Source organism: Podarcis vaucheri (assembly GCF_965113315.1).
Source record: "Podarcis vaucheri genome assembly, chromosome: 1".
NCBI lineage: Eukaryota > Metazoa > Chordata > Lepidosauria > Squamata > Lacertidae > Podarcis > Podarcis vaucheri.
This window is the reverse complement of record NC_138759.1, coordinates 15683888-15755976: the sequence shown is the minus strand read 5'-3', so window position 1 is coordinate 15755976 and position 72089 is coordinate 15683888. Positions and strand designations below refer to the sequence as shown.

Below are 72089 nucleotides of genomic sequence, written 5' to 3'. Positions count from 1 at the left end.
GAACGCAGCCTACCTCTAATTGCCTCGTCCCTCCCTGTACTTCTGCCATTTTATTTCCTCCTGACCCCACTGCAGACAACTCAAATTACAATCTCTCATATTGCGATCGTAAGGAAATATACCTGCAGTTGAGGAGAAGACTTCATGCATCTGATGGAGTGGATGCTGGTCCCTGCAGCTCACACCACAATAAAAACTGGTGGTCATGAAATTGCCACAAGACTCCCGGGAACATAAGGAGCTATTGTATACCAAGTTAGAGTTTCATTCCATCTAGAGCAATATTGTACACACTGACTGGCAGCAGCAGGTGAAGTCAGCCACTGAAGTACACAACGCTTGGCTCTGCGCTTGGCCTCCTCTACCCCCTGATTTTTTCAAATATTGGGGGGGGGGCAAAAGGGCTTGGCCCCCAGGAGTTGGTGCCCCCAAAACGGGGACATTCTGTTCTACATCAGTATCACTTCCTGAGCATTTCCTCCTGGTCACGTACAAAATGTTATTAGGGAAAACGCACAGAGCTGCAGTATTTTATACATAGAAATCTTTGAATTTATGCATTGCATTTAGGGAAATCTGAGGGGGAAAGAAAACCTCAAATCAATAAATACGGCTGACTGCGTGTGAGTGTGTGTAGACTATGCAATGCTATCATGCATTTGTGAGTATTTTGGAATCACCATTACTGTTGTGATTGTGCAGGTGTGTGAAATGGGTTTCCCAATGTTTATTTTAGGGTCTAGGAACACATAGACTTTTGAGTTCGGGGCTACATAAACTGCCCCCTTTTTTAGTGCTTCAAACTTCTGAACAAATTAGGAATGTGCAGCTGCACAGACCCCACCCCACAGGTATCCCCTCTGCCAACTGCCCTTGGATGCGGCCCTTCACCCAAATGCACAAAATGGGGAGACTCATCAGATTTCAGGAGGTGCCTGCAATTCAGATCAATACCTTTCCCCCATCCACATTAGAAGCCAGTCAGGAAGCGTCTTTGGAGGGAGGCGTTTTTGCTCCAGAGGACCCTTCCCCATCTCCCCAAATCCCCTTCCTCTCTAAGAGTCTAGTCCAGTTCATTTTAAGCCACTGATAGTGCCAGGTTGCAGGATCAGATCTCTCTGCATCTCTCTCAAAGCAGGAGCCAAAGAGGAAACTCCCGCTACACATACAGGTGGCGGCGGCTCAGTGACGCTTCAGGTTCCCAAACGAAAATGGCAACGAAAGGCCATTGCAGTGATGCAAAGAAACTGGGCAAGGACCTAAGAGGTTTGGATGCAGAGCAGACCCTCCCTGTTGTGTGAGGTGTTGCTGAGTATCTTTTAAGAGCATGCAAATGAGAACCTGAAGTAGGTTACGGCTTCTCTCTTTCCCTGGCCAGAAGATGGAAGGAGCAATGAATGAAAAGGTGGAGAAAGATTTTGAAGTTTTTTGAGCAGGGAGGAAAGGTTTGCATTTGGAAATTGGGGACTCTGCATGACGAAGGGAGAAGCTGTAATGGCCTGAGGGTTTTCGTGACAGTCCCAGCATTTAGGGGCCAGTTGGAGACTGTGTTATCTTCCACGAATTTGACTAAACCTCTGTTGCCATTTGGGGACATGAGTGGCGCTGTGGGTTAAACCACAGAGCCTAGGACTTGCCAATCAGAAGGTCGGAGGTTCAAATCCCCGTGACAGGGTGAGCTCCCATTGCTCAGTCCCTGCTCCTGCCAACCTAGCAGTTCGAAAGCACGTCAAAGTGCAAGTAGATAAATAGGTACCACTCCGGCGGGAAGGTAAACGGCGTTTCCGTGCGCTGCTCTGGTTCGCCAGAAGCGACTTAGTCATGCTGGCCACATGACCCAGAAGCTGTACGCCGGCTCCCTCAGCCAATAAAGCGAGATGAGCAACCCCAGAGTCAGTCACGACTGGACCTAATGGTCAGGGGTCTCTTTACCTTTACCTTTACTGTTGCCATTGGCTAATTATGAATGATTCCAGTCTGTTGATTGTAGCTTGCCCATCACTTGAATGCAAATCATTGCTTTTATGAAAGAAAAATGAGGAGGAAAAACCCTCTCACCTCATCGTACAGTGGTTTTATGAAAAAAAGAGTTTAGCTGCAATCCTGTCTAAAGAGTAAGCAGTCTGAATATATATAAAGAGAGAGAGAGAGAAGTGACCGTTTTTAACAATGTATTATTTCGTACATCGGAGGCCCTTGAAGAAACTAAATATGCTGCCATCGTGTGGACTGAACACAGCAGCAAGTTAGAAGAGCGCAGTTCAAACAGCCGTCATGCATAGGCATTGCCAAATAAGACATTTCGCAAGCCCTGTGCACTGCTAGAGTCATTAAGAAAGATGTTGAACAATACCAGATCCTTGTGGGGAAGTTGCTGAATGCTTATTTCCAACGCAATTTCTTCAATCTATTAATTACCCCTTTTCAAATGTGACTTTTGTTCTTATTCTAATTCTAATTCTACGCAGAATTAGACAAACTAACAGGAAGAATCCGAAACCGGCAGGACCAGAGATTCACAGAAGACTGGTGTAAATTTACGGAATATTTGAAAAGCAATTGTGACGATCAGATTACGTTTGTAGGTTTGCAAGAAGTTTTGAGAGGTGAATTACTTGAATTATTGGAAAAATGGATAAAGAGGAGGATTGTTAGTTAAGACAATTAAAGGCAATATGAATTTAAGAAATGCAGAAGAAATAATAAGAATGGTGGATCGTCAGAGGTGCTGATGGAAGTCCAAAAAGATTGTATAAGATGTGAAGTTTTGTGGTATGTACGACAATTAATATACTAAAATTAATAAAAATTATTATTATAACAAAAATTGAATGTGACTTTTGTTCACACTTCGTTTATCTGTTTCCCACTAGTTTCTTTTAAGCACACATTTCTCGGGCTTGGTTAGCGAGGTGCCGTTCAGCTTTCCCCAAAGGAATCCTGGGAATTGTAGTTTGTTAAGGGTGCTGGGAATTGAAGCTCTGCAGTACAGTTCCCAAGATTCTTTGGGATGTGAGCTGAGTTCAAGGGTGTATTCCAAACAAGCAGAAACATTTGACAAGCGTGTGATGCAGCGCTAGGGAGGGATGTGGCTAATGGATAAAAAGGGAGGGTCCCAAGGGTCGAATAGAGAATTCTGGAGGGCCACATTCAGCCCTGCCCCCTCGGCTCCCGACCCCTTCATTATAGGTATGCTGTGCTATAAATTTTACTTACTGCAGCCATTGCATGTCAGTGGATGGGAGGGGGATATTGTCTGCTGCTGTAAACTTGTGATGGATAGGACTCTTGTCAATCAGCTGTCACAGGTAGTTTTCCCGAAGATGCCAGAGGGATGGGCAAAACCCACCCCTGTGTGGGTGATTCATTGTGTCCCTGTCACTCCTTACAATCAAACCAAGCTCCAGGAACACAAAAACTCGTATCCCGATAATAGCTCCTGTTATTGCTACTGTAATTCAAGGTTCTCTTATAGCCCCTACACAGCCAGAGTTTTGAAACAGAAATGTGTACCGTATTCTTTTTGACAAGGAATTTGACACGTGGCCTGCCCAATTTCGGAAAGGCTGAAAGATACAAGGAGCGTGTTGCTGCTACAATAAGTCTTGTCCCACCTTCTTGCCAGGCGCGATACCAATAGATCTATGGTATCTTTAGTTGGAACTTATAGCACATCTAAAGGACAATATAAACTATAAATCTTGGACTTTTCTCACACTGGACAAATTAACCCAGTTAAAGTGCTGGGAATACTACTACTGCTGCTGCTACTACTACTACTAATAATAATAATAATATTACAGTGGTACCTTGGGTTAAGTACTTAATTCATTCCGGAAGTCCGTTCTTAACCTGAAACTGTTCTTAACCTGAAGACCACTTTAGCTAATGGGGCCTCCCGCTGCTGCCGTGCCGTCAGAGTACGATTTCTGTTCTCATCCTGAAGCAAAGTTCTTAACCCGAGATACTATTTCTGGGTTAGCGGAGTCTGTAACCTGAAGCATATGTAACCTGAGTTACCACTGTAATAATATATTACTTATACTTTGCCCATCTGGCTGGGTTTCCCCAGCCACTCTGGGCGGCTTCCAACAGGAGAGTTAAAATACATTAAAACATCAGTCATTAAAAAAAAACTTCCCTAAGCAGGGCTGCCTTCAGATGTCTTCTAGAAGAAGAGTTTGGATTTGATATCCTGCTTTATCACTACCCGAAGGAGTCTCAAAGTGGCTAACATTCTCCTTTCCCTTCCTCCCCCACAACAAACACTCTGTGAGGTGAGTGAGGCTGAGAGACTTCACCAATAGTCAGCATGGATTTCTGAAAAATAAGTCATGTCAGACTAACCTGATCTCGTTTTTTGACAGAATTACAAGCCTGGTAGATGAAGGGAACGCAGTGGATGTAGCCTACCTTGATTTCAGCAAGGCATTTGACAAGGTGCCCCATGATATTCTTGTAAAGAAGCTGGTAAAATGCGGTCTTGACTATGCTACCACTCAGTGGATTTGTAACTGGCTGACTGACCGAACCCAAAGGGTGCTCATCAATGGTTCCTCTTCATCCTGGAGAAGAGTGACTAGTGGGGTGCCACAGGGTTCTGCCTTGGGCCCGGTCTTATTCAACATCTTTATCAACGACTTGGATGATGGACTCAAGGGCATCCTGTTCAAATTTGCAGATGACACCAAACTGGGAGGGGTGGCTAACACCCCAGAGGACAGGATCACACTTCAAAACGACCTTGACAGATTAGAGAACTGGGCAAAAACAAACAAGATGAATTTTAACAGGGAGAAATGTAAAGTATTGCACTTGGGCAAAAAAAATGAGAGGCACAAATACAAGATGGGTGACACCTGGCTTGAGAGCAGTACATGTGAAAAGGATCTAGGAGTCTTGGTTGACCACAAACTTGACATGAGCCAACAGTGTGACGCGGCAGCTAAAAAAGCCAATGCAATTCTGGGCTGCATCAATAGGAGTATAGCATCTAGATCAAGGGAAGTAATAGTGCCACTGTATTCTGCTCTGGTCAGACCTCACCTGGAGTACTGTGTCCAGTTCTGGGCACCACAATTCAAGAAGGACACTGACAAACTGGAACGTGTCCAGAGGAGGGCAACCAAAATGGTCAAAGGCCTGGAAACGATGCCTTATGAGGAACGGCTAAGGGAGCTGGGCATGTTTAGCCTGGAGAAGAGGAGGTTAAGGGGTGATATGATAGCCATGTTCAAATATATAAAAGGATGTCACATAGAGGCGGGAGAAAGGTTGTTTTCTGCTGCTCCGGAGAAGCGGACACGGAGCAATGGATCCAAACTACAAGAAAGAAGATTCCACCTAAACATTAGGAAGAATTTCCTGACAGTAAGAGCTGTTCGACAGTGGAATTTGCTGCCAAGGAGTGTGGTGGAGTCTCCTACTTTGGAGGTCTTTAAGCAGAGGCTTGACAACCATATGTCAGGAGTGCTCTGATGGTGTTTCCTGCTTGGCAGGGGGTTGGACTCGATGGCCCTTGTGGTCTCTTCCAACTCTATGATTCTATGATTCTATGATTCTAAGTGTGACTAGCCCAAGGTCACCCAGCAGCTGCTTGTGGAGGAGCAAGGAAGCGAACCCGGTTCACCAGATTACGAGACTACCGCTCTTAACCACTACACCACACTGGCTCTCAGACAGTTGTTTATTCCTTTGACATCTGATGGGAGGGCATTCCACAGGGTGGGAGCCACTACTGAGAAGGCCCTCTGCCTAGTTCCCTGCAACCTCACTTCTCGCAATGAGGGAAGCACCAGAAGGCCCTCGGAGCTGGACCTCAGTGTCCGGGACGAACGATGGGGGTGGAGATGCTCCTTCAGAGCTGAGGCCGTTTAGGGCTTTAAAGGTCAGCACCAACACTTTGAATTGTGCTTGGAAATGTGCTTATATTTTCAATGCTGTTTAAAAGGCAGTTGAATACTTGGACTGTCCAATTGGGAAAGGGTCGTAGCTCACGCAGCCTTGCATGTAGAAGATCCCAGAGCCTAATCCTGACATCTCTGGGGAGTCCTGGGAAGACCCCCCCCCTGTCTTAAATTGCAGAGAGCTGCTGTCAGTCAATGTGTCCGGGCTGAACAATGGGGGTGGAGACGCTCCTTCTGGTATACAAGGCCAAAGCCATTTAGGGCTTTAAAGGTCAGCACCAAGACCTCGAATTGTGCTTGGAAACATACTGGGAGCCAGTGTAGGTCCTTTATCACTTCCAGTGATTATCAGTACGCATCTCTGCTGGAGCAACATCCTAGCCTGCTGCTATTGGGTGCCTCCATCCAGCCAATCTTTTCCCTTCTCCACTTGGATCTGTCCATGGTAATTTCCTTAATTTTCCTCGCCTGCACTCTCAGCCAGCTTTTCTGGGTCTTGCTATGGTCTCTCTCTCTCTTCATTGCGGTCCAAAGACCCATAAAACAATTTTATTTTACAAATTATCTAAAAAGACAACAAAATGAATTGGACTCCCTGGCAGGTTTTGAATAAACATGCACAAATTTATTGGTGGACAACATGGTGGATAGATATGTAAGGATATGTACAATTTTTTAATATGCAGAGGAAATGTGTGAAGAGAAATCAGGGAGAGGAGCTGAGGGAAGTCCTTGGTGGGGGGAAAGGGGGGGAAATAATGTATGTGATTATATGGTTTGATGATTTGTTATGTAGAAATTGATCAATAAAAAATATTTTTTTTAAAAAAAAAGACCCATACAACAATTTCAGAACAAAATACAGTTAAGACAGCCAACCACGAAAGAGAGAGAAACTGAGGCGGTCCTTTTGCTTTGTCTCACACTGGATGGTCTTTGTTTCTTTTGACTCCCAAAAGAAACTTTGCCACGGCCAGTGTAATATCATTAGACCTGTCACCCAAAAGATATTTAATATGGGAGGCTTCAGACTTTCCTGGTAGATTTGCCAATAGGGGTTTGATCAGTTGGTCCCTTGCTTGCTCGTACTGCCCACAATGCAGTAAGATACGCTTCATACAATCAACATCCTAAGAACATAAAGGTAAAGTGACCCTGACCGTTAGGTCCGGTCAAGGATGACTTTGGGGTTGTGGTGCTCATCTTGCTTTACGGGCCGAGGGAGCCGGCATACAGCTTCCGGGTCATGTGGCCAGCATGACTAAGCTGCTTCTAGCGAACTAGACTAAGCTGCTTCTAGCGAACCAGAGTAGCGCACGGAAACAACGTTTACCTTCCCGCTGGAGTGGTACCTATTTATCTACATGCACTTTGATGTGCTTTCTAACTGCCAGGTTGGCAGGAGCAGGGACCGAGCAACGGGAGCTCACCCAGTCGCAGGGATTCGAACTGCTGACCTTCTGATCGGCAAGCCCTAGACTCTGTGGTTTAGACCACAGCGCCACCCGCGTCCCTAAGAACATAAACAAAGCCTATTCTGATAAGGGATGCCTCTCAGTCTACCATTTAGCACTTCCAAAGGAAAAACATTAAGTCTGGCTTTGGTAAATAAACGCTGATAGGTTGGTACAGACAGGTTCCTAAGATATGAGGATATCTGAAAGTCCTACCCATATTGGATTCCTGCTGCTACCGGGCCACAGATTACATGGGATCAAGATTGCAGGTCGCTATGTGAGATGTCCCAAAGCCTTTGCTTCAGGGATTCAAGGGCTGTATCAAAGCCCAGATGATACAAGAGGGATGGTGGCAGTCCAATCGAGGTGGCTTTTCTGACCATAGTTTTCAGCCATGTGCTAATAAACTCCTCGTTGGTTAAATGTAGGAATAATCCCTTCCCCAGGCCAAATACTGAGATCTTGAGCCACTATCTCAGGGCAGCCCATCATGTTTTGGTGGAGAGTGGGCATTCACCTATTTCCAAAAATAGAATTGAATTTGGGACACAGTTTGGGACCTGTAATGTTGTTGTTGTTTAGTCGTTTAGTCGTGTCCGACTCTTCGTGACCCCATGGACCAGAGCATGCCAGGCACTCCTGTCTTCCACTGCCTCTCGCAGTTTGGTCAAACTCATGTTGGTAGCTTCGAGAACACTATCCAACCATCTCGTTCTCTGTCATCCCCTTCTCCTTGTGCCCTCAATCTTTCCCAACATCAGGGTCTTTTCCAGGGAGTCTTCTCTTCTCATGAGGTAGCCAAAATATTGGAGCCTCAGCTTCACGATCTGTCCTTCCAGTGAGCACTCAGGGCTGATTTCCTTCAGAATGGATAGGTTGGATCTTCTTGCAGTCCATGTGATACGGACTGAGGGGGGGGTGCCTATTCCCCCCCTTCTTTTGGCTGTCCGAGGCGATGACCTCAGGGGTGCCATCGCACACCCACCCTCGAACCCCCTTCACCGTTGCACAAGCACCACACTTTTCCCAGACCTTTTCCCGAGCGAAATAAGCTCGAATATATATATATTCCCTATCCTTTCCTATGCCTATCTGCGCTCCATACTTAGAATGAGTAGACCGAGTGTTTCTCTTCTCCGCTTATTCCTATGGCCGCGCTTTGGCCAATCACAGCCATGCATTCGTCCTGCAGAAGCTAGCTCAGGGAGCTCTTGCACGCCTCATTTAACCTCCTGACGAGCTACTGACGGCCCCCCACGGCGAGAACAATAGAACCGAAACTCCCGACCTCGTAAAACTGTCAAACCCTTGTTACAATGTATCCATTTCTACAAGAATGGATACATTCTGCTTCCGCTTTTGATCTAGACTACGGAACAGGTTGAAAGTTATCAGAACCTTTCAAAATTCATATAAAATCAACCACAGCTCCAATTTTCTTGCTCTTGGTGTCATTCGACTCAGTTTCCCCAGGACTCCATGATGCTGCCCGACTCCATAATCCTCGAGACGGCAGGTCACGTACACAGGAACTCTTTAATCCCGTCAGATCGTCCTGCCCAGCCCTTTCCCCGGGCAATACCAGGTGGCAGACGATGCATATCTCTGACCCATTGTCTTGCCGCCACCGGTACTCAATAAATGTGTATCTATGTATATTTCCCGCTCTGCATATCCCCCCTCCCTCATCCGAAAATGTTAATTAATGTAATCCCACCTTTTCATAATGTATTCATGACGTGTAAAGTATATTCATGATGTAACTTGTGAAACCCAACCTTCCTATAATGTATTCATGACGTTTTCGCGCACTGTGTTATGGGATTTGGAGGGAACTTTTAAAAGTTTATGTCGCCCCATTCTCGGGGTTCAATCTCGCTTTGAACCTATTGCGCAATAAACTTGGATCTTCGCATTTTGCTCCTGCGTCCGGCTGAGCTTCCTTTTCTTCCGCTAGAATCCACGGACTTGGTCCGACTGGCTGGGTGGCAGGGTAAATACGCACCCAGATTTTCCGTAACAGCTTGGCGCCCAACGTGGGGCCAGCGGTTCTCCCGGGTTGCTGACCGGAGGCCCCGAATTCTTCAGCCGGCTGCGGGCCAATTTGCCCGAGAAGACCCTTTTGGACCTCCGGCCATCTCCCGGGCGGTAATCGGGAGCCCCAGGAGTTCAGCCGGGGAGCAAAAGGGATCCAGCCGGCTCATTCATCGATCCTGGGATCGGATCGACGTGGAAGACGCGTGAGTATAGGAAAATCCAGTGCACTGGTGGGACGGGGTGGAAGTCTCCTGGCAACTGAATTCTCTGCCCTCCTCTCTATCGTACCTTCTTGCCTTTCTCTTGGTCCAGTCAGTGAGAGAGACCGTGGACCGCTGCTCGACCCGAAAGGGGGGTTCTGAGCTCTATCTCTTTATCTAAACCCTCCAGCCAGCCGCACCAATTGGGAGCCCGAAGGGTAAGACGGAGAGACCCGACTTGAAAGATAGCCGACTCTCCGCAAACGGGCAACCCAGTTGAAAGCAAGGGGTTGGAGCTCTCTTTCCGATCTTCCCGAGCGTCCTTTCTAGGGGGCAGGAAGTGGTCTTGCTTTCTATCCCAATCCCAGCCGCACCGGTCGGGCTACATACCACGTGTACTGTAAGCCCGCTTCCGAAAGCAAGGGGGATTTTCGACCCAAAACTCTGTCCAGGGACCACCCGATCTGGCACCGCACGGCGCGGGCGTTCAGTAGGGCCCCTTTTCCTGAGTTGTGACGATAGGTAGGAGGTTGCCAGGAGGGAATAGCCCATGAGGAATTGGGCGGGACCGGCAGAGTGGAAAAGGGACCCCAGGTGAATGGTTAAGGAAAAAAGAAGTAAGGAATACCGGATAGCTAGAGCTCTTTAAAACCTCCCTAGGAAGTTGCCAAGCGACTAAAGATCATTCCTTTTACAAGTCCTTGTCGAATAGCCCTAGACCCACAAATCCTTATCGACCCCCTCCTCTTTCCTCTTTCCTATCTAGACACGCGTGAGATATACTATGGGTACCCAGGCTTCCAAACACGAGCGGACTCACTCTGGGAGGAAGGCTTCCCGGAAGCCATCCCGTTCCCAGAAGGATCCCGACTCTCCTCTTCAATTCGTCATCGCATGTTGGAAGTCGATTCCTGGCCACAAATTGTTATCTAAGGAAAAACTAGAGGACCTCTGCCCCGAAACCTGGCCCGCCAGGACTGCCTCCGCCAAACCCGAACTGCGGTGGCCACCGGGGGGTTCGTTTAATGAAGAACGCTTGAACCACCTAAGGAAAGCCCTGATAGAAGAAAAACCCCGCCAGTTAGAATACCTGGCCACCTTTGAGGCAGTAAGGAGAATGCTCCAAGCCCCAAAGGGAGCAACCTCTTACCAACTGCCTATATTAAATCCCGGGCGACTGCCAATGCCCCCCCCTTACGAAGATGATGATGTACGACAGACCCTGGTCCCCTTTTACTATCAAGGACCACCGCCGCAAGCCCCGACATCCAGCGACAGTGACTCAAGTAGTGGGGAGGAAACGGGGGAGGAGAATGAGGCACAAGACACTGAAAATAGAAGGGTCACACGACTACAAGCGAGAAAGGACAAAGGGGGCGCCAAACAAGTTAAAAACCCCGGACAAGCTAAAACTAAAACCCCCTCCTCTATTCACCATAACACCATTGAGGACTCTATCCAAGTCGGGAATAAACCCGCTCCCACGGAACCTCACGGCTCCGAAAAGGGGACCCTGGGCCGCGATAAAGAGACTCCGGGGACTTCTGACCAAGTAAGCTCCACCGTGAGTTCTACTGCGGTCCAGATGCCCTTAAGGGCCCTGCCCATTCCCCCTCTCGAACCTGATGGGCCCCCGCGGATGGTTTACACGCATCAACCCTTCTATACCTCAGACCTGGTAACTTGGTCAAATCAGATGCCCTCACTGAGGGACGACCCGGACAAATGCCACCGCCAGGTCAGCGCTATCTTCTCCACACACAATCCAACCTGGCCCGATGTCCACGTCCTTCTGAATGCCCTCTTCAACGAGGCGGAGAAAGCGGACATTCTAACTAAAGCCGGGGAAGCCATAGAGCTGCCGGACTACCAAAGGGGACGGCCTCAGGGATTGCAGGCGCTCACAGCACAATGTCTCAGAGTAGAACCGGAATGGGACTATAATACCACTAATGGTATTTGGTGCCTAAACCTATTTAAAAAGGCCATTTTGGACGGTGTAAAGGCCGCCGGACAACGCACCGTTAATTGGACCAAAGTCCAGTCGGTCATGCAGGGACCAAATGAACACCCGTCCGATTATTACACTAGATTGGTCTCTGCCATTAAAACATGGGGAGGAATAGACCCCGAAAACCCACAACATGAAGTAATCGTTAAAGGGTTCTTCAAGGATCAGGCTTGCCCAGATATCAGGAAAGCTCTGAATCTCCAAATTGGATACGATGGAAAGAGCGTAAGTGAAATCTTGTCCATCGCAAAATCTGTCTACAACTCTCGGGATGAAAGAAAGAAGAAGGAAACGAAGCCCGAGGTCGAACAAATACTAGCCTTAAGCATGGAAACTGCCTATGGTCCTAATCGAGGCAGGGGACTCCCTCGAGGAAAGGGAATCCGTGGAGGAGGAACCCCAAATCCCTATAGGCAGTGGGGACCGGGGACTGGAGGATGCTATTACTGCCAGGAAGAGGGACACATAAAAAGATTCTGCCCCTACCTAAATGCGACACCCTACGGGGGACAGGAGCCTAAGCCTTTCCCTGTACGGATCACCCACCCCCCTTTCTCCCCGCAAGCCAACGTAACTCCAGGCTACAGCAACCACAACCCAGCGGCTTATACCCCACCGACGGTCTCGAACCCGATCCCTCAACCCCGACCACAACCGGGACCCCGGACCCAAATGCCGGCCACCCAAATGCCGGCCATAGACCAGCCTGCCCACCCTTGGGCGAATGCCACTGCTCCTCCCTTGCACCCTCCAAACCAACCACCTCCCGATGATCAGGACACTTATTGACAATTAGAAGGGGATCCCAGTCAGACCCAAACCATCTGCCCTGTCCTTACATTGTCACCCGAAGACCCGGTCTGTACTATCGAGATAGACGGCCACCCTTACCAATGTCTACTGGACACAGGGGCCACCTATTCCACCCTAACCGACAGTCACCTGGAACCAGGGACAGTAACCAAGAAAGTAATGGGACTGGATGGGTGAATGCACTCCCACTGGTTCTTCATAACATCCGCAGCGCCCCAACCGGACGTTTGAAACTCTCCCCATTCGAACTCTTATTCGGGAGACCTCCTCCCGTCTACAACACTCTATTCCCACTATCGGAACTGGAGCTGGGGGAGGCAGAACTTACTAATTATGTTATTCAGCTCCAGACACAGCTACAGCGTCTCCACCACTACGCGGCCATCGAGGGACAGAATCTGCCTATCGACGTCCACGCTCACTCCTTCCACCCGGGTGACTGGATCCTCGTCAAGGTCTACCAGAAAGAACCACTCCAACCCGCGTGGGAAGGTCCCTACCAAGTACTCTTGACGTCGCCAACCGCCGTGAAAGTAGGTGAAAAGAATTCCTGGTTACACCACACTAGGTGCAAGTCCTCACCCCCTCCACCGGAGACGGAAGAAAGCAACGGCGAGGACTTCACCTTTTCGACTCCACCGGCTCTACCGACCTCATATATTGACGACGACGACCAACAGACCGGACCAGCAGATCGGGGCCAAGGTCGGGCTCAACAGACCGGACCAGCTGATCGGGGCCAAGGTCGGGCTCAACAGACCGGACCAGCTGATCGGGGCCAAGGTCGGGCTCAACAGACCGGACCAGCTGATCGGGGCCAAAGTTGGGCCCAACAGACCGGACCAGACACCGCGACACCCAACTGGACGTCCGAGATCATCCCGGATACCAACACCATCAAGCTACGTTTCAGACGCGCCGACAACCACGTTTGACAGCTCCATTGACAGCTTACTTCTTTTGACAGCTCCATTGACAGCTTGCTTCGTTTGACAGCTCCATTGACAGCTTGCTTCGTTTGACAGCTCCATTGACAGCTTGCTTCGTTGACACCTTCGCCTTTTGACAGTTCATCTGACAGCTCCGTTCAACAGCGCTATTTGATAGCTTCGCTTTACAGCCTCACCCTATCAGGCGCCTTCGTTCGTTCACGCATCCAAACCATGCGCCTGGTCACCACCGCCCTTCTCTTCGCCACCTTATCCTGGGTCACGTCTACCTCATCAGACCACTGCACAGGATTACGAACAAACTACCACTTCTTGGACTATCATGAGGTCGAGACGGGAAGGTCTAACCCTGATCGAATGGGGGACTTTGATTTCTGCCTTCCTGAGTCCCGAACCTTGCTGCGCCATTCCCTAGTTCCCCAACTCGCCGAAAACGAATATTGGGAACTTTTCATCCGAAACAAGGATTTACATCGTATCGGCTCTGCGGCTCTCACTCTTGACCACTCCTCTTACCGGCTGACCTGTAGAAACGGGACTTACCTGCTTTACGAGAGTGGAGAGGTCTCCCAAACCCCAAACTGGACCGAAGTCGAGACAGGAGGGGCTACTCACGCTTATACAGAATCAAGCTACCCCTCTGGAAACTTGATTTTCGGCTTCCAGTGCCTCCGCTCCACCCCAGAAACCCGGAAGCCCCAACTCCAAGGACTCTGCCTACGACGGTTCTGCTGTCTATGGGACTTAGGGGTCACTAATGAGTGGAGAGGGGCTGAATATCTCGAAGGGTGGCACCATTCTTTACACCCCTCGCGCTCCCCCTCATGGGACCACGTCGGACCCCTGCGATGCGGCGGTATCGCCAGGGATAGGCGACTACTGAACACCACCGACCCCCTCCATCCGGTTGGTACAGCACCCCGACAATTCGGCGCCGACCCGGCACTCCCGGGAGAAGACCTCCTGTCGTCCTGGGAGCAAAACTCCTACATTAAGCTTCTCAGCCAGGTGGCGAAGGAGTCACCTTACCCGGACTGCTGGATTTGCGCTCATGCACCCAGCCATCTCCAACAGAGCCTCCCACTGGTCCCTGTACCAGTGACCCTAGAACAGTTCCGTTCCGGAAATGTTACTTCCTGGAACCTGACCGCACTCAACTTAACACACCAATACCTCTACCTCACCGGCCCTACGAAGGGACCCCTTTGTCGCAGCTTCTCAGGGGAAGGAACCTTCATCGGATCCAGTACATGCACCAACACTCTGGAGATCCTACCAACTGGACTGGTCACTGTCTCTAACACAAGGGACTCCCGAACTTTTCCTAACCTTACTGTTGCCTGGGCCGCTGCGGTTGGATACCCCTTGGACTGGAAGCCACAACCCGCAGACACCATGCTACTACAAACCTTTGCTTCAGGCCGAATGGAATCTTACCTCAGCGGCCTATTCTGGGTGTGTGGGCACCGCGCTTATACATGGGTGAGCCCACACATGTCCGGATCCTGCTTCATCGGCTACATCGTTCCCGGAATTAGAATATTACCACACCTACCGCCTGGAAGACAACGGAACAGAAGGGAACAAAAGAGCTGTCAGACCTGTCAGACGTTGCTGCAAATGGAGAGACCGTAGGCCGAGCACTCTTCCCTGCCTACGGTGCTGGTTCAAACCACGTGGATATTCTCCGACTCACCGACATCCTCCTTAAGTTCATGCAGGAGGCGACTCAGATCACAGACTCTCTCATGTCGGAACTATCCGAGGTAAGACAATTGAGCCTACAGACGAGGATCGCGACAGACTTCCTCTTGTCCAGTCAAGGAGGCACCTGTGCATTAATAGGCACTGAGTGCTGTACATACGTGACTGACCAGACCTTAAATATAACTGGACATTTAAATAACATTCATGAACTAGCAGGGAAGCTCCACGACATCCAGCATGAGGGGCTATCCGATGTGGACTTATGGGGATGGTTGCCCAAGCTGGGATGGCTCAGACAACTATTGAAAGTCGTGTTGTTTATCATCTTAACTGTTTTTCTTTGTGTCTCTATCCTATGTTGTACTATGCATTGTATTACCCCTTGCTGCTCTCTCCTCCGACATTCTGCTTCTGCTAGCTCCTTTCCTCTGCGAGCCTATTCCCGCTCCCGACATGCTCCCACTTTCCCAGACTATGTACAAATGAGACATTTGGGAGAAGGTGAATATGAGATCACCGAAATTTAGTGCTCAAATGGTGCGGAGAAAGGATTTGCAAGTTCTTACAGAACTTTATTGCAAATCTATCTCCGAATGGGGGACTGATACGGACTGAGGGGGGGGTGCCTATTCCCCCCCTTCTTTTGGCTGTCCGAGGCGATGACCTCAGGGGTGCCATCGCACACCCACCCTCGAACCCCCTTCACCGTTGCACAAGCACCACACTTTTCCCAGACCTTTTCCCGAGCGAAATAAGCTCGAATATATATATATTCCCTATCCTTTCCTATGCCTATCTGCGCTCCATACTTAGAATGAGTAGACCGAGTGTTTCTCTTCTCCGCTTATTCCTATGGCCGCGCTTTGGCCAATCACAGCCATGCATTCGTCCTGCAGAAGCTAGCTCAGGGAGCTCTTGCACGCCTCATTTAACCTCCTGACGAGCTACTGACGGCCCCCCACGGCGAGAACAATAGAACCGAAACTCCCGACCTCGTAAAACTGTCAAACCCTTGTTACAATGTATCCATTTCTACAAGAATGGATACATTCTGCTTCCGCTTTTGATCTAGACTACGGAACAGGTTGAAAGTTATCAGAACCTTTCAAAATTCATATAAAATCAACCACAGCTCCAATTTTCTTGCTCTTGGTGTCATTCGACTCAGTTTCCCCAGGACTCCATGATGCTGCCCGACTCCATAATCCTCGAGACGGCAGGTCACGTACACAGGAACTCTTTAATCCCGTCAGATCGTCCTGCCCAGCCCTTTCCCCGGGCAATACCAGGTGGCAGACGATGCATATCTCTGACCCATTGTCTTGCCGCCACCGGTACTCAATAAATGTGTATCTATGTATATTTCCCGCTCTGCATATCCCCCCTCCCTCATCCGAAAATGTTAATTAATGTAATCCCACCTTTTCATAATGTATTCATGACGTGTAAAGTATATTCATGATGTAACTTGTGAAACCCAACCTTCCTATAATGTATTCATGACGTTTTCGCGCACTGTGTTATGGGATTTGGAGGGAACTTTTAAAAGTTTATGTCGCCCCATTCTCGGGGTTCAATCTCGCTTTGAACCTATTGCGCAATAAACTTGGATCTTCGCATTTTGCTCCTGCGTCCGGCTGAGCTTCCTTTTCTTCCGCTAGAATCCACGGACTTGGTCCGACTGGCTGGGTGGCAGGGTAAATACGCACCCAGATTTTCCGTAACACCATGGGACTCTCAAGAGTCTCCTCCAGCACCAGAATTCAAAAGCATCAATTCTTCAGCGATCAGCCTTCTTTATGGTCCAGCTCTCACTTCCATACATCAAAATAAAAAAAAATTCCTTCCAGTAGCACCTTAAAGACCAACTAAGTTAGTTCTTGGTATAAGCTTTCGTGTGCATGCACACTTCTTCAGATACCAACTTCTTCAGGTATCTGAAGAAGTGTGCATGCACACGAAAGCTTATACCAAGAACTAACTTAGTTGGTCTTTAAGGTGCTACTGGAAGGAATTTTTTTTTATTTTGACTATGGCAGACCAACACGGCTACCTATCTACTACTGGTTCCATACATCACTACTGGGAAAACCACGGCTTTAACTATACGGACCTTTGTTGGCAAGGTGATGTCTCTGCTTTTGAAGATGCTGTCTAGGGACCTGTAATAGGGACCAAAAAAAACTTTGCCTAGAACCCATCTAACTTAGGAAATGAACCGTTGTGCCAGACGTTTGAAGTGTAGAGAAGTTGGGAAACCCATTTTGCATTAAAGACCCTTATGGCTGATGGAACATACTCACCTCCCCTTGTAAAAAAGAACAGGGCTGTAGTAAAGGATGTCTGAGATATAGCAGATAAAGTTCCCTGAAAACGCAGTACTATTAAAGAAAGGAAATTGAAAAATAAGAGAGGGGGGTGGAATTCTGAATAAATATTCTTTTTTCCAAAAAGAATGCCAGGGGTCTTGTTGAGGGACAATGGACCATAGGAGGGGATCTGCTAACCAGCCTGGCAAACCCAATGCAAAGAAGGATGAGGGGATGTCCTGTTGAGTTGTGATCAGTGCTTGTGAGACTTCCTGCTGCTCAAACCACTGTTAAGTCTGCTTTGATGTGCTGAAGCCAGGTTGCTACAGCCAAAGTGAGGGAATTCATTCCATTGTTAGAGCCTTCCATCATTTTAATTGGTTGGTGCTCCGGCTCAAACTGCTTTAATTCCATGCGCCTCCCGGAATGCCTTTCTGCATAAAGACAAGGGTCTGAAAGCTCATGCTCAACTCTATCAAGTAAACGGCCTTGGCCCAGTATACCTGAAGGAGCGTCTCCACCCCCATCATTCAGACCGGACACTGAGGTCCAGTGCCGAGGGCCTTCTGGCAGTTCCCTCATTGCAAGAAGCAAAGCTACAGGGAACCAGGCAGAGGGCCTTCTCGGTAGTGGCGCCCGCCCTGTGGAACGCCCTCCCATCAGATATCAAAGAGATAAGCAACTACCTGACATTCAGAAGACATCTTAAGGCAGCCCTGTTCAGGGAAGTTTTTAATGTGTGACATCTTAGTGTATTTTTGGCCTTTGTGGAAGCTGCCCAGAGTGGCTGGGGAAACCCAGCCAGTTGGGCGGAGTACAAATAAATTATTATTATTATTATTATTATTATTATTATTATCATCATCATCATCATCATCATCATCATCATCATTATATAATGTTGGTCCAGCAAAAATATACAGCTTTGTCATCTTCTTTCTTACTTCACGGATGGGGATGCTGACGGCGTTTCTACCCAGGTGGGATGCTGCAAACGCACTCACTTTTCACACACAGGCCTCAAGGATCCATTCAAAGAAAGACAAGAAACGCAGCCCGTATTTTGACTGGGTGGAAGGTAGGTCTGTACCTAGAAATTGAGCCAAGTGCACACTGGATTGCAGGGTAGAGCCCTGGGTGGGCGGAAATTGTGTTTTTCTATTTGTTAAGAACAGTCATACCTCGGGTTGAAGTAGCTTCGGGATGAGTATTTTCTGGTTGCGCTCCGCGGCGACTCGGAAGTAACGGAGCGTGTTACTTCCGGGTTTCGCGGCTCGCGCATGCGCAGATGCTCAAAATGTCGTCACGCACATGTGCGGTAATGGCAAATCATGACCTGCACACACGCAGATGTGGGTTGCGTTCTGCTCAGGATGCGAACGGGGCTCCGGAACGGATCCCGTTCGCATCCAGAGGTACCATTGTACACAATCCTGTGCACCTTTGCTTTGAAGTAAAGTTCTGTTATGTCCAATGAGGCTGCTTCCTTCGTAAGAGTGGTTAGGATGGCAGGCTTACGATCTTAAACACGTTTTATGAAATACGAATTGACCGAATAAATGTGTGTTTTAAAAATGAAACACATTTATTAAATAAATGGTTTCACCTATACACACACACACAGCTTTATTGCGGTCCGTAGACCCAAAATACACAGTACAACAATAATATATATCAACAGTTACTGAGGTGTAAGATCAGCCTTGCTAGCCAACAGAGGAGCTTTAGCCTGTACATACTGATTTCTGATTTTTACTGCCTCCGAAAGGAATTTTGCTGCAGTCAGTGTAACAGTATCAAACTTATCCTCACATTGCCCTTCCTGAGCCGCTCTGTGAGGGTGGGATCCCAGCCTCACAAAGTGGATTGAGGGTTGGCCCCTGAATAATAGCAATGTAAACAAGAGGTGTTTATGAATGAATGGAGTTCCTTCATAAGAAATAGAGAAGGTCAGGGTTAGGGATGGGAGGTCCATTTCACTTATTTCAGTTTCTCTCTCCTCCTTTCTTAAATCCAGTTCTCCATATTTCTGCAGCATATTTGTCAATGTAACAAAATCCCCACAAAAGAAGATTTTTTTTTGGTGTGATTTTCTCCTAACAAGCACATTTTTGCACAGAGTTTTAACTCGTGGGCAAAAGCCATTTCATAATTCCCATAGAAATCAAATTGCAATATTTCTGTAAGACTCAAACTGAAGTATTTCCATAGAATCACAGAATTGTAACACACACACAAACACAACAGCAACAACACTGCTCACTGCATTTACCTTTGCTAAAGAGTTTTTAAAAGTCGTGAGAGACCATTGTAGCAAGCACACCAGCGCCCTCTAACATCTTGCAGGGGATTGTTTTAAAAGGGGTTTTGAAATGTGCCATCTCTCAGCTGAGCTTTCAAATTCCAGATGAGAAACCACCAGCGAGCACACTCACTTAGACCATGTCAGACAGCTGCACGTCCCCATTCTGACAGCTCCTTCTGGCCAATTTGTAAAAGCCCATTTGGGCAGCCATCGAGCTGTGGTGTGAAATTGTAGCGGGGAGGATGGATAGGTGTGAAGTTGCAGGCTCTCTGCTCTAACAAGTTTTGGAGAGCTTTCTGGTCATTACCACCTGCCTCTTCTGCTTGTCGTATTCATGCCGCCACAGCCAGTGACTTTGAAACACAAACCTGAGAGAACAAGAAGCCTCTGATTGTGTCCAGGCCGCATAACAGAGATGCTGAGCAGTAATGAAAACATAGAACTTTGCCGAATGCCTCCATAAGCTAACTCTGAAGATCAAACCATACACAAAAGGTAGAATGCATTTTTCAAGACTTGTTGAGAGTGGAATTTTTTGGCAGATGGGAGGATTTATCTTGTCGGGCTACAAAGCAAAAGAAAAATATCAATATTTTCCTCTGTCACTGTGGCTACGTGTTCAAAAAGCCCAGGGAAATCGCAGATCACGCTAGCAGGTTTCACCAAGCGGATGATGGCGACTTAGCAAGGTTGATTTATTGGGACCAGTCAGCATATTGACTCCTATAAATGGGTGTGATACAGTCCAGTTGGCTGCCTGTTAATTGCTTGTCAACACCTTTGGACAATGAAAGAGAAGACCCTAACACACAAAAGAAAAGGTGTGAGATATTGGCCTCCTTAAAGAAAAAAAGAAAACGAGGGCCTTTGGGTGAAAGTCACATAGAGGACTGCATGTGATGATAACTGGCGCTTGATAGCTACTGGTTTGCCTTGGTCTGGGGTCAATATGGCATAACAAAGGCGGGGAGCGAGAAAAGATGGGTTAGAAATGAATTTGCTAGGTGGATCAGAGCCTGGTAAAAAACTTTGCTTGTGACAAAAAGGGAATGATGTGCCTAATTTGCTGTGAACACAAATAGCGATCTGATATTGCAGTGCCCATTGTGACAGACTGGGTATCCAAAACCATAGTGCAAAGAGGAGGTAGAGGCATACCTAGCGGATGGTGAAACCGGTCTCCAGAGGGGCGGAAGAATCACCCCATAAATCCTTCTCTAGTTATCTGTGTAAGGTCTTGAGTTCAGACAAGAGCTCGGATCTGAGCTGTAGGAGAAATGGCAAGGCGGTATGAAGGGGGAGACTATGGAGTACGTGGCATATATGTTTGTGTGTCGTGCCACTGCTGTCATGGCGAGATCAAACACGGGAGAAGCTTCCTGTCTTTCTCACACTGCGGCACAAAGTGTGTGTTTTCTGGTGCGGGTGGGGGGTGCCAATACAGTTCCTAGCCAAGGCTGGATTGGACCCCAGGTTTGCCTCTGAAAAGAGAAGGCTAGATTCTGGCACTGAAAGCTACTGTTGATGATGGTAGGCTATGGGTCTTTCTGCAGCCAAACAGGAGTGCTCCTTTATCACTGCATCTCTGTGACGCAAGCCTTATGTTATCAGCATCAGCAGTACATTTAGGTAATTTTAGATTCTGCCTCAACAGGAACAGGGAACTGAATCCAAGCAGGCAGACCAGATCCTTATCTCCCCTTCCTTATTCCATAGAAATGGTACACTGGGTAAGTACCCAGAAGCCTTGGAATCCTGCACTGCTTGAAGATTGGGGTGGCATGCAACAATATTTACAAGCTGCCAATTCCTCATCTCACCCACAGTAAACAAGTGACCTGGCATTGCTTATTTTTGTCTCAAATTTGTTTGTTTCTAGTACAGTGGTAGCAATGACAAACCTAGACAGCATCTTAAAAAGCAGAGACATCACCTTGCCAACAAAGGTCTGTATAGTTAAAGCTGTGGTTTTCCCAGTAGTGATGTATGGAAGTGAGAGCTGGACCATAAAGAAGGCTAATCGCCGAAGAAGTGATGTTTTCGAATTATGGTGCTGGAGGAGACTCTTGAGAGTCCCATGGACTGCAAGAAGATCAAACCTATCCATTCTGAAGGAAATCAGCCGTGAGTGCTCACTGGAAGGACAGATCCTGAAGCTGAGGCTCCAAGAGTTTGGCCACCTCATGAGAAGAGAAGACTCCCTGGAAAAGACCCTGATGTTGGGAAAGATGGAGGGCACAAGGAGAAGGGGACGACAGAGGACGAGATGGTTGGACAGTGTTTTCGAAGCTACCAGCACGAGTCTGACCAAACTGCAGGAGGCAGTGGAAGACAGGAGTGCCTGGCGTGCTCTGGTCCATGGGGTCACGAAGAGTCGGACACGACTAAACAACAACAACAAATGCTTGGCTTACTAAACTTGTGATGAAAATGTGAGCTGGAAAAAGAAGCCATCTTACTGCTGAGAGTGAATCTGCATCTAGGAGATACACACACACACACACACACACACACACACACACACCCTCTTCAAAAATGAACTATTTGATCTGGATTCAGGCACAGTCTCTATGGAAACCCTGCAAGGCCATTTCTGAATAACAACATTTCTGGATGAGAGAGATGAACTTAGTAGCACCAGCTGAAAGAGAGAAGGAAGAGTAGAAGATGAAACAGAAGAGGGAAAAGATACGTGGTCAAACTGTAAGTTAACCTGCTGCAGTAACAAAGAAACGTGAAAGGCACAGATATATTCACCTTCATAAGGGCAGTTAAAAGCGGATTGTAGCACATGGAATTGGATGTCTCTCATCTCCTATAGCATCCGCTGGCCCAGCTGTATTATATTTATCTGCGAGAATTTTATGATCCCGCTCTACGGTCCAAAAAAAATGCTCCCAGACCACCTTCCAAACTGCCCACCATCTAAAGAGACACGACACAAAAGGAAAATGAACTGGGAGGGAGAAGGAAATAAGCAAGCATGGGAGCATGTTCTTAGCTACAAGTTGTTCTTAAGACTGACCCACTGAGATGGAAATGTTTGAAGGGGTGAGGCAGTTCGATTGTGCCAGATTCTGCACCCTGAATCTCTCAAACGATATGCGAACGGTGGGGTCTACAGTTCCCAGGTGTCTTCAGAACGGCCGTATACCAGCTAAAGCATGGCGAAACGAATATAATAACGTATATTTACCACCAAGTTTAAAGCACCTGATGCTTGATTATTATTATTTTATTTTTTTGTGATGTGGCATCCAGCAATACACTAGTAGTACCTGATAGATTGGAAGCAAGGATTGGCAGCTCAGCAGTCAAGAGTAGCTTTTGCCTTGCTAAAATGTGTTCTCAAACTCTGATACCGGCTCCCTCTTGTCTCTGTGGAAGGTAGAGAGAAGTGTGTGTTTGTGTGTGTGTGTGTGTGTGTGTGTGTACGTGTGTACAAAGGTGAAATTTCAATTAGTTGCTCCACCCTCTCTGATAAGAATTTCTCAGCCACTTCAGTAAATAACTTTTCCTAGGATTATCAGAGGACAATTAGTTTAAATCTGCAGCACAGATATGCCCTCATGTGCTACTCTCCTTCAGCGGTGGAGAGAACTGCCTTTATTGGCTTTCCGAGCACAGTTCAAAGTGTTGATGCTGACCTTTAAAGCCCTAAATGGCCTCAGTCCAGTATACCTAAAGAAGTATCTCCACCCCCATCGTTCACTGAGGTCCAGCACCGAGGGCCTTCTGGCGGTTCCCTCACTGCGAGAGGCCAAGTTACAGGGAACCAGGCAGAGGGCCTTCTCGGTAGTGGCACCCGCCCTGTGGAACATCCTCCCATCAGATGTCAAAGAGAAAAACAACTACCAGACTTTTAGAAGACATCTGAAGGCAGCTCTCTTTAGAGAAGCTTTTAATGTTTAACAGACTACTGTCTTTTAATACAGTGGTACCTCAGGTTACATACGCTTCAGGTTACAGACTTCGCTGACCCAGAAATAGTACCTCGGGTTAAGAACTTTGCTTCAGGATGAGAACAGAAATCGCACGGTGGCAGCAGGAGGCCCCATTAGCTGAAGTGGTGCTTCAGGTTAAGAACAGTTTCAGGTTAAGAACGGACCTCCGGAATGAATTAAGTACTTAACCTGAGGTGCCACTGTGCTTTGTTGGAAGCTGCCTAGAGTGGCTGGGGAAACCCAGCCAGATGGGCAGGGTATAAATATATTATTATTATTATTATTATTATTATTATTATTATTATTATTGAAAGCCAAGTCATGAAGTTATATGTGAGAGGCAGTGTGGCAAAGTGGTTAGAGTGTCAGACTAGGCCCTGGATCCCCACTGGCCCAGGAAGCTCCCTGGGTGCTGCCTGTCAGCCTAACGTACCTCACAGGGCTGTCGTGAGGATAGAAAAAGGAGGGGGAACCCAGAAGGAAATAAGCCAAGCGAGCATCATCTGCCATGTTTGGCTAACATTTCAGTGTGGATCTTAAATATACATATTTGCTGTCTGGGTGCCAAGACTTTCTGCGAACTCTGCTGTGTAAATCATTAATCAAGCAGAGGTGGAATTCCCCCAAACTGACCTTTGGAACGGTTCTCAGCTTGCCTATTCCATCTTGCAAACAGAAAGTAAAATAAAGGGTAACCGGAGTATTTTTCTTTTTTTACTTCCTTTTGCAGCGCACACACACACAAACACAAAACCCAGCTTTGGTAGCGAACGGATTTGGGTTTTAGCCTAAAATACCCCCTCTTCCATCTCTGTTATGCTCTCCGTACAGGGTTCAGTCAAGTTTTGCAAAGCCAAAAGAAGATGAGATCACGCCCTGCCTCTGCGGAGAAGGTGTCTTGACAAGCGTTTGTCTGAGGGGAGTGCGAGAAATTGCAGATTTAAGAAAACCAGGTGAGTCATGAAGAGAACTGCATCTGGAGGACTGGCGGTCCCTTTTGGGTTCCCCGTCATAGTCTGTGTGTTCTAGGTGGATATGAACCACCTCCCTGCTCCCCCTAGATATTTACAAGATTAAATGGGGGAGAAGGCATAATTTACATTTTATCAGTAGAGGACAAGCAACCATCAACACGAAAGACACTTACCATAGATTCCAGCGTATAAGACGACTTTTTAACCCCGGAACAGAGGTTAAAAAGTCGGGGGTCGTCTTATACGCCGGGTATTGGCGGCGCGGAGCGGAGCCCACCCCTCGCTGCTGCTGCAGCGGCTCCGAAGCAGCAGCAGAGGCGGGGGGCAGCTGCCAATTTGGGGGGTCGTCTAATACGCCCATTAAAGGGACGCAGGTGGCGCTGTGGGTTAAACCAGAGAGCCTAGGACTTGCCAATCAGAAGGTCGGCGGTTCGAATCCCCGTGACGGGGTGAGCTCCCATTGCTCGGTCCCTGCTCCTGCCAACCTAGCAGTTCGAAAGCACGTCAAAGTGCAAGTAGATAAATAGGTACCACTCCTGCAGGAAGGTAAACAGCGTTTCTGTGCGCTGCTCTGGTTCGCCAGAAGTGGCTTAGTCATGCTGGCCACATGACTCGGAAGCTGTACGCCGGTTCCCTCGGCCAATAAAGCGAGATGAGCGCCACAACCCCAGAGTCGGCCACGACTGGACCTAATGGTCAGGGGTCCCTTTAGTAATACGCCCAGTCACCTACTACACAGGAATCTACGGTAAATATTTGGTCTGTTTTAAATGAATTGTTAATAGTGCTATGTAGTAAGTGTTATGTAGTAATCTGTGCCAGCCCTGCTGTTAGGCACCGTGATACAACTACCTCGGGTAGCAGATTGTGGTGGGCAGCAACAGCTACACCTGATCTGTTCCTCTTGAGCTCTTCCAGCCTCTCTTCAGACAGCAAGATTTCTTGGGCCGTTTCAGCAATGTTGTCATTTTTGATATGGCTGTTGTTTTGGGACTGTTTATATTCTCTGTACCACTTTGAACCCGAGTGCATTTGTGGGAAGTGTGGTTTGTTAAGTATGCTGGGAATTGTAGTTCTTTGTGGGATAAACCACAGTTCCCGGGATTCTTTGGGGGAGGGGAGAGGTTTAAAAGTACTGCAGCAGAAGTCTGTGACTGCAACCAAAGGGGTTTGTATGCAAACCTACTATATAGATCCCATTTTTATGGTTTATAATAGCCACATGGAGTTAGCGCAAATGCAATGCTCTCTATCCCTTTACACAGTGCTGTTTTTATAGAAAAAGAGGTGCCGGAACTCACCATGAAACCTCCTTTGTTCTATTAGAATGGCAACAATGGCACCCACGTGAAAGGTACCAGAACTGAGTTCCACTGAGATCCAGCTGGAAAAACGCCCTGCCTTTACACTGATTAAAGGTCTGGGAGACAGCTGTTGGATTATGGCGTCCTCTAATCCTTCCAGCCTCCCACTTCCGCACACAAACTCTCCATGCTGGGCTTTGCTATGGTTGTGTATCCCATGTGCGTGGAAAACCAGAGTTCATGCCAGGGCTTTAGATGGAAGATAAAATAAAATAAAAGCACAGGGATTTGTGTTTATGCCATACATATTTAGAACATGGGCTCACTTGGTGCACAGTGGTCCTCATTCTGCCTGGAGAGAATAAAAGCACCTGATCACACGTGGCCTAGATTAGAACATGGGGAGGAGGGATAGCAACATAGGAAGCTGCTTATACTGAGCCAGAGCATTGGTCCATCTAGCTCAAGACTGTGGACACAGACTGGCAGCAGCTCTCCAGGCTTCCAGGCCTTACCTGGAAATTCCAAAAATGCAAGCTTTCCCCACACAAAGCATGGATGGCGGCTAACAGATTGAGGTTGAATCCTGCCAAGACAGAAGTACTGTTTTTGGGGGACAGGGGGTGGGCGGGGGTGGGGGATTCCTTGGTCCTGAATGGGGTAACTGTGCCCCTGAAGGACCAGGTGCGTAGCCTGGGAGTCATTTTGGACTCCCAGCTGTCCATGGAGGCACAGGTTAATTCTGTGTCCAGGGCAGCTGTCTACCAGCTCCATCTGGTACGCAGGCTAAGACCCTACCTGCCCGCGGACTGTCTTGCCAGAGTGGTGCATGCTCTAGTTATCTCCCGCTTGGACTACTGCAACACGCGCTACGTGGGGCTACCTTTGAAGGTGACCCGGAAACTGCAATTAATCCAGAATGCGGCAGCTAGACTGGTGACTGGGAGTGGCCACCGGGACCACATAACACCGGTTCTGAGACATCTGCATTGGCTCCCAGTACGTTTCCGAGCACACTTCAAAGTGTTGGTGCTGACCTTTAAAGCCCTAAACGGCCTCGGTCCTGTATACCTGAAGGAGCGTCTCCACCCCCATCGTTCAGCCCGGACACTGAGATCCAGCACCGAGGGCCTTCTGGCGGTTCCCTCATTGCGAGAAGTAAGGTTACAGGGAACCAGGCAGAGGGCCTTCTCGGTAGTGGCGCCTGCCCTGTGGAACACCCTCCCAGCAGATGTCAAAGCAATAAACAACTATTTTACTTTTAAAAGTCATCTGAAGGCAGCCCTCTTTAGGGAAGTTTTTAATGTTTGAAGCTGTACTGTTTTTAATATTCAGTTGGAAGCCACCCAGAGTGGCTGGGGAAACCCAGCCAGATGGGCGGGGTATAAATAATAAATTATTATTATTATTATTATTATTATTATTATTATTATTATTATTATTATGCTTGACAGCTAGGGTGTGTGTGTCTTTTTCTGTGTGTGATGGGCTCTCCTACCTTCCCCAAACAGCACTCCTATTAAATTGGGAATAGAAACTGAAATGGAGGTGGGTTCCCACAAGGCAAGACCCATTGCTAACGTCAAGAACCTTTATTGAACTAACAGAACTGGACAACAGGGGCAAAGCAACTGCTTATATGCATTTCTGAAGGCCTGGACCACTCCCAACGTCTAAACTTCCAAGCTGCGTATCGCGACTCAAGAGTTTAAGGGCCAGTGGTAGAGGCCCAAATCCTGAAATGTTCTCTGATTGGATATCATGTCTCTAATCAGAACACAGGGGCTCAGAATCCTTAGTCCAGTCTCAAGACAAACACAGAGCACTGAATGCATAACAGAAACCATCTTGGTCCACTCTGCTGTTTCTTCCACCTCCATAGTTACTCAAATCCCTTTCTTTCAACTGAAAGAAAGAGCTGTAATTTTCTCCTAGTGTCTTTCTCTCTATTTTGTAACTTGGGTTGCTGCTTCCTTTGCCTGCCGTGGTTCCTGGGCTTTAGCAGCTATTTGACCAGCAAAATTTGGTGGCAAAGCCCTCCCAGGCAGCCACAAGTGGCAGCGATGGGTGGAAAGCTCACCCTGTGGTATTTCTGCCTGGCACACCACTCACTGAAAGGACACGTCTAGTGTGGGAGGGGGCTGGGGAGCTGCCATCCTATGATGCCATAGAAGTAGGAAAAGTGGGGTGTCGGTAGGACAGCTAGGTACTGTCCTTTCGTTAAAAATAAATAAATCATTAGCTGTACTCTTTCTTCCCTGCTCCACCTCCTGAAATTCCTTCCGCAACACATTATTAAAAGCGCAGGAGCTTCATTTCCCCCTTTACACTTGGCCGGCCTACCGAACACGGCCTTACAAAAACGGATTGCACGTTTCAAAACCACAGAGCAGTAACCATGGCAATTGACGTATTTCTGATTTCAGAAAACTTAAGCTATCGAGGGCCCCTTTTATAACCGAGGCAGAGTGTGCAAATGAGGGTTCGCCTTACAGGTCAGAAACAAGTACTGAATCGACTCCAGAGATCAGGCCAATAAGCGGCGCAGTGAAAAATCAATCCCTGGACTTGCCTTGACCTGCCTGAGATCCTTGGAGGTTTTCCATCTTCATCTTCACTCAACGGATTGACAGAGAGGAAGGGAGCCCTATTATAGTGTGGAGATTGAATGTCATCTTTTTAGTAGGTCAGGGACATGCCTGGATGTAGCAATGAACACATATGGCCAGTGGCAGAGTAGCAAAATTCAAAGTGTGGGAGCTCATCATTATAGCCGTTCTAACCAGACCTGCAAGGAGACAGTTGGGTTGATTCATTGTTGTTAGGGATGGGGGTTGGAAATCCAATAAAGTTGGCTCTTTAAATGCAAACCTGCCCAATTCGCATTTTTCAAAATGATGTACAAGCAACCAGGCTTCAAAATTTGCACTTCTCCAAATTTGAAAATGCAGTTCTCCAGCCAAGTAATGTGTCAAAAAAATGCATGTATTAGGGTAAAACAGGCAGAAATATGCAAGTATTTGTGAAAATCATAGAAAACTGCACTATATTAGGGGGAAACTGGTTTGCAAAAATGTGTGCATTGGGCAAAACCACATACAAAAATTAGGTTTCTTAGGATAAATTCACACAAAAAATGCTGCTGAATTTTCACAGCAATATTTCAAAAAAGGGCAAATTGCCAAAAAAATGTGGGGAGCCATAATTTAAGATTAGAAAAATGAGAACTTGAGAAAGCCCAAAGTGACAGATCTGACCATCCCTAGTTGCTGTAAAATGTCCACCAGCAACGGGAGGAAACTATCAATGTATTTTATGAGTGATCTCAGACAGACAGGCTGTGATTTATACATGCAGGCTTTGTCCAGGGCTTTGAGAATGTCATGGTCTTAGCCTGGGACCAGACAATGTGGCTTATGGGTGGTGTGTGGGCAGGGCAAGAGTAAGACCTTTAGGGGCCCTAAGCACTTAAAAGATTTGGGTGCCCCCATTAGGGCTGCTATACATTCAGAGTTTCCCAGACATTAGCCTGGATTCGTCCATCAAAAACCCAGCTGCATGGCAGCCCATACTGGAAGTACAGATTTTTTGGCGATTTTCCTAAAAAGAAAAGAGAAGCTCAACAACTTTGCCCAAAAAAGCTTGTGTCCGGATTTTCACTTTTTGAAATATGGCAACCCTAGTCCCCATATTTATCTAATTCAATACATAAACTGTAAAATCAACCCCCCAAAAAATGAAACGAAACCTACAGTAAGATGGGAAATAATGCTTATTTTTGTATTTATATTTTAGGGTGGAAATTCCCCTACTTTTTCTAATTGCAAAGCCTTTGATCAGGTCCTCAAAACTAATATTACATAACACATCTGCTTCTAGAGTTAGCAGAGATAAGGCATACCTTGTTGCATAGTTGTTCTGTTGGGATTTTTAAGGTAGTTCAGCGGAGAAAATGAATGCTCGGCTGAGCAATTTGTGACCATTAGTGTTAAAAATCCGGCAATGAAATGTTTCTGTGGTGCCCCCCTTTTTTTCTTGATGCATGTGTTTATTTCACTTAATGGTTAATTCAATCCTGCGTATGGGTGCTTAAATCGCTTCTGGAATGAAAGGGGCAAGGTGGGTGTGCAACAGCGGCCTCTGCAATTGGCTGGCAGTATGACTGTACAGTGGTACCTCGGATTAAGTACTTAATTCTTTCCGGAGGTCCGTACTTAACCTGAAACTGTTCTTAACCTGAAGCATCACTTTAGCTAATGGGGCCTCCTGCTGCTGCCACGCCACCAGAGCACAATTTCTGTTCTCATCCTGAAGCAAAGTTCTTAACCTGAAGCACTATTTCTGGGTTAGCGGAGTCTGTAACCTGAAGCGTATGTAACCTGAAGCATATGTAACCCGAGATACCACTGTATATGCTTTATGGGGGGGGGGGGAATGTGTCATGTGAGATGTTTCAGCTTCTCCCCAGCCATCTTCTGCCCCTCATTGCCCCACCGTCTCTCATCCAGCCTCAGTCCTTGGAAACAATCGCCCAACCCAAACTTTTTCTCTGTGCTTGCAGAGGCCTCTTTGCATCTAATCTGGAGCGGGTTTTCACTCTAGCAGTCAGCTAGACACCACCCTCCAAACTGGTTTTTACAATTTTTATGATCAGGCAATGATACTACAGTCAGACCTCGGGTTGAGTGTGCTTCAGGTTGACTGCTTTCGGGTTGTGCTCCGCGGGAACCCGGAAGTAACGGAGCACGTTACTTCCGGGTTTCGCCGATCACGCATGCACAGACGCTCAAAATGACGTCACACGCATGCACAGAAGCGTCAAAACACAACCCGTGCAGACGCACCATTGCATCTTACGTTCCATTCAGAATGCGAACGGGGCTCTGGAACAGATCCTGTTCGCATCCCGAGGTACCACTGTATTACATTGTGCTGGGCCCGGGGGTAACCCGTGGGACACGGTCAAGAACCGGTCCAGAATCCGAAGGTTCCACTGGGAGTCAGTCCGACAGGGCCAAGGCAGGACACGAGGCAGGAAACCAGGCAAGGACAGATACAGGATATCAGGCAGGATCTAGCAAACAGCGATGTTGCTCCCGCAACCTAGGACAGGGTCCGACAGCCTTTCATCTTTGTTGGGGTAGCAGCTGGTCTTGATCCCCTGGCGACTCACCTCCCTGCCTCGCCCAAAGGCGAACACTCCTCCTGCGAGTACTCAGGCCTCTCCTTCTCTCAGACCTGAGTCTCTGAAGCTCGGGAGGCGTCGGTGGGTGACTAGACCCAGGGGCCGCCTCAGCCTCCCCTGACCAAACCGGTAGTGGAGCAGCTGTAAGTGATGGCCCATCTGGAGGCAACGAGGTAATCCCTGCATCTGGAGCCAGGGCAGGCTCAGGCCCCTGACTCGGCCCAGCTGGTGCTTATTGTTGCAGGGGAACCTGTGCAGACTGGGACTCTTCAGGATCAGACCGCATACTTGGTTCAGATGATGCCTGAGGCAAAGGATCTGGTGCAGACAGAGTCTCCTCTGGTTCCGAGTCCGAGCCCGAGTCCCAGTCCATCACACCCATATGTAAAGCTGGCCTTACTGATAGTGGATGTCTACTGCACATGTCAGCAATAGTTGTTTCCTGCCTTCCACTTCTGTAACATACTGATTAACTTTCCTGCTTTCTTTCCCCGCCCTGCCCCCCCCCCCGCCTCCCACAGTAAAAAAAAGAGAGAGAGAAGCAAGGGAGACGAGTGGGGAAATGGAGTTGCCAGCGTCTCCAGAAAAATGCACAGAGAGTGAAATCGGCAGTTGTCTTCCCAAAGATTCTCCGCCCTTGAGTCAGCAAGGAGAAAACGAGCCCAAAAACTTCATCAGGGGTATCAGAGAAGTGCTGAGCTTCAGGGGAAACGCATCAAAATTGGCCAAAGAGAAACTGGCTGAAGCTAAAATGGATGGAGATAAAACAGAAATAAGCGGGAGGAATGGGAAATTGGAGGTGCCATCACAGCCGGAGTCTCCAGGGAAAAGTGCAGAGAGTGAAGGTGCACACTGTCCTCTCGAAGACTGTCCATCCTTGCATAAACAAGGAGAAACCGAGCCAAAAAGCTTCATCAGGGGTATCAGAGAAACACTGAGCACCAGGAAAAGAAAGTCGCAAAGTCTCAAAGAGAAATTAAGTGACACTAACACGGATGGGCAGAGAACAAAAACAAGAGAGGCTGATGGGGAAATGGAGCCAGCGGTAGAACCAAAGTCTCCTGCAAAACACACGGACGGTGAAGAGGCATCGAAATCTGCCAAAGAGAAATCTACTGAAGTCAACGTGGGTGAAGATAAGGCAGAAATAAGGGAGGCAGATGGGGAAATGGAACTGCCATCAGAGTCAAGATCTCTGGCAAAACATACGGAGGGGAGTGAAGATGGCAAGCGCCTTCCCAAAGAAAAGGAGCCCCAAAACATCAATAAGATAATAAGAATGAGCTTGAGGAAAGGCAGATCAAAATCTCTCAAAGAGAAATCGGTTGAACCTAAACTGGATGAAACTAAAACAGAAATAAGGGAGAAGGAAAAGGAGGAGAAAATGGAACCTTCAGTGAACTACACAGAAGGAGAAGGTGACAATTTGTTGTTGTCAATTGTTTTGAATGTTGTTTTTAATGCTGTAACCTGCCTTGGGACCTTAGGGTGAAGGGTGGGAAATCAATCAATCAATCAATCAATCAATCAATCAATCATTGTCTTCCCAAAGGTTATCCGCACCTGAATCATCAAGGAGAAGACGAGCCAAAGAAATTCAAACCAATTCGGAGCTTGAGCCTGATGGGAAGTGCATCAAAACCTGTCAAAGAGAAATCGGCTGAAGAAGCGGACCCCTCCAGGTCCAGCAAGTCTTTTTCATTCTTAAAGATAAAAAAGGCCAGCCTTCCGAAGGAGAGTAAGGAGCCTGAAGAAGAAGACCATGTTCAGAACGAACCACTGTCTGGTAAGAAACTGAAGATTCTGTTGCTTGATGTTGTTTTTCTGGGTTGTTCTGGATGGCAAGGCTTGAAAACGGGTGTATAGTTCTTTCGGCCTATCACAATACAGGGCATATTTTCTATACCAAATCAAATATTGAAACTGAGTTGAGTGCTGGTGCCTTCCTTGTAAATTCGGTCAATGACATTTATCAGGTACCCCTACTGAACGAGACTCAATGGGTGTCCATCAGAAGCAGGGACTTTTGGGTGGTGGTGCCATCCTGACCACTGGCTGTGTTGTTTCACGGATCTCAGGGCCCTGTGCCGTTCGGCCCCCTTTACTTTTTGTTCACATATCAACCTAGGGAGGATGGTTAGATCTGAAAGATACTGCTCTGAGAGCTCACAGTCAGCTTTCTGGATGAGCAGGGAACTGAACCCAGGTGTCCCTCAGCTATTATAATTTGTGGGAACGACAATTAGGAGATTTGCTTTCTTGCTTATAAGTGCCTCCTGGATGCTGCTTTTGCTTGCTTTCAGTTTTGCGTGAGTCTCTTTTTATCTGCCGGAATGTGCTCAGTGCTTGTTTCAACTTTGCCTTGAAAGGAAAATTGGTAAATTAATTGGGGTCAGCCACTTTTTCGAAATCTAATCTTCAGCGCCTGCCAGAGCCCAAACTCACTGTCTGTCAGCGGTATTTTGGTAGAAGTCGTTACTAGCCAGCTGCCTTCGCTCACATCACACAGAGAGGCACGACGCAAATCATTTCTGTGCATCTGAACTACACAACCGCAAAGTGCAGAGCAGGAATTTAACTGGGCCATGATGGGAGCAGTCTCTCATTACCCTGCAGAGTTTTATCAATCTCCGTCTTGTCCTTTCTTAGCCATCTTTTTCTGAACACAAAAGCTTTCAGTACAGGGGTGAACAACCCCAGGCCTGGGGGACAAATCCAGCCCTCTGGCCTGCTCCATCTGCCCACTGGACTCTCCTCAGGCCACATACCTGCTCCAGCCCTCCTTCTCACTCCCCATAAGAGTTTCTGTCTCTCTGGAATGTGTTCTTGAACTCTGATAATGACTCTGGCAGGGGACTAAATAGTACAGTCGCCTCCCTTGCATCCTCAGTGTGAGGAATTCCAGCCTGCACAGGATCCCCCGCCTCCAGAACCAGCTGAGCCGGGGCTGGGGCATGAGCCTGAAGGGTCCTCACCTGTGCTGGGTCCTCAGGTGCAGGCGTCAGCTGAGTCTGCTCTGGCTCCTGAGGTGATGGAGGACCCATTGCCTGCAGGTGCTCCACTCTCAGCCCCGTCAGGGGAAGCCGAGGTTGCCTCTGGGTCTGGTAACCCTCCAGCCTCTCCTGAGCTACAGAGGCTCAGGGCAGAGAGACAGAGGGAACTAAGTTCCCGCAGGAGGAGTGCTTGCCTCCAGGCCAGGAGAGGCGGGTCACCAGAGGATCGGGGCTGCCCGATGCCTCGGGGCAGATAAAAGCCGGCCAGCCCCAGTCCCAAGTTGCGGGAGCAATGTTGGTGGTTGTCAGTCCCTGCCTGAACCCTGCCCTGCACCCAGGTTCGACTTTTACGGACTGCCTTCATCTTGCTTCATCTGCCACGGACTGGACTTGGACCTTGCTTCTTGATTAACCCCAGAACCAGCACAGGGTTATTCCTCCAGAGAAGCTGAGTACAGCTGGTTTAAACTGTTATCTCTTCAGTCAAGGCCAGAAGGAACATGGGTTTCACTTTCTCTTTCTATCTCTTTTCCTTCTGGTGTTCTGTATGTAGTGTCAAGGTTTAGACTTATTATAAGTTATTGTAAGTTAAAGTTAAGTCTGCTGCAACTGGACTTCTTATGGGCAGTGCCAATCCTGAATGTACTGGATTTGTGACCATTATGTTCATTTGCCTTCAGTAGCAGTAAAGCTCTGCTGGATGAAATATTAATTGCCTCTGGTCTATTTTCCGGGAATCCTGCAATGTGTTTAAGTTTTTACTCTGCTAACTATGCATTAGAGTTCTGCTCTGGACCAATATTGAGTAGAATTCCATGACAGTGACTTCCTCGCAAAGCACTTTGAGGACATAACTGCTTGCATCCACTGTGATCTTGACTCCACTGTTTACAGCAGATAAATATCATGAGGTATGCAGAGCACTGTCTAAGGCTGGATCTGCACTGATCTTTTAAACATTATTATCATTTTAAAATGTCACAGGCATTCCCTTACCTTTAACACATGGTTTCCCAATTGCCAGTGGCTGTTTAATGCATTCTTAATGTTATAGGGAAAACATAATTTGACCTTATACAGTATGAAAACCATTCTTAAAGCTCCCTTAATGTTATAAACCATGAGTGTAGATCTGCCCTAGTCCTGTAGTGTTGGATGAGTTTCAGTTAGCAAGGCTCAGCGATGTGGAGAAGGTGCTTGGACTGGTTAGGGCAACCACTGGCACTCTTAGCTGATAAAAACTAGCAAGGAGGGGACAGCTGGCTGGGCCAGGGGGGTGATTAAGGATTCCTTGCAGGTGGGTTGGTCCCTGCCTACCTGAATGAGGCAGTGGTAAGACCATTCCTCATGAAACCTCTCTGGATTTGGAAAATCTTAGTAATTACCAGCTAGTTGCCAATATCATAACACCGGTCCTGAGAGATCTGCATTGGCTCCCAGTACATTTCCGAGCATAATTGAAAGTGTTGGTGCTGACCTTTAAAGCCCTAAACGGCCTCGAAGGAGCGTCTCCACCCCCCATCGTTCAGCCCGGACACTGAGATCCAGCGCCGAGGGCCTTCTGGTGGTTCCCTAACTGTGAGAAGCTAAGTTACAGGGAACCAGGCAGAGGGCCTCCTCGGTAGTGGCGCCTGCCCTGTGGAAGATGTGAAGGAATTAAGCAGCTATCTTATCTTTAAAAGACATCTGAAGGCAGCCCTGTTTAGGGATGTTTTCAAATATTTAATGCTGTATTGTTTTTAACACTCGATTGGAAGCCGCACAGAGTGGCTGGAGAAACTCAGCCAGATGGGTGGGGTATAAATAATAAATTGTTGTTGTTGCTGCTGCTGTTGTAATAATAATAATAATAATAATAATAATAATAAATAATAATATCTCACCTTTGGGGGAAGGTTTCTTGAGCGGGTGGCCCTGAATCAGATCCAGGCACTGTTGGGGGAAACTGATTTTCTAGATCCATTTCAATCGGGGTTTAGGCTCAGTTTTGCCACAGAAGCTGCTTTTGGTTCTCCTCAACCTCTCAGCTGCTTCTGATGCCATCAACAATTGTATCCTGAAAAACAACATCTGGAGGTCCACAGGTTTCCTCATGTCTGGAATAGATGGACCTTCAGTGTGATCCAGCAAGTCTCTTCACTTGCACTTATGAACTGGTTAGGATAAAACCAATAAAACTTTTTATTCGTAGCAGAAATGTTTTGGGGGTAAAAACAATGTCAGAATAGAAGTAAGGAAGTGCAAACTTTTCATTCCAGTAGAACATTTGCCACCTGTATTTGGGGAAGGAGAACCTGCAAGCCCTTCAGAAGTTCTTGGACATGGTCAATGGCCAGGGAAGATTAGAGCTGTAGTCCTGGAATCACTGAAGGTCCACAAGTTCCCCACAGCTGCTGTAAAGGACTAAAGCAGTAGTTTTCAACCAGTGTGCCGTGGCACCCTGGGATGCCTGGAATGGTAGTCAGCGATGTCACTGGCCTCTGTCCCTCTTTCCTTCCCTCCCTCCTCTGATGCCCTCTCACGTCTCTGCCTCCCAAAGGCTTGTACAGCTGCTTATTGCAGCAGCCCTGCCTACAAGCTTCACAGGCGAATGGTGCCTCAGGGGGTGCTGGTTGCCAGGAGCTGAGGCAGCCTTGAAGTAAGCAAGCAAGTGGGCAAAGGAGCCCAGCCAGCCACTCCACCAGCCCTTCCTGCTGGGAATGGACAGACAAGTAAGTCCCAGGCCCCTGTGGGGCAGTGTGAGGAGGCACCTTTCTTTGGGGTGGAGGGGGCAGCTCAGAGACCAGGGGTGGCTGCAGCTGCTGCCCAGAGGACTCCTGAGGAGAGGAGAGGAGGCTGAGGGAAGATTCTAGAAGGGAGGATGCCCGAAAAAGGGCAAGAGGCTGCCAGCTTTGCAGGCAAGGGGTGACATAACATGGCTCCTGAGCCCCATAAGGGTGCCGCAGAAAGAATGTAGTTGGTCAAAGGAGCTGTGGAGTCGAAAAGGTTGAAAACCTCTGGATAAAAGAACAAGGAGCCAGACTGGTGTAGTCGTTAAGAGTGGTGGACTCGTAATCTGGTGAAGCGGGTTCACTTCCCTGCTCCTCCACATGCAGCTGCTGGGTGAGCTTGGGCTAGTCACACTTCTCTGAAGTGTCTCAGCCTCGCTCACCTCACAGAGTGTTTGTTGTTGGGGAGGAAGGGAAAGGAGATTGTTAGCCACTTTGAGACTCCTTAAAAGGAGTGAAAGGCGGGATATCAAGTCCAAACTCCTCCTCCTCCTCCTCCTCCTCCTCCTCCTCCTTCTTCTTCTTCTCCTCCTCCTCCTCCTCCTCCTCCTCCTCCTCCTCCTCCTCCTCTTGAGAACACAGAAGTAGTTCTGTAACTCCTTTTATTCTTGTTCTGCGTGAAAGAGCCTCCTCCTGCTGTGAGACAATAGACAAAGCATCTTGTTTAGGTTTCGTTTTATTCAACAGAGCATGGGTGGGACACCTCTGGCCCTCCAGATGTTTACTGACTCCAGCTCCCACCAGCGCAAGTGTTATGTACTGAGTTGAATAGGATCCACACTGCAGCAGTCTGATTGGTCCTATAACAATAGGATTCAGAATGCAGCAGTCTGATTGGTCCTAGAACAATGCAGCAGTATGATTGGTTGGCAGGAACCACCCAATCATGCTCCAGATATAAGTGAATCCACAACCTGATTGGCTTACAGTAGAATTCCAGAATTAGCCAATCATGTGCAGCCCATTGTGTAAATAATGTATATAAAGCAGATACTTTGAGGGGACTTTCATTCATTCCTCCTCACCACTATGAGCTGAATAAAGAGCATGAAATCACTTTGCGACTCTGAGTATATTTCAGCAAGCCAGCTTGGCTAATGGTCAGGGATTTGGGGGGCTGGAGTCCAGCAACAAGTAAGAGGTCACAGGTTCCCCACCACTGTCCCAGAGGAACTATTCCAAATTATTTCTGAAGAGGAAAACATGCAGTAGTTGTGGCTTGCTCTCATGCTCCATTTCTCTCTTTAGTTATGCAGATAAATGAACTTATTAAAAACGGGCAACTTCTAGAAGCCTTCAAAAACATCAAGGGTTTAGAAAGGGAGCTTCTGGCTGAAATAGATGCCAAGAAATATGAAGACAACCCCAAGGGATGCATTGTGAAGGCCAAGGACATTGACTTGCTCTACGACTTGGTTTCTAAGGCCATCCAGCGCATCGTGGAGGAAACCCTGGAGCTTCCCAGGGTAGATGCAAAAGCTTTAAACACTCTTGTGACTCTGATCGCAGAGGAAGAAAAAGCCCATGCTGGGGCTACAAGCATCGCTGCCTCATCCGAGGCTGTGTCCAACCTTGGGTTAGCCAGGAACTGGAGGCAGCTTTGGGAAGACGCTGTCAAGCAAAGTGTGGAAATCAGGGTCTCAAAAGTGCCTGTGCCACTGAAGGAGGACAACACCTCTTGGCTGTCGATACACTTAGGATATCTCAAAGAAGTCGTAAGAACAGATTTGTTGACAATCAAACGCTGGGTACACAAATGCTATCCACCAGACTACAGTGTGGGCGATGCATACCTGAAGGCTTTCCACAAAGCCCTCTCTTTGCATTTACAAAGCATCCTGGAAGAAGATGAGAGCCTGGGATGCAATCAATTCTATGCAGTACTCAACTGGGTCACTAATGTATACCACAGGTAGGTTTCCCATTAATCACATGATGATTAGGAAAAGGTAAAGGACCCCTGGATGGTTAAGTCTCAGATATTGTTTGGTCCATGTCACAAGCTATAGGTGCTGCAGTGTTCAGTAAAAAAGGTAAAGGTAAAGGACCCCTGGACAGTTAAGTCCAGTCAAAGGCAGCAATGGGGTTGTGGAGCTCATCTCGCTTTCAGACCGAGGGAGCCGATGTTTGTCCACAGACAGCTTTCCGGGTCATGTGGCCAGCATGACTATATAACTTCTGGCGCTACGAGACACTGTGACAGAAACCAGAGTGCACGGAAATGCTGTTTACCTTCCTGCCACAGCGGTACCTATTTATCTACTTGCACTGGCGTGCTTTTGAACTGCTAGGTTGGCAGGAGCTGGGACAGAGCAATGGGAGCTCACCCCATCGCGGGGATTCGAACCGCTGAGCTTCCGATCGGCAAGCCCAAGAGGCTCAGTGGTTTAGACCACTGCGCCACCCATGTCCATGTGATTTCCATGTGATCAAGATGCAGCAGGATTGTACCGCTGACCCCTCCCACATGCTTGTGTGGATTCCTTCAGCCTCTCCTTCATATTTTTGTTACCCTGGAATCCAGTAATTGCTAGGACACCACTGGAGGCTACAGAGTCACTGGATAATGAAATGAACCTGGTTCCTGGCGCTAGGTGTGATGCTGGTAATCTGCTTTGTGCATCTCTACATTTTGTAAAGTTTAAATTAAAAAAATACAAAACACTGTATGCTACAAAAAAGTGCACACGAAAAGCATGCGAAATTATTATTATTACTATTATTATTACTTATTATTATTATTTATTATTGTATACTGCCCGTCCAAAGATCCCAGGATAGTTCACAACAGAAAAATACAAAATGAGAATACAGAATGCATAATAAAACAAAAACAAACCAATAACCCTTCTCCGACAAAAACATTTTAAAAGCCATAGATTTTTAAAACATGTATGTTAGCAAAAATAACACACCAAAATGAATTAGATTAGGGACCACCCCAGCTGCTGCCCTCGTTTCCTTTAAAGCGATGGGAGGGAAAGGCTTTGCCAAGACCAGTAAGGTATTTTCTGTAAGCCAGATTCTGTCCACAGGCTTCTGGACGAAGGTCCCAGATGTAGAAACATCATGGAATGCTGTTTTTGTTTTTGTAGTGAAAATCTCTTAGGATGCCCAGATCTTAAACCAGAAATAAAAACTGAAGCTCTGCCAGATTTGTTAACTTCAGAAGATTTAGACAAACTGAAGAGCAACTACGTTAATTCTGTCCAGGTAACATCTCAATTTCCTTGTATAAATCAAAGGAGAGGGTGGGGAAGTTTGCATCACTGATTGAATCCTTTGAAACCAAACACATGCTGCTTTTATTCCAGACTGTAGCGTTCAGTGCCCCAACTTCCTTTGGAATGAAGTGATCGCTTTAGAAAATGCATTTATGAATGGGATCCAAAGGCCCCTTAAACTTCCACAGGAGCAATGCATTATTTGTTGAATGGAGATTCCTTGTCTACTTCCTGGTTTACATATGGGGGTGGGGGGAATTCGATTCAATTATCATTTAAAGGCAAACCTATCCAGTGCTCAGGGATGCGGATGGCACTGTGGGTTCAACCACAGAGCCTAGGGCTTGCCGATCAGAAGGTCAGCGGTTTGAATCCCCGCAACGGGGTGAGCTCCCATTGTTCGGTCCCAGCTCCTGCCAACCTAGCTGTTCGAAAGCACGTCAAAGTGCAAGTAGATAAATAGGTACCACTCCGGTGGGAAGGTAAACGACATTTCCGTGCGCTGCTCTGATTTGCCAGAAGCAGCTTAGTCATGCTGGCCACATGACCCGGAAGCTGTACGCTGGCTCCCTTGGCCAATAAAGCGAGATGAGCACCGCAACCCCAGAGTCGGTCACGACTGGACCTAATGGTCAGGGGTCCCTTTACCTTTACCTTTAACAGACCTTAGGCCACAACAAAGGCATGCAGTAGGGCATAATCGCCAACATTTCTCCGATGAAAATAGGGATGCATGGAGCATTGAGAAGTGAGTGTGAGCTTTTTTCATCAAAGCCCCATGACGGGTTCATTTAGTGTGCAGGTTTGACTAATGTACACATTCTTGGAAGCAATTTCTCCTAATATAATGAAACTTTTGTACATTATTTTTACTTTACCCTAATAATATGTATTTTATGCACATTACCTGCCTGGAGAACTGCATTGCTAAATTCGGCAAATTCTCAAGGATGGCTGTGTTTTGCGGTTCAACATTTCGTTTCCAAAAGAGAAGATTTGACTGGTTTGTCTTTAAATGCGAACTGAATTGAATTCTCACCCACCCACCCACACTTAGCAGTGGGCCACACTGTTTTGCAAGGCAGTTTGTCTGCCCTTGCTGATTTTTCTCAAGCAGCAGAACTTGACTAGCTTCCAAAGCATCTTTTGGATCCATTTTGAAAACTATTTTACTGGAGAGCTACAAGGAACTGGGATTGCGTGTGCATAAAAGAAGTGTCTGCATATATGATTATGTTGATCTGTGTGGTTCCCCTTTATCTAAATATTTAGCAGGAAACCAAGAACTGCTTGGAGAATATTTTGATGCTGGAGACCAAGGAAAAGTGGAAAGGAGAGCCAGATGAGCGGAAAAACCCATACGATTCGTTGCTGTCCTACGATATTCAAACGGTATTTGCTGAGATTGTTCATAGCACATGCATGTTCTTTGATTCCAGGGAAATTGAAATATTACCTTCTGGTATGTAGGTGTCGCCTACTGTGCTAATTTATGTTCGCCACGTCCTCGGAGAATGTATTAGCAAAATGTAGTTTTATTACAATTTTTAACACTGCCACCCCTCGCTTCCTAGCTACAAATTAAACCTGCTGTCAATTGTGTCACAGACATAATAGGCAACTGATTTTTAGAGTCTTTTTAGAAGGAAGGAAGGAAGGAGTGCAGAGAACAGGGTTGTTACAAAAGACATTTGGTGTGGAGAAACCACTTGCTACTAGGCCTGCAGCAGCCTCGAAAAAAGAGAAAGAAGGAGAGAGAAATTGGGGGTGGTGTGTGTGACCACAGCAGAATGACAACCTCCCACATTTTTAAAGAGAGAGAGAGAAATAAAAGCCCCTGCTAGATTTAGGGATTGGGAGATCAATGAAGCCAGGAGGAGCTCATATTTTTGCTATTTGCAGTGGGCTGAGTCATTTAAGTTAAATAAAATAATAAACCCATATTGGGAGAAAATTAAATTTAAGGTGAGGTGTTTTGGAGGGAGGGCTTTTTGTTCTGCTGTCATTACAAACGTTTCATGGGATCATTATATGTTTTCAATAATCAAAAAGTATATGGATTAGCAGAAGTGTGGGGAATTTTGTAAGGGGGTGCAGCAATTGCCTTTGTGTCCTGTTTGCTGGCTTCCCTGAGGATCGGCTTTGACCACCTTACAGAAATAGGAAGTTGGATGCAGCAGCAAGGCACATCTTATGATGTTAGTCTAACAGGCTTCCTCAACCTCAGCCCTCCAGATGTTTTGAGACTATTATTCCCATCATCCCTGACCACTGGTCCTGCTAGCTAGGGATCATGGGAGTTGTAGACCAAAACATCTGGAGGGCCGAGGATGAGGAAGCCTGATTTAGTTAAGGCACGGCCATCCCTCAGAAATCAGAATAACACAGGCCTGCTGGTAGGGATGGAGCAGAAATGTGATTCCGTTTGCATTTAAAGGCAGCCCTGCTTAATTCACACTTTCTGAAATAAAATGAGATCCTTCAGAAATTGCACTTCTCAAAAGCTACACCCCCCACACTTTTTTAAACCTTTCCCTGACCTTTGAAAAAATGATGAGGTGTTTTACTACCCCAGTTGGTTAAAATTCTGGCAAATAGATTTCCCTAGCCTCACCCAGGTCCTTCTTGTTTCCTCTTTGCAAAATGCAAGCTCTGGCATGTTCTGTGTCTGCCACACCTGAAAAAATTATTGAGGTGGCCATTGTACTCATCAAACAAAGCCATTGCCTCTCTGCTTTTTGTTACATCCCTTGTCCCCTTTGGTCCAGCTCGCCAAACAACACAGAAAGGTAGCCGGCTGCATTTGCGAAAAAGTGGAAGACGCCGTTCTCAAAGGTATCGTGAAAGAAGTGACAGAATTCCTACCACGGTAATGTCTGCTTGTTTCAAAGTCCCAGTGTCTAAACTGGATCACGTTTTATGCTTAATGGTTCTAGCAAATAGGCATGGTGGAAAAGCATCAGCTGTTCTGAGGACGCAACTCAGAGGCTTTAGCTCAAGTACAGAGGCAAGTGCTTCCTCTTCAAATGAATCCAAATTCTGACTCTGACATCGCCAGCAAAAAGAACTTCAGACGGAAGAGCTGGAAAAGAAATCTGGTGCCTGTTTGACCATCTCTGCAAATCACAATGTCCTCATCACCAACTCGTAGTCAAATGCATATTGCTTCTCTAAGCATGAAGGACCCATTTTAGCTGACCTGGCTAAACACAATTGATAAAACTATCACCCAATAACTCCTCTGACTTTTATTTTTGTATACAATTTTTATTAAATTTTCTAAATTACATTTCAAAATATTCATTTAAACAACCTTAAACCAATGACTTTCCTTCTTCTCTTTCTGTGGTTCATTTTGCATAACATACATCCCTGCATATTTTACATACACTAAACCATTCAGTAGTCCATCAGAACTTATTTACACTGTTGGATTTATCTTAATGCTGCCAGCGTTTTTAAATGAACCCAATTTTCACCCATATATTCAGTAAACATTTTCCAGTCTTCTTTAAACGTGTGTTCTTCTTGTTCTCTTATTCTATATGTTAAATCTGCAAGCTGCACATATTCCATCAGTTTAAGTTGCCATTCTTCTTTGGTTGGGATCTCACTTGTTTTTCATTTTGGGGCTAACAAAATACGGGCCGCAGTAGCGGCATACATAAATAGGCTTTTTTAACAGTTGGGAATTATCCCCAATGAAAAGGACTCTGGTGTTTTTTTTTGAAAGGTACTTTTAAAACGGGTTTTTTCCCCAAATAATTATATATCATTTCCCAGTCGTCTTTTACCAGTCCACCACATATGATAAAATGTGCCTTAAACATCATTACATCTCCAGCACTTATGTGATTCGGACTTATACATTTTAGCAAATCTACTTGACATTAAATACCATCTGTAAATCATTTTCAAAGATGCTGTGAACTTCAAATCGCTCTCCCAAAGTTTTTCCCAGCTCCTCTGACTTTTAAAAAACCCACATTACACAGTGGAGTTTGTTGTAAAGGAAGCCAAGCTGTGAACCCCCCAGCCAGTAGGTTATTCCTTAACCCCATGGCTCTTGGACTAGACAGACAGGATTTCTGCTAATCCTCAAATGCAGGATTCCTCAAACAGGAAAGGATGCTGAAGTCTGTGGTGTTTATGCTTGTTCTGTGTTTATCACTGGTTAGTGACCAATTTTAATTAGCCACAATTTTATTGCAGCTTTGGGAAAGCATTTTTGGACCAAGCGAAAGATCACCCCCAGTTTCTGATGTTCATGATGGCCTACCTTAACAGCTTCCAGGACTTGAGGTAAACCTGGTTTTTTTCCCCTCACCCTGTGTTTGAAGAGGAGATGTTGAACCAGATCTTAGGATTTAGCACAGAAGGCAAATTGGTTGTGTCCTTTTGGACAAAAGAACGTCCAGGGATCGTTTTGCAGGGGAAATACAATTCCTCAGTCTCCGCACATTGTGCTGGGTGGAAGTACCAGTATCAGGGGAACTTATCCAACAAATGTAAATTAAGGTGTGACACAAGTTCCCTATGGCCATTTTACTGCTTAATAATTCCATTTTAGAAAGCAGCCCTGCACAAAAATTACTAGTGCACCCCCAAAAAGATGAACCTGCCCACTAAGAGGCCAGTAACCCCCTTTTCCATTCTGGTTATGGAGATAGGAAATTAGACACACACACACACACACACACACTGCTTTCATACCCTCCAACATTTATCCAATGAAAATAGGGGCATTTTTAATTATTATTATTATTATTATTATTATTATTATTATTATTATTACACCACCCATCTGACTGGGTTGCCCCAGCCACCAACATACAGTATATAAAAACATAATAAAACACTAAACATTAAAAAAACTTCCCAATACACGCATGCCTTCAGGTGTCTTCTAAAGGTTGAATACAGTGGTACCTCAGGTTAAGAACTTACTTCATTCTAGAGGTCTGTTCTTAACCTGAAGCACCACTTTAGCTAATGAGGCCTCCCGCTGCTGCCGCACTGCCGCCGCACGATTTCTGTTCTCATCCTGAAGCAAAGTTCTTAACCCAAGGTAATATTTCTGGGTTAGTGGAGTCTGTAACCTGAAGCATATGTAACCCAAGGTACCACTGTAGTTTTATCTTCTTGGCTCAGGGGTCGTATAACTCCATAGCCTCCAACATCTCTCCAGTGAAAATAGGGGTGTCCTAAGGAAAAGTGGGACATTCCCGGATCAAATCAGAAACTGGGACGGCTTCTGTAAATCCAGGACTGTCCCTTAAAAATGGGGACACTTGGAGGTGCATTCGCCCATAGTCACCATGGAAATCAATGCAATAAAAATTAACATGCAATCGGAAAGACAAGAGAGACAAAAACACGTTATCATCTTACACCCATTCAAAATTTATTTAAACACAAAATATAACTAAAAGCATTTAAAAAAATATATCAGTAGCCCATTTCACATATATAGTATGTTTTTAGATATCAGTAGCCCATTTCACATATATAGTATGTTTTTAGATTTTATTTTATGCACTAGCATTATTCTGCCTCTAGGTGGCAGGGCACCTCCAGTAATTAGCAAGACAGTAGAAGGGGCTGGAAATAAATTCAGCTTGTTACTGTCTTTTTTTTTTATCTACAGAAGAAACCCAAGCAGGCAATTAAAAGAAAAACAAGAAATTATTGTGTAAACGTAAATATACATTTTTTTTTGTTTTGAAGGATTAGTACACCCATCAATGTGTGGGATGCATTTTTTTCTCCAAACATGGTTAAAAAACAAACAAAAACAATTGCAATGACTAGGGATGAGCAAATCTGTCAGTGTTGATTGTACTTAGTTTCTTGTTTTTCCCGCCTTCAATTCACCACATTTCTGCACCAGTTGGCAATTTTAAAAAGAAGCTGCTCGTGATAATTCACCTGCATTTTAGTGTACATTTCTCCTAGTATTGTTGTTGTTGTTGTTTAGTCGTGTCCATGACCCCATGGACCAGAGAACGCCAGGCACTCCTGTCTTCCACTGCCTCCCGCAGTTTGGTCAAACTCATGCTGGTAGCTTCGAGAACACTGTCCAACCATCTCGTCCTCTGTCGTCCCCTTCTCCTTGTGCCCTCCATCTTTCCCAACATCAGGGTCTTTTCCAGGGAGTCTTCTCTTCTCATGAGGTGGCCAAAGTATTGGAGCCTCAGCTTCAGGATCTGTCCTTCCAGTGAGCATTCAGGGCTGATTTCCTTAAGAATGGATAGGTTTGATCTTCTTGCAGTCCATGGGACTCTCAAGAGTCTCCTCCAGCACCATAATTCAAAAGCATCAATTCTTCAGCGATCAGCCTTCTTTATGGTCCAGCTCTCACTTCCATACATCAGTACTGGGAAAACCATAGCTTTAACTATACGGACCTTTGTCGGCAAGGTGATGTCTCTGCTTTTTAAGATGCTGTCTAGGTTTGTCATTGCTTTTCTCCCAAGAAGCAGGCGTCTTTTTAATTTCGTGGCTGCTGTTACCATCTGCAGTGATCATGGAGCCCAAGAAAGTAAAATCTCTCACTGCCTCCATTTCTTCCCCTTCTGTTTGCCAGGAGGTGATGGGACCAGTGGCCATGATCACACATTATCAACTAATATACACATTACTGCAAACAATTTCCTCCAATATGTAGACATGTTTGTGCATACTTTTTGTTGTTGTTGCTGCTGTATGGCATTGCAAAATTCAGAGAAGTGCAGATTTATAGGATAACTGTGTTCCTATTTGTGTATTGCGTTGGAAAGTATGAATTAGGTAGGTTTGCGTTAAAATGTGAAGCAAATGAATTTCACTCCTTCTTCCCTAATTTGGGTTTCCTTTGGAATGAGCTACAGCAGAGACTTTGGTGTCTTTATGATATACAGTTTATTTACACGTATATGCGACCTGAGCCTACGATAGAGATGCTGACAGCATTAACACCCCAAGACAACTTTGCTTCCCCCATAGCTGCAGCCTTGGATTCAAACTGAAATCAAGCGTTGCTCTCTCTGCCTTCCCAGCCTGTTGCTTTCCCCCTTCTAGCTCATGTCACTAAACTCCCCATTCTGGCCTTTTCTCTTTCTAATAACCAGCCGGTCGAGGGAGGAGCCCCACCCCTTCGTCGTCTGGCACAGATCCATTTCCTTTGTTGCATTAATGGCGCACAAACCTAGGCTATCACTTCACCAGGAATTTGAATCCTTCCTCATAGAGCCAGTGTGGTGTAGTGGTTAAGAGTGGTAGACTCGTAATCTGGTGAACCAGGTTCACATCTCTGCTCCTCCACATGCAGCTGCTGGGTGACCTTGGGCCAGTCACACTTCTTTGAAGTCTCTCAGCCCCACTCACCTCACAGAGTGTTTGTTGTGGGGGAGGAAGGGAAAGGAGATTGTTAGCAGCTTGGAGACTCCTTACGGTAGTGATAAAGCGGGATATCAAATCCAAACTCCTCCTCTTCTCATGGTTTAACACTTGGATCCCCAATAATGCTAATAATTATTATTATTTATACCCTCCCATCTGGCTGGGTTTCCCCAGCCACTGTGGGCGGCTTACAGCACATAAAAGCATTAGACATTAAGAAAATTTCTGATACAAGGTTGCCTTCAGATGTCTTCTAAAAGCTAGGTAGTTGTTCATTTCCTTGATATCTGGCAGAAGGGCATTCCACAGGGCAGGCGCCACTACCAAGAAGGCCCTCACCGCTGGACCTCAGTGGCTGAACAATGGGGGTGGAGACGCTCCTTTAGGTATACTGGGCCATGGCTGTCTAGGGCTTTAAAGGTCAGCACCAACACTTTGAATTGTGCTTGGAACGTACTGGGAGCCAATGTAAGTCTTTCAGGACCAGTGTTATATGGTCTTGGCAGCCACAAATCCACTCCACCCCATGTTTGCATTAAGCTGCGATTCAAAGCATAGAAAGCTGTTTTACACCCATTTGGGCCATTGGGCCATGTAGCTCAGTACTGTCTACACTGGCCAGCAGTGGCTCTCGATGGATTCAGGTAGGGTAAGGGCAGGAGCATCTTACCCATAGAGGCTAGTGGCGCCAAGTTCTGGAGGGCACCAGGGAAGAGGCGGAGGCTGGACGCAGCACCTCCCGGCATCAGCTTGCCACCCTCGCCCGCTTCCGCCATGCCACACTGAAGCAGAACCGCGCCCGGAGCCTTCGTCTGCCGTGGCCACCGCGGCACGAAGCAGCCAGCTGAGCTGGGAGGCACTGTGCCCAGCCTCCACCTCTTTCCCACCAGAGGAGCCACCCTCCAGTCGCCGTCCGCCTCCTCCAGCCCTGCCGGCAGCACCGTCCTCCCTAAAAAACTCTGGGAAATGGGGGGGGCGCTGGAGGGAGCTTTGCACCACAGCGCCAGATACGCTAAAGACAGCCCTGTATAAGTCATCCCAAGCTCTGAAGAGCCACAGGTTCCCAGCGCCCTGCTCTAGAGCTGGCATGCTGTTACCAGGCACCAGGTTCACCAGTTCCTAGATTGTGTGCTGTGTTACACATGTTTGTTTGTTTGTTTTTTACAATAATATTTATTAATTTTCATAGATAAACGTAACAAAAAGGAAAAAAATAAATATAAAAAATAAAAAACTTAAAGTACATAAAAAGGAAAAATAATTCAATTAGTTAATTAAAATCCATTTTCATAAATGTATTGCTTGACTTCCTCTAATCTCTTCCATCTGAATTTCCTCGTAATTAAATGTAGCAGTTTACAATATCATTATTTCATAAAACAATATTACAGTCATATTCCAATTTCCTAACTTTTCTTATTGTACATTTTCTTATTTATATATTTAAATCTAATTTAATCCTAGGCCTGATTAGTTCTTTCAAGTGGTTACATATCTTTAATATTACAATATTTATTCAAATAGTCTTTAAATTTCTTCCAGTCTTCTTGGTATTCCTCTTCTTTCTGGTCTCGGATTCTCCCGGTGTTACACATCTTAACCACAGTACACCACCTTCTCAATCACTTTCTTGATTAGATTAGAGACAAATTGACGGACTGATTTCAATATCACCAGATGAATGATATTTTTAACAAAGATAAAATAAAACATGGCTTTAATAAGAGTAAATCAAACATAGAATTAATATTAATAGAAGGAAAGGCCAAATTATTAACTAGGGTCTACAATTATCTACAATTAAATACAGATGAGGAAATCAAAGTGGTAATGACGAAATGGGCAATAGATGTGGGTCACAACATCCAGTTTGAGGCATGGTCTAAACTCTGGAACAAGGGCATAAAATTTACGGCATGCACTGTATTAAAGGAAAACATCAGGAAGGTGATGTATCGATGGTCTCTCGCCCCAACCAAGTTGGCAAAAATGTACAGGATTAGAAGTGAAAGATGCTGGAAATGTTTAGATAAGGATGGCGATTTTTACCACATGTGTAAAAAAACAAAGGTGTTTGGGGACAGTATATACAATGAACTTAGAAAAAATGTTTAGAGATACCGTACCTTCCCTAAAAGGCCGGAGGCATTTATTTAAAGAATGGTTGGGGATGAGATGCTTGTTACACATCTTAAGCACAGTACGCCCCCTTCTCACTCACTTTCCTGAATCCATCCACTGCTTGACGGACCCCAGAGCACAAATATCTCATGCAGCACCAGTTTTTCCTCCTTTCAGCCAGCAGGTGAACAGTGTCACCATCCTGGGATTCCCTGATGGATCCCACCCTGTGGCTGACAGCTTGGGGGGGATTCCCGAAGCGTATCCATCACTCAGGAAGCAAAACACAGACCCGCTCCTAAGCCAACTGGCAAAGGGGGATGCAGAGCTAGGCATTCTCATACCCTCCAACATTTCTCCCATGAAAATCATAATCATTCTACTATTTAAACCTCACACATCTTACTGGGTTGCCCCAGCCACTCTGGGCAGCTTCCAACATATCTAAAAACATAATAAAACATTACATTTTTCTTTAAAAAAAAACAAAACAAAAAACAAAACCTTCCCTATACAGGATTGCCTTCAGATGACTGGGGGTCGGATGATTCTATACCCTCCAACATTTCTCCAATGAAAAGAGGGACATCCTAAGGAAAAGTGGGGCATTCCAGGATCAAATCAGAAACTAGGATGGCTTCTCTAAATCAGGGGCGTCCCTGGAAAATAGGGACACTTAGAGTGTCGGTGTTATGTACTGAGTTGAATAGGATCCAAAATGCAGCAGTCTGATTGGTCCTAAAACAATGCAGCTGTATGATTGGTCTGCAGGAGCCACCCAATCCAGCTCCAGGTGGAAGTGAATTCGCAACCTGATTGTCCTACAGGTGAATCCCAGAATTAGCCAATCACGTGGGCCCCATTGTGTAAATAATGTATATAAAGCAGACACTTTGGGAGGACTTGCATTCCTCACTACTATGAGCTGAATAAAGAGCATGAAATCCACACTGGACTCCGAGTATATTTCACATTTGCAAGAAATATAGAAACACGGGCTTTGTGGAACTCCTCAAGGGATATCTCTGCACACCCCAGTTCCTGACCTGGAGGGAGGGGGAATCCATCTTGGAAGAAAGGTGGGGTAGAAATTTGAAAAGCCCAGCCAGAACATTTGGTGAAAAGACTTCTATATAGGATCTAAAAATATACAGATGTATTAAAATGTAATCAATTTGTTAACTGATTGATCGGTTCAAAGCCAAAACCTTTAATTGGTGCACGACTCCTCTTTGGATTCTTCTCTTTATCATTACTTTGAGTTCATTCTTACTGGTATTCAGCGATCAAGCTGGCAAGTTGCCATCTAGCATGCAATTTAATTTCAGGCGTTTAATTTCACCTTCGCTTCTCTTCCTAGCGATGGGAAATTAAGGCTTCTAATTAAGACAGAGGTTGGCAAAAATCAATTTAGATCTTTGGGAAATGCCATTTATTTTGAAGTTGTTAAAAGAGCGAGGCGTTTAAGCAGGATAACCAGTGGGAAAATAAGCGGCTTAAAGAAAACCTTAAATTTCAACATCATTCTATTTGGCCTTCTTTGATCTTCGTCAGAAATCAGAGTGAAATTATTTAGCTGTGGGTTCCTAGACTGTTTGCTCTACACTAAATAGCAAGTAATGCAGGTGGCGCTGTGGTCTAAACCACAGAGCCTGGGGCTTGCCCATCAGGAGGTTGGCGGTTTGAATCCCTGCAACGGGGTGAGCTCCTGTTGCTCGGTCCCTGCTCCTGCCAACCAGGCAGTTCGAAAGCACGTCAAAAGTGCAAGTAGATAAATAGGTACTGCTCTGGCAGGAAGATAAACGCCATTTCTGTGCACTGCTCTGGTTCGCCAGAAGCAGCTTAGTCATGCTGGCCACATGACCCAGAAGCTGTACGTCGGCTCCCTCGGCCAATAAAGCGAGATGAGCGCCGCAACCCCAGAGTCGGCCACGACTGGACCTAACAGTCAGGGGTCCCTTTACCCTTTACCTTTAATGCTTCATGCCTGTTGTAATCAGAGAAAGGGGGTTGCTCTTTATGAGATAAAGGAGCATTGGCTTTTTAAATTACACCTTAATGAACATTGACTTGTTGGCCTTTTCACTGCAGGATGAACTTGCAAACGACTTTTCACATCAACTGCGAAGAACTGGAGAAGACCCTAGCTGGTCTGATGCTGAGATACAGGAAATGCTTTTTAAATAAATTAAAGCTGGAAACACAGGTAAGAGGACTATTTGCAATTCAAGAAGACTGCGCTAGAACCCAGCTGCTGAGATTCCAAGCCGCAGCAGTTCTTGTTGATTTCCTCCATGAGATGCAATCACTGAGCCAGGGTGTGTGCATGGGCAGATTGACACACCATGCTTCCCCCAGAGAACCCTGGAAACTGCGATTTGTTAAGGGTTCTTTGAATCAGGCTCTGTAGCGAGGAGACCGCTGCTCCCAGGATTCTGAAATGAGAAAAGGGACTTACCGTCATTGAATTGCCGTTATGAACTGATGAAATTTTATTTTATTATGAATCAGGCCTCTTTGAATGAGGTCAGGCCTCTTCGAAAAGCGGATGGGGGAGTATATCTTCCGAGCAGTTTAACTGACAGCCTTGCACATGTCCTTGGAACAACCCAAACCACATCTTCTTTCATGTGGTAGGAATGGGAGCGATTCTAAGAAGTCGGATAACTTAATTTCTCACCATCGCTGCTTTCACTTTCGAGCAAAGCCAAGGTTGCAAACAACAGCGATGTTTTCGGCAACTGTAAAACCCCTTGCAAGGCAGAATTATTGTCATCATCCTCATTTACAAGCTGCTCTTGCCGTCTGCACAGGGGCTGGTGTGCCAGCATAGCTAACAGTCAGTGGCAGTGGCAGACAATAAGTACCACTGGTCAGTGGCCGATCACCTGCTTTCATAGAATCACAGAACTGTGGAGTTGGAAGGGAGCCCAGGGGGTCATCTAGTCCAGCCCCCCGGCAATGCAGGAATCTCAGCTATAGCATCCACGACAGATGGCCATCCAGCCTCTGCTTAAAAACCTCCAAGGAAGGAGAGTCCACCACTTCTCGTGGGAGTCTGTTCCACTGTTGAACATCACTTACTGTCAGAAAGTTCTTCCTGATGTTTAGTCGGAATCTCCTTTCTTGTAACTTGAAGCCATTGTTTCGAGTCCTACCCACCAGAGCAGGAGAAAACAAGCTCTCTCCATCTTCCTTGTGACAGCCCTTCGGATATTTGAAGATGGCCATCCTATCTTCTCTCAGTCTCCTCTTTCCATTCAAAACGTCCAAAACTGAATCCCCGTTATCTCCAGGCAAGGATGAGAATGTTGCCTGTTTGCAACAGTAGAGTGAGTTAGTGTAGACAATATAAAAAAATTCCTTCCAGTAGCACCTTAAAGACCAACTAGGTTAGTTCTTGGTATGAGCTTTCGTGTGCATGCACACTTCTTCAGATACACTGAAACAGAAGTTGCCAGATCCTTCTATATAGTGAGAAGGTGGGGAGGGGTATTACTCAGAAGGGTGGTGGGAATGGGAGATTGGCAGATAGCTGAGATGAGCCTGTTGACGACTCTTAACGACTGCAATAGGTCTTACATGAAAAGGCAAGGGGTGAGAAGGTGAAAAATGGCTTAGTCATGTATAATGAGATAAGAATCCAATGTCTCTGTTCAGACCAGGTCTCTCCATGGTTAGTTCTTGGTATGAGCTTTCGTGTGCATGCACACTTCTCTTTCCAGTCTATTTCAGAAATATGAAGACTGGAAAGAGTTTTGTAATGAGTTGCAATTCAGCAGCTTCTCTTTCCAGTCTATTTCAGAAATATGAAGACTGGAAATATGAAAGACTGGAAAGAGACTGGAAAAATGAAGACTGGAAAGAGAAGTGTGCATGCACACGAAAGCTCATACCAAGAACTAACCTAGTTGGTCTTTAAGGTGCTACTGGAAGGAATTTTTTTATTTTGACTATGGCAGACCAACACGGCTACCTATCTGTGAGTGTAGACAATATTTAGTCTGGCTTGCTGTAAGGCAGCTCCCTATGTCCTATGGACATTCCCCCAGTCCCTCAGCCACCTCAGGCAAGGTGGGAAATGTGCATGAGTTCTAAATGTAGCTCTGGCAGGGTGGAGGGGTCTCTTAACAACTCCCAGCATCCTTAAGAAACTCCATTTCCCAGGATTCTTTGGGTGAAGCCCTGACTGTTGAGATTTGTGGATGTAAACAGAGCCCTACTGCTGCAGGGATTTTTCGCATTTCCAGGACAGAGGCTTTAAACATACAGTGGTACTTCAGGGTAAGTACTTAATTAGTACCAGAGGTCTGTATTTAACCTGAAACTGTTCTTAAGCTGAAGCACCACTTTAGCTAATGGAGCCTCCTGCTGCTGCTGCTGCCACGCCGCCGGAGCACAATTTCTGTTCTTATCCTGAAGCAAAGTTCTTAACCTGAAGCACTATTTCTGCATTAGCGGAGTGCGTAACCTGAAGTGTATGTAACTTGAAGCGTATGTAACCTGAGGTACCACTGTATACTGCGGACGTGACTATAGCATCAGAGACCGACAACGGTTCAGGAGGATTTTGCCCTGAGATGTGGTGATTACTTTCCTGGCGAATGTGGATCCAAAAAAATACAATAATTCAAGGCATGCTTTTTCTACCCCAGAGCATCTCTAAAACATGGACCAGATGATGCTCGGTCATTCCGTATGCATCAGCACCTCCTTGTCTTCGCAACAGAAATAGACTTGTGCTACTTTTTTTAAAAGCAGAGGCTCCTGGGCAGAGCACCAAGAAAAGCTGCTCAAAGTGATTTAGCACAGCTCGTTGACCTGCTCCTCTCTCCCACTTTACTTTCCCTCTGATTTACATTTTAATTGGTTCCTGCCTCTTTAATACAGTTGCCAGCTGGTGGAAAAGGCTTATATTTATCTAGGGGAATACAGTTTAGGGATCTGAAGAAGCCCAGAACTCATGGAGGCATTCCAACTGCCCATAATCCCTTAATTAGGTGGAGCATCTACCGTAAATGCACACAGGCCACCCTTGACAATTACCAAAGCGATCTGCAGCGCTTCCTGTTTTCCTCCTCCCACACGCCTGAACTGTCTCTAAGATCTTGCATCACACCCTGGATTTGAAGCACTGCATTGACACGCAGCCAAGGCACAGGGAGGGACCAGACCCTAACTACATATGGCACACACAGGGGTTTATTGGAAACACCTTTGGGGGATAACCAGGCAGAGGAGAAAGGGAGCAAGGAGGAAAGTGCTTAACCCTTCCCCCACCGCATCTCCACTTGAAACTGTCCTCCCCGCTGCACAGTTTCAAACAAGAGAATTCTGAGGGCAAAGATGGAAAAGGGTGAAGCGCCCATCGCCGTCGGCTCCAAATACAGTGGATGCTCAGGTTGCGAACGTGATCCTTTTAGGATGCTCATTTGCAACCCACAGCAGCGCGTCTGCGCACTCGCAGGTTGCAATTTGGCGCTTCTGTGCATGCACAAAGCGTGATTTAGCACTTCTGCGCATGCGCGACTCCCAAAACCCAGAAGTAACCCGTTCCGGTACTTCTGGGTTTCGGCGGTCTGTAACCCGAAAAAAACGCAACCTGAAGCATCTGTAACCTGAGGTGTGACTGTAATTCCTACCCAAATGTGCTTTTCCTTAAAATTGTTGTGCTTCTGTTACATGTGTTCATGCACTGCGTTCAAGGGATTCATAAATCCTAGTTCTTCAGCTCCACCACTGAGCTGAAGCCCTTCCCCTGGATATCAACTCATGTTTTTTCCTGGAAGCTGATTATAACATATGCATCGTTTTGCATCTAAGAGTAACGTGGTCCTGCACTTTGAATCTAGGGTGGGGGAAAGTTCCGGGTATCAAAAACCTGGGAAACTGTTTACCTGGCTGTCAACAATCTCTTTTTAAAGTAGGAATGATAATTAGATTTTTACACTGACATAGAAAATAAACTATTCTCCTACCGTGAAACTTAATAGCCAATACATACTGCCTTATCTTTGGGTTTAGTTCTATTCCAGTAGGGCAGGGATGGAGCTGTTGTGGTCCTCCAGAGGATGCTATGCTCCAGCTCCCATCAGCACCAGCCAGCATGACTAATGGTCAGAGTATGGGATGATGGGAATTGAACAGCTTGTGGAAGGTCACTGGTTCCCCACCCCTGCAATAGACAGTTGCAAGAACATGTCCCCCAAATGATCTTCCCACATTTCTTGGGCATCCTGAGCTTTTATAGTGTGTGAACATGGTCCTCAGTATCGTATGTTAAAGTCTCCATGCCCAGACATCCATTGTGAGGGGCTATATTTATTTCCCAAACTTTGCATGCATAGTTCCTGGCAAAGTTTAAAATGTTTCCCAGTAGATTCCAGTAGTTTTGTTTTCATGCCCACCTAGGAAAGAAGTGTTAGCAGGTAGATCAATGGTGTTTTAACCAGGTTATTCTTAAATGCACTTGCATATCAGCAAAACATCGACACAGAAACAGGAGGGCTTGTCTGAAATATTCGTGGAATCATGTGCCAAGTACTTAAAGCTGGTTTAAAAGCTATGGGAAAAGACCAAAGGACCATGATCAAGATTTTGAAGAATGAGAACCCAAGGAGCCACAGAACAACCTTAGGCTCCAATCCTTTAAGGCCAGCTGTAAGGAACCAGAGGTGCTTTTAGGGTGGCATGATCAGTGTGGCCATCTTAGGCACCATGCTGCAGGGGGCACCAGAAAAATGAAGTAGAACAGAGCCCGAGAGGCAGGGGCACCGGATTTTAGCATTGCGCAGGGCACCACTGAAATATGAGATCCTGGTGTCTGCCAATGGAGGAATTTGGCCATACCAAATGGCGCTGATGGAAGTTGATGTCCAACAACATCTGGAGGGCCGTAGGTCCCGCACCTATGCAAGAGTTTCTTCTGGGTTAGGCAGGCCAAGGATTGCCATATTCATTTCACGTTTCTCAAACTGCACTCCCCTCGTGGCAAAGGGCAAAATGCTTTTGAAATGAAGGAAGCTTTCCCATGCAGTTTGTGAGGGGACCTGAGATGAGAGGCATATGCGCCACTCAAAGGGGTGGGGGATGTCCCAAAACTCTTCTGAGTACCCTCCAAACCCCTGGGTAGGCTCTGGGCCATAAGGACTTGAGTAGGCCACACCTTAGAATCAAAAGAGATGCTTTAGTAATACCCATGACTGACGTGTGTGTGTGTGTGTGTGTGTGTGTGTTTTACCAGCCAATGTTCAAGAAAATTCTAAGCCAGGCCTGGGTCGTGAGTGGCGGAACTTTTGATTCGTTCATCATAAAAATATTGTCCATCATTGAGGAGTCTTCGGAACATCTAAAGCATCTAAAGGAACCCATCTGCAAGGTAATAGTAAGAGTAAGAGTAATAATTAATAATTCAGTAATGATTTTTTTTTTAAAAAAAGTTGGTTTGTTTATTAAATTTATATTCATCACAGTTAACAGAATAAAATACAAGATAAAAACACAAGTAAGTAATTAAAACAAAAACATTCCTAACCTGTCTTTCACGCAATGTACACATGGCATAGCGTATATAGAGATGTTTTGAACTATTGTCAGCCCTCCTACTGGCTGGGCTTCGTGGATGTTGTAGTCCCAGGGGGAACATCCTGCGCCCCTCCAGATGTTTCCGGACTACAACTCCCATCAGTCCCAGTCAGCATAGCCAGTGGTCAGGGATGATGGGAGGTGTAGTCCAATGCATTTGGAGGGGCATCCAGTTAGATTTCATTTACAGAGACCCTGAGGACGGGGCTGAAGCCTGACAAAATCTATTTCTTACGTCAATAGGATAACAACAGATTTCAAAAATGTAATAAGCAACAAATATATATACCCATATATACCCAAATATATAACGACCCAACTTATTTTAGTGATAGTAAGTTGTTTTTAACTGTTTTTAATTGTTTAATTGTTGCAAACCTAGGACCTGAGGGTGGAGAGGTAGTAGATGATGATGATGATGATGATGATGATGATTCTCTTTTTCTTTCTCTCTCTCTTATTTACCTCTCACCATGTTTAGTGCACATCTAATTTTGTACTTTTTGACCTTTCAATAAAAATGTTAAGGAAAATTTTTATTATTATTTTATTTTATTTTATTTTATTTTGCAATTTTAGTATTGTTGTTTTGCTTTGTATTGTTGTGTATTATTTTTGTTTTGCTTTGGTTGTAAATTGATTAGGGACATTATTAGTGGGATGCAACAGACAGAATTAATAAGCCTAAAGGTAACCATTGCAATACTTTGCAGTGACACGAATAAAACCTGATCTTACAGGTGGCTGTGCACTGAAAAACTCATCCAATGGGTTTCTTTTGGGTTCTCTGAATCTTTCCCAGTCCTTGTGGATTGGCATGGCAATAAGCCCCTGGCTGTGCTCTTGTGCTTTGGCCAACCCACTATTGGGTTGTTATTTTTATCATTCTTGTTGTACGCAGGATTTTCTCAACGAGGTTCACAAGGATGTGGTCAAAGAGTACATTACGCAAACTCTCAAGCCAAGAGGCAGAATGAGGAAAACGAAACGAGACGAGGTCAGCAAAATAATGTCTCAGGATGCCACAGCTATTAACAACACAATGCAGCATCTGGTAAGGAATTTCTGCCATTTGTATCTACCGTAATTTTTGCTCTATAAGACTCACTTTTTCCCTCCTAAAAAGTAAGGGGAAATGTGTGTGCATCTTATGGAGCAAATGCGGGCAGCACAGCTATCCCAGAAGCCAGAACAGCAGGAGGGATTGCTGCTTTCACTGCACAGCGATCCCTCTTGCTGTTCTGGCTTCTGAGATTCAGAATATTTTTTTTCTTGTTTTCCTCCACCAAAAACTAGGTGCGTCTTGTGGTCTGGTGCATCTTATAGAGTGAAAAATACAGTACATTGTAGCAGTGGATTGATGTGAAAGTACCTGAGGTTATTTAAATGCAAGTGAGCCAACGAAACCTCAAGATCTGTAACCTTTAAAGTTGTTTCTTTCCTAAAATGTGTTAACAAGATTCAATTTAAGAGTAGTAGGGTTAAAGGTAGAACATTAGAAGCTGTCTTAAGTGGAGTTCCATCAGCACTGACTACATCAGCCTTTTCCAACCAGGTGTTTAGGAATACAGGACTGTTGGGATTTACAACCCAAAACATCTGGAATTGTTCAGAACCACAATATTAGAAGCTCTTGCAGATCATGAAAAGACCAGGCATAGGCAAACTCTGGCCCTCCAGATGTTTCAGACTACAATCCCCATCATCCATAGCTAACAGGACCAGTGGTCGGGGGTGATGGAAATTGTAGTCCCAAACATCTGGAGGGCCAGAGTTTGCCTATGCCTGATCAAGGCCAAGAGGATGTCCGTGTGGTAAGAGTCAAAAAAAGGTTATTAGAGGCAAGACATCTTCCTTTAGAACAGGATATCCTAAACTTGGGTCTCCAGCTGTTTTTGGACTACAATTCCCAACACCCCTGACCACTGGTCCTGCTAGCTAGGGATGATGGGAGTTGTAGTCCAAAAACAGGTGGAGACCAAAGTTTGGGAAACCCTCCTTTAGAAAATGTAAGTCTTGTTGAAATGTGGAGAACAAAAAAGGACACAAACTTTGGCAAAATAAATGCAAGCAGACTATAAAAGATGATGGAAAAAAACCAAATAGAGGAGTACATTGCTAAAAAGATAAAGACCAACAACAACAAAAAGTATTTAAATACATGAGTAGTAGGAGACCAGCTAGGAGTGTGATCAAACCTTTGGGTGACAAAATGTTATCAGATTGCTTTTTCGAAACCTGAATGCTTCCATCTTAACTGCGGGTCATTTGGTGGTGGGGGAATAACCAGGTATTCTAACATATTTCCAGGGTTCAACTTCTGACTGGCTCGCTCCTGCCATAGAATACATTGCTAGAATAATTGGCGAGGAAGAAAAACCCAGAATCAAGGACCACATTAACTGTTTATACCAGGATTATCCAGACATCAGGTATGCCAACCCCTTCCGAATAGCTGTAACTCGCAGGTTTGATTATTACGATCTCTCTCGTTCTCTAGGTAGAGGTTTTCTGTGCTGCTTGTGGGTGCAAAGTGGAGTGCAAAGTAACTCCTAGGGAGCGATCATATGTATGTTACATCCCCCCACCCCACTGCCGTATTAGTAGCTGAATCGGGGGGGGGGGGCACTCCCGCTTTTTCAGTTTTATTGCAATTAGGGATGGGCGAACCTGCCAGTTTTGTCTTCTCTCAAATTGGGACAATGAGAAACTGAGAGAGACCTAAACTGGCAGACTCGCCCATCCTTGGGCCTTATAGATGCTCCCCCATTTCCTTCTTTGTGGGGGCACATTGCTGCTTTGATTCATCGGTTTGTTTTCAGATATATTTTACTCAGAGTAAAGGTAAAGGGACCCCTGACCATTAGGTCCAGTCGCGGACGACTCTGGGGTTGTGGCGCTCATCTCGCTTTATTGGCCGAGGGAGCCGGCATACAGATTCCGAGTCATGTGGCCAGCATGACTAAGCCGCTTCTGGCGAACCAAAGCAGCACATGGAAACGCCATTTACTTTCCTGCCGGAGTGGTACCTATTTATCTACTTGCACTTTGACATGCTTTCGAACAGCTAGGTTGGCAGGAGCGGGGACAGAGCAACGGGAGCTCACCCCGTCGCGGGGATTCGAACTGCCAACCTTCTGATCGGCAAGTCCTAGGCTCTGTGATTTAACCCACAGCACCACCTGCGTCCCTTCCTTTACTCAGAGTAGACCCTCTGAAATTAAGGATCATCGCCAACTTAGGTCCATCAATTTCAGCAGGTTTATGCTGAGTGTGTGTAAATAAATAAATAAATTTTTGTTTATACCCCGCCCTCCCCAGCCAGGGCCGGGCTCAGGGCGGCTAACACCAAATATGAATTACAATAAAACGTAATAGAGAAAAACAACAACAACGAACAAACAGTTAATTAAAATACAGCTTAAAATGCAGCCTCATTTTAGTAGTAGCCCATAAATCAAGACCATAAAGGGAGGAAACATCAGATATTCACCCAAGCCAGCTATCCATGCTGGTCCTACATGGGCCAGCAAAAAAGCCAAGGGAAAATTTATATACTAAATCCCATATAAGAGGTCAGAGTGAGTCTAAGCCGAAGGCCAGAAGGAACAGCTCTGTCTTGCAGGCCCTGCGGAAAGATGTCAAATCCCGCAGGGCCCTAGTCTCTTGTGACAGAGCTTTCCGCCAGATCGGAGCCACAGCCGAAAAAGCCCTGGCCCTAGTTGAAACCAATCTAACCTCCTTGAGGCTTGAGACCTCCAAAGTGTTGTTATTTATGGACCTTAAGGTCCTCTGCTGGGCATACCAGGAGAGGCAGTCCCGTAGGTACGAGGGTCCTAGGCCGCATAGGGCTTTAAAGGTCAAAACCAGTAACCCATTCTATTCTGTTGCTTTCTTTCATTTCCCCCTGAATTTTGCTTTAAATTTATCAGGTGCGGTTGGAGGCCCCTTCAGTGCATTCTGTACAGGGTGAGCCCCTCTTATCCCTTCTATAACACCATGTGGGCATTTTTGGGGAGAAGAGGCAAGCAAGATGATCAGAGTTGGCCAAATATCTTGGTGCCTGAGACAATTAAATGACTGGCCCCACCCCCAAAAAACCCCACACTTAAAGTCCTATTGTACCCACAACTAGTCAAGTTGTGTTTGCGCTTAAGGCAAAAACTGCCCCAACTACCTCTCCACCTCTCTGGCAGCAAAACAATAAGAAATTAAAATTACTAACCATTTGCTGCCCTTTCATGACAGCTATCATCATCTTCCCCTAGGCAGCCACCCCACTTTGCCTAATGATAGGGCCGGCCCCGGAGAAGAGGCTGCACCAAGTCATTGCCAGCCAGCTTTGCTTGTTTACAGGGAGGGTTAAAGAGAATTGGCTAGGATTCAACTAATGAATCCTATCACTGGAAGCACTGTGTAAGGACTTCTGCTTGGGCAGGAGGGTTGACTGCATCTCCTCCCCACAAAACAAACAATCAGAAGTGTGTGGCATCGAATTCTTCCCATTTTCTCTTATTCCATGTTCCTCTTTCCTCAATCTACAGCAGAAGGAGACATTAATTTTACTTTTTTTAAAAAAAAAAAAGATGTTTAAATAAACATTCCTAACCAGCTTTTTTTTAACAGAAACTTAGCACAGCTGCCAACCCTAACTGGCTATTATTGCAACAACAATGAAATAACCATTGCCATAAAAAAGCGCAAACAACTATTTGCCAGAGAAGACGTGCCTCCTTTCTGTATGCACTGGGAAGTTCCAGGGCCGTTCCTCTTTATAGGGTCTGCTTCCTCATGATAAGAAAGAATTCTGCAGAGGATGGTGTAGGGGGAAAACTCAGTTAAGTTTGAAGCAGAACACATATGAGAACCAAATACGATAATCGAACCAAAGCACAGACATCCTTCAAAAATCAGCATTTCTCTTAAATATCCAGTGCTGTTCTCCAGCCAAGTAACACATTGCAATAAAGTGTAAACGAGTGTAAAGTATGCATAAAAATGCATAATATACAAAAATGAGTTACTGTATTTTTCCATGTATAAGACTAGGTTTCCCCCCATAAAAATAATGTCAAAAATACACGGGGCCATCTCCCCCCATTTTCTTAAATCCGAGTCCCCCAAAACAGGGGGCGTCTTATACATGAGGGCATCCTATAGATGGAAAAATATGGTAATATTGGTGGGAAATTCGCACGAAAATGCTGGTGGATTTTCACAAGGTTCTTTTTAAAAAGACATCACTAATTGTTGTGGAAAGGTAAATTTAAGACTGAAAAAATGAGAAACTTCAAGCACTGAAAGGAATACGGTAGATTTAGTTCCGTCTCCGCCAACCTGCCACCCTCCTAATGCCGGGAGCTAAAACTAACTTCAGCCCCAGTCAGCATAGCTGGTGGTTCTTGTAATCCAAAATGGCCATGTTGGCTGGGAATGGTAGGAGTTGCTATCCAAAACATTTGGAGAGCACCTGGTTGGTGAAGACTGGCATATGGTGTCTTTATAATATCTGTTTCTTTGCAAATATACAAGCCGAACATAATGGAAGCAACTGAATTCCTAGAACAGGCGGCAAAACCACTAACTGATAATATAACATCACACAGATATAGGTGCTTTCTAAGGTATGGCAATCCTAGGTAGATTAGGACATTCAGAGTCACTCTCCACCTTGGCTAAATGCCCCCCCCCAAGACCCTCCTATGTCAGTGGGCCAGGTGGCAAAAACAGGCTATAGCACTCTGAATCAGCACTGGGCAGCTAGAAGCTGCCATTTTAATTTCCCACAATGCCTCCCTCCATGTAACATTTCTCCAGGTACATTGTGGGGGTGTTAAAGTGGAAACTCCCCAACTTAGCCACTTTCTACAAGAAAGGACTTTGCAGAATTCTCTCCCCTCCCACCCCACCACCCCATAAGGAAATGACTTTGTAATTTAAGCCCTTATGGTCTTTTACCTACAATTGACCAGATTACAGCTTATTGGATGACAACAGCATTTTAGAAACTCCAGGCCTCTATGATCATTTGGGTGTCAATGTTTGCCAATGAATGACGGGAGCTGATCTTTTTATTGCCTCGTTTTGCTTTTGTTTTACATGCAGTGGCGTAGCGTGGGTTGTCAGCACCCGGGGCAAGGCAAGTAATTTGCACCCCCTAACCCTAACCCCCAGATGTTGCACCCGGTGCGGCCGGGCCCCCCTGCACCCCCCACGCTACGCCACTGTTTACATGTATATTTCCCCCATTTGTTTCTTGGAGAATTCACCTTCATTGCATTTTGCAGAAAGGAGCACGTTGTCGCTGTTCTTGCTCTTCGAGGATTGAGTCGAAATAAGAGGCGAGCGATAGCTGACCACATGAAGCAGCCGTCAGAAGAGTTGGGATGCAGGACGCTCTTTGCTGAAATAGAAGTCCCAAGAACCACCCAGTGCTTTTTTTAAAATCTGCAGAAATGAATTGTTGAGCTATGCTTGTTTCCATGTATTTATGAACATACAAGCACTTGAACAGAGCACATTCCCAGCGCCCAACCGATAATTCTTAATTTTAGAAGGGTTTTTAGAAAAACGGGAGTGCCTTGTCAATCTCTCTGCGGCTCTCCACATCTTGCTCCTTAATGATCCTTTTAGCAGAAGATGCCTAGGATGAGTCTCAGAAGATTATATACTTGCTAAAAATGGACACTACTTAAAAATGGAAAGTGTAATGCTAGTGGTCAACAAAAGAGGTCTAAAGAATCTCTCAAGGCAAATCAAAAAAAATGCAGTAGAAACACTGACAACTGGAAAACACTGGCCTGTGAGCTCTCCAATTGGAGAACAGCCTTTACCAAAGGTGTCATGGACTTTGAAGATGCTCAAACTCAGGATGAAAGGGTGAAACGTGCTAAGAGGAAAGCACGTTTGGCAAACCCTCACCATGATCAATTCCTGCCCGGAAACCTATGTCCTCACTGCGGAAGGACATATGGATCCAGAATTGGCCTCCACAGTCACAGACTCACTGTTAAGACTGTGTTCGTGGAAGACAATCTTACTCAGCTACAAGTGATCTCCGAAGAAGAAGAAGACAACTTCTGAGCTATAGTCTCTCTCCAATTTAATAATGAGAAGGTCTTCTCTCCTTACTGTATTTATAGAGGTGTTTGCCTGTCCTCTCTCAGGTGTGGGAAACCTCCAGCCCACAAGTCAACTTCTTCCCCGCAGGGGTCTCAGCTTAGCACACCAGATCATTGCCTGCAAACCGCAGCTGCCTACCCTACACCTGATGCCCTATTTGGGGCAGGTGGGTGTGGTTTCAAAGGCACAACTGGGAGGTTAAACTGAGCTTCCTATTACTCCTTTGCTAGAGAAAAGCACATTCCCAGCGCCCAACCGATAATTCTTAATTTTAGAAGGGTTTTTAGAAAAATGGGAGTGGCTTCAAATATGCCCATCAATCATGTCAGGTGACTGAAAGATGGGTGACCTTACCCATCTCTCAGATTTGATCCATGGAATACTCTCCCCAGGGAAGTTTACCTGGCACCTTCATTATGCACCTTTTGGAGTCTGGTGAAAACTAACTTCCTGTATCTATTTAAATGTGTTTGAGGGAGGCAGGGGGGTTATTGGTTTGTTTTGGTCTTGTTCATGTTTTTATTTTGTAGTTTGTGCTTTTATCTTGTATTTTTTTAATGCTGTGAACTGCCCTGAGATATATGGATGAAGGGAGTACAAATTTAATTAATTAGACACGATATGGGGAACTCGACTAAAAGCATAGCCCCGCTCCCAAGAAACCATGGCCGCACCCGACACGTGAATAGAATTAATATGACCCTGACAATCCCCAAAAGAAAACAAAGAAGATCTGTTGGCGACCAGCTGTCACATGTCAAACACCACAACAGACCTTCCCATCACTTGATTTTCCTCCTGATACCATACTTTTCAGAAGAGGAAGTTCAGCCAGTTTTTCTGAATAGTCCAGTCAAGTGATACGAATCTTACCTCTCACCTCCGAGCGAATGTAAAGCAGGCCTAATAACATCAGCTTTCAAATGTATTTGTTTTGTTTTGTTTTTGTTTCCCCCCTCCTTTCTTTTTTCCTCCCCCCCTTCCCCTCCCCTTTTTCTTCTTCCTTTTCTCTTTTCTTTTTTGTGCCTCCTTTCTTGGTCTTTCTCTTTTTGATGCTTTAAGAAGGAGATAAAGAGATAAAAGTGTAACATGAAAACTTCAGTAAGTCAAAAGCGATGTTGTGTAATTTTTCTATTACTATTTATATATTAAAATTGGTGAATTGTAATGAATTGATGTAACAATTACTGCGGTTTTTTTCCTTTGTTATTGTTGAATTCTAAATAAAGTATTATTCTTCTCTTTAAATAATAATAATAACAACAACAACATCAGCATTCACATCTTTTGCCCTAGCCCAGCCCCACTGCTGAGCCTTCACCTTAGAAAACATGTCTGCCTCAAGGAGCTTCCATTTTAATATCCCACAATGCCTTGGAGGCTGGTTTCTGTTTAAAATGGAAACTGCTAGGGCTGCCACTAAGTTAAATCAGAAAGGGCAGAGGGGAATCACCAAACATCACTGGTTTGGCGAGTTAGTACCTACCGGTATTTAAATACCTCATTTGTGCTTTCTGAAACAATACAAAAAATGAAACATAGCCATGCTTCAAAATTCGCACTTCTACAAATTGTGCAATGCAGTTCTCCAGTAGATTTCAGATCAGCTTTCCACAGCTTTTCCCAAGAGTTCATTTCTATATTATGTCCAAGAACTTTTAGCCCATTGTAATCATCACTGATTTAACCATTTCATCTTTCATCTCCCATTCTAATAACAATTTATACATTTCTGAAACCGGTTTTTCTGTTCCTTAGAGCAGAATCTTTTCAAAGTCAGAACTTCAATCTATAAAACCTTTTAATAGATCCTTTTAGAAAAATACTCATTAATTTGATAATATTGAAACCAGTCCAATATGAATTCTGCTTTTCAAGCCATGGGACCACAGACATAAAAAAACCAACCAGCAGTGGCGTAGCGTGGGGGGTGCAGGGGGGGCCCGGCCGCACAGGGCGCAACATCTGGGGGTTAGGGTTAGGGGGCGCAAATCCACGGGTTAGGGGGTGCAAATTACTTGTCTTGCCCCGGGTGCTGACAACCCACGCTACGCCACTGCCACCCAGAATAACACATCTCAGCAGAGTGAGAAAAACAAGTTAAGGGAGTTCCTTTGGTCTTTCATAATAAATACAAAAATTCATGCAATGCTGGAAATATATATTTATAGGGAAGTAGCAAGGCTTTCCTTACCCCTCACATGGGAAAGCGAAACTAGCCAAATTATTCCCTAGCACAGTTATTCAAGATAACAGGAGCCCTGTCATCTGTTATAACTAATTAACCTATGAAGAGTGAATCAAGCCACGCAAGCAATTCGGGGTGGGCTGTGATGCTCTGATAGTTGCTGGAATTCAATTCCCATCATCCCTGGTCATGCTGGCTGGGGCTGATAGGAGTTCAACAATGTTTGGCAGGAACCAGGTTGAGAAAAGCTGCTCAATGAAATAACCCATTTGGTTTGAAGAGCTCCCGGTTTGACTAATCCAGGCATGGCCAAACTTGGCCCTCCAGCTGTTTTAGGACTACAGTTCCCATCATCCCTGACCACTGGTCCTGTTAGCTAGGGATGATGGGAGTTGTAGTCCCAAAACATCTGAAGGGCCAAGTTTGGCCATGCCCGGACTAATCCCCGGGAAAGCTAAATTCATGGGTTTCCCCCCGTGATGATGTGAAGCAGGGACAGGCCAGGATGAAGCACTGCCACTTATTTCACAGCAGAGACAATGATGTCATCTCCAGGGAAGCTATGTGCCAATCTTCTGGGTGCTGAATAAATAAGCTTTCTTTTTTTCCTAAGAGAGAAATCTGTCAAATAAACAAATGAGAGGATGAAGTAGGTGACCTGAGCATGAATGGCTGAGGATTTCATTTTGGAAATATTGCCAACCAAAATGTGACAAAACAAGTGAGCAAGGAGATTCTTTTGCAGGCTGGATGTTAAATAAAAGGGCTGGTGGTGAGAGAGAGAAAAGTTTGCTTGGTATTGATGCCTGCACTGGTCAACATTTTATTTGTGTTTTACAGTTTTAGAAGGGTTGCCATGAAAAGCACCTGCGTTTCATAATTTCCCGCCAGACCACTGAGCTTTTTGCAGTAATCCCACACTCTAAAACCAGCAAACCATAATGGATTGTAGCTATCTGACAAAGCCATGCACAAGAGTAGACCCACTGAAACCAATGGACTTAACAAAATAAAAAATTTCCTTCCAGTAGCACCTTTGAGACCAGCTAAGTTTGTTATTGGTATGAGCTTTCGTGTGCATGCACACTTCTTCAGATACCACACGAAAGCTCATACCAATAACAAACTTAGTTGGTCTCGAAGGTGTTACTGGAAGGATTTTTTTTTATTTTGTTTCGACTATGGCAGACCGACATGGCTACCTACCTGTAACAATGGACTTAAGTTAATAAGGGCCATTGATTAACTCTGAGTATGACTTAATTTAATTCATCACAAGGCAAACAACAAACAAGCAATTGTCTTTTAGTTTTCTGGAGCTGTGCAAGAAAATGTTCAGATTTTTTAAACAATCTCCTTTAAAGGTCCTCTAATTTGCACTTGGGGAATAATTCTTTTGCAGCTTGATTGAGTGCACTAAGAACATACATGCAAATGGTTACTAACGGACAGTGTGTTCTCAGAGGAAAGTGGCCTTGCCCTTTCGGTGGACGTAATAAAGTTAGCACAGTGATAAATGTACATTAGACTGCTAGAGCAAGGAAAACAGCCCCCCATCATTGCTCATGTTCTTGAGTAAGTCCAATTTCCCCTCCATTGTTGTTAATGTTTGTTTGGGCGGTTTTGATCACAATCTAATCAAATAATGCCATCCTCTCCAATATTTCAAGTGTTATTTCATAAGGAGGAATTGGGGTGGAAAATAAATAAAGTACTTTTTATTTAATAACTAAATCTCCAAAATGGAGGAGAATATGCCCTTTTCCCCCTAACCACTGCTAATGTTGCAAACTAACCATTGCGTGTCGATGCCCCTCCCCCATGAAATGAAGACACAGGACACGTTGTTTAAGTTTAATGGGCATAAAAAGGCCACAACTTTATTGATTAGAGAATTGAAGGTATTGGCCTTAGGCATTGGCTCCTATCAACTACCCGGCATGGTGACCGGGAAGGGTTAACACAAACCGTGGGGGTCCTGTTGAAGTACGCCAACTAGGATCCCACGGGTGTCACCGCTCGGGGGCATGTCGGAGGCCCTTATCTTCCTAGGTTTCGGACAAGACAACGCCCCCCGGAGTCCTCTACCGGACTACCCCTTTCTTTGGGGGAAGGTGATGGCGTTCCTTCCCCCCCACCATTCTCATACCACTTGCCAGGAGTAAAGAGGGCGGTCCCTGGGCGTGCCTGGCCTTAAATACACAAGACCACACCTCCCCGGCCCGCCGATTGGCGGACCGAGTGGAGAGCACGCCCAGGGATTCCCCAGTTCTCGCGGGGGCAAAGCCCAGCCCTCGCGTGTGCGGGAGGAGGGGCCAGACCGCAACCCCCTCTCCTCCCCAGGGGTCGGAAATGGCTTTACAAAACAACAGCACTTGTATTTTTTGCATTCAAGCCAGTTGCTAGAGAAGCAAGGAGCCAGGCAGGATTTTTCCTCCTTTTGGCTTAGGAATGTAGGAAGTTGCCTTATGCTGAGTTAGACCATGTGTCCATCTAGTTCAGCATTGTCTACATTGAGTGGAAGTGGCTCTCCAGCATTTCATAGGGACATGGTGGTTCATGTGAGATCACCATTGAACTCAGATCTTGTTTGTGGGGCTTCCTGGTGACCGGAGTGATATTGAACTAAAGCAGACTAAATGGCCAAGTGCTAAGAAAATCCCGTGTGATCACATTTGATTTCAAAAAAGGGAACTTCCCCCAAATGAGGGAATTGGTAAAAAAGGAAGTTGAAAGGCAAGGTCAAAAACACAATAACTGGAAAGAAGGAAAGGTACCATGGGAGCCAAGAGGATGCCAATGAGATTAACAAGCAAAGAAGCTATTGGAGGCAAGAAGGCTTCCTGCCAAATGAAGAGAACAAAAAGGGAAACAACCTTGGCAACTACAAAAAGTGCAAGCAGGCAGCAAGGGTTGCTAAAAAGAATTTGAGGAGCACATTGCTGACACCTTAAGACCAATAACAAGAAACGAATTAAATACAGTACTTTCGTAGCAGGAGACCATCTAGGCAGTTGGACTCTTGGATGACGAGGGAGTCAAAGGTGTGCTAAAGGAGGATAATGAGATTGCAGAGAAGCTAAATGAATGCTTTGCATATGTCTTCACTTTGGAAGATATGGGGCAGATCCCAGTGCCTGAATTAATTTTTGCAGGAGGAATTGAGTCTGAGGGACCAAGGCATATAGTGGTGAAAAGAAATGAAGTTCTAAGGCCTAATTGGCAAAATAGAAACTGGCAAATCTCCAGTCCTGATGGCAGCCACCCAAAAGTTATCAAATAACTCAAATGTGAAATTGCTGATTCTCTAACAAAAATATGTATTTTGTCCCTCAGATCAGCCTCCATAGCTGAGGGCATGATATAGCCAATATAATACCATTTTTTTTAAAAAAGGGGGGGGATCCAGGGGAGATACTGAAAATTACAGGCCTGTTAGGCTAATATCTGTTTCTGGAAAACAGGTGGGAAGTATTGTTAAGGATAAACTAACCAAGCATATAGAAGCCATTTCTAACGGACCAGCTTCGAAAATTTGCACTTCTGTGAATTTTGAAAAGCAGTTCTCCAGCCAAGTAATGTGTACAAAAAGCAAAATGCAAAAAGCAAAATGTATGTTAATATGCATACATTAGAGAAAATAAATCTGTTATTTTGGGGAAAATGGCATTGCAAAGAGGTGTATATTAGTCAAATGTGTAAAAAAATAAAAATATCACAAACTGATATGCCAAGTTGAAAAAACAGACCTATCCCTAACTGCAGTCTGCAAAAGCTTACACTTTGATTAATGTGTTAGGTGCCACAAGACACTTCGTTGTATTTGCAGCAGGAAACTAACATGACTACTCTTCTCCAAATTAATTTACACAGGAATTCCAGCTTTTATATATCGAGCTTTGGTTGTGTTAGTTGTAAACTTCTGTTGAGTTTTGTATTGAAAGATTTACATTGGCTCCCAGCCCGTTTCTGAGCACAATTCAAAGTGTTGGTGCTGACCTTTAAAGCCCTAAATGGCTTTAAAATGTTTGATGCTTTATTGTGTTTTTAATATCCTGTTGGGAGCCGCCCAGAGTGGCTGGGGAGGCCCAGCCAGATGGGTGGAGTATAAAAAATAAAATAATAATAATAATAATAATAATAATAATAATAATAATAATAAGAAGAAGAAGAAGAAGAAGAAGAAGAAGAAGAAGCAGCAGCAGCAGCAGCAGCAGCTTACAGGCTTCTTGATTAGGTTGGGTTTACAAACAAATTTAAAATTTACAACCAAATGATGGGGGAAAAAACCAATAAAAATGACATAAAACATTATTAAAAACAGATTGAACAGTACAATCTCACACCACTGATTCTTCCAAAATGCCTGGAAAACAAGGAAGTCGTTGCCTGGTGCTGAAATGATGATAAGGTTGGCACGAGGTGGGCTTCCCTGGGGAAAGCATTCCACAGATAAGGAGCTAACATAGAAAAGGCTTGTTTTCTCGTTGACACCCTTCAGACTTCCCTCAGGACATCAGATGATGATCTTGGGGCCTGGACAATTCATGTAGGGAAAGGTGGTCCTTTAAGTATTGGGGTCCTGGACTGCTGTAAAGATTACCAAGTTATTATACATTAACTTTGAAATGAGGTATATAAATGATCATACAGTGGTACCTCGGGTTAAGTACTTAATTCGTTCCGGAGGTCCATTCTTAACCTGAAACTGTTCTTAACCCGAAGCACCACTTTACTAATGGGGCCTCCTGCTGCTGCTGCACCGCCGCTGCACGATTTCTGTTCTCATCCTGAAGCAAAGTTCTTAACCCGAGGTACTATTTATGCGTTAGCAGAGTCTGTAACCTGAAGCGGATGTAACCCAAGGTACCACTGTATTGTTAAACGATCATTATCCTTTGCAGCGAGGGGACGCGGGTGGCGCTGTGGGTTAAACCACAGAGCCTAGGACTTGCCGATCAGAAGGTCGGTGGTTCGAATCCCCATGAAGGGGTGAGCTCCCGTTGCTCGGTCCCTGCTCCTGCCAACCTAGCAGTTCAAAAGCACGTCAAAGTGCAAGTAGATAAATAGATACCACTCCGGCGGGAAGGTAAAAGGCGTTTCCGTGCATTGCTCTGGTTCGCTAGAAGCGGCTTAGTCATGCTGGCCACATAACCCGGAAGCTGTGCGCCGGCTCCCTCGGCCAGTAAAGCGAGATGAGCGGCGCAACCCCAGAGTCGGTCACAACTGGACCTAATGGTCTGGGGTCCCTTTACCTTTACCTACCCTTTGCAGCAACAAGCTTTATAAACAATAACCGCCAGGGCTTTTAATAACAAGTGATAAATTGCCTATGTTGCTCAGCAGAATGTGGGTTCAGGACTGAACATTACACAAGGGGTATTCCAGAGAGCCCTTAAGTGAGCAACTACAAATGATGCAATCATTTCTAGGCCTGTGCTAAACTGACCACTCTGCATTGCTGTGCTGCTCTGTGAAGCAACTGACAAAAATCCCCCACTGTGTTGCAATTTCCACTTTGGCACAAGCATGAGCTAACCTCCAAAGAATGGGAATCAATGGATATCTAAAGATGCTTTGTTCCTAGAGAAGGGAGCCGAGCTGGGC

General features: G+C 45.7%; 1 protein-coding gene across 1 annotated transcript; it reads left to right on the top strand.

Annotated features, from left to right (window-relative positions):
* Window positions 1-24329: 24329 nt before the first annotated feature.
* EXOC3L4 (exocyst complex component 3 like 4) lies at window positions 24330-63682 on the top strand. The gene is made up of 13 exons (XM_082216958.1): window positions 24330-24592; window positions 31624-32520; window positions 32655-32888; window positions 38112-38775; window positions 39959-40076; window positions 41360-41479; window positions 42856-42956; window positions 44300-44389; window positions 51680-51794; window positions 56832-56966; window positions 58074-58226; window positions 59483-59604; window positions 63460-63682. The coding sequence occupies exons 2-13, from the start codon at window positions 31665-31667 to the stop codon at window positions 63614-63616; spliced, it is 2865 nt and encodes a 954-aa protein (XP_082073084.1). The 5' UTR covers window positions 24330-24592; window positions 31624-31664; the 3' UTR covers window positions 63617-63682.
* Window positions 63683-72089: the final 8407 nt, after the last annotated feature.

What these genes read in the sequence shown, in the direction of transcription:
- EXOC3L4 (XM_082216958.1), top strand. Translation starts at nt 31,665, where the DNA reads ATGGAGTTGCCAGCGTCTCCAGAAAAATGCACAGAGAGTGAAATCGGC. An exon ending in ACTACGTTAATTCTGTCCAG is followed by an intron (nt 40,077 to 41,359) that starts GTAACATCTCAA and finishes CTAAATATTTAG; the next exon opens with CAGGAAACCAAGAACTGCTT. An exon ending in GTGACAGAATTCCTACCACG is followed by an intron (nt 42,957 to 44,299) that starts GTAATGTCTGCT and finishes ATTTTATTGCAG; the next exon opens with CTTTGGGAAAGCATTTTTGG.